This window comes from Silene latifolia, chromosome 6, assembly GCF_048544455.1.
Source record: "Silene latifolia isolate original U9 population chromosome 6, ASM4854445v1, whole genome shotgun sequence".
Classification (NCBI taxonomy): domain Eukaryota; kingdom Viridiplantae; phylum Streptophyta; class Magnoliopsida; order Caryophyllales; family Caryophyllaceae; genus Silene; species Silene latifolia.
Genome location: NC_133531.1, coordinates 115,167,954 through 115,240,042, shown reverse-complemented (window position 1 = coordinate 115,240,042; position 72,089 = coordinate 115,167,954). Strand labels below are relative to the sequence as shown.

Below are 72,089 nucleotides of genomic sequence, written 5' to 3'. Positions count from 1 at the left end.
GATATATTGGCTGGCTTGGTGGAGCCTGGTACTGTTCTTGCTGACGACCCAGGTGCTGAGGAAGAGGTGAATTCTCCTGCTCTTGATGCTCAGGCAGCTGCTTCTGAAGCTGTGGAGCATATTGACGTAGATTAGTTTTCCTTTGCACCTGAAAGACTTTGCTAGGTTTGGTTAGTTTTTGGCCCTACGGGGCATAACATCTTTATTTTGAACAGTTTATGTATTTGGGTCTGGTTCTGATGCCAGACGTACTTTGCTTTTGCGACTTAAGTATTTTCTACTGGTTATTTCTTTGTGTCGTACCGTTTCTGGTGCTTTGATTTGTGCATGCACGTCGTTTGTTTGGCCATCGCTGTTAGATTGCTGGCTAAGGGGTCTAGTATGCCCACTCGTCCAGAGGAGCCAGGCTTGCGTGGGTGCTAATGCATCGCGGGAGGCTGGTTGTCCCGGTTGTACGTGCTTAGCCACGGACACACGCCTTCTGCAATGAATACAGGCTCTGCCAGATTAGTTTGCATTTTATTTCCTTGGCTTACTCGAAAAAATTTAAATTATTCAAGGTGGTTTTACAATTTTAAAACTTGTTGGAGTTAAAATACAAGCAAGGCTATTAGAACCAGGAATGTTGAATTTCAAAAATAACGTTTTGGAGCCAGAAAATATTCAGAATCAGGAAATATCTGGACCCAGAGAAATATTTAAAAATAGAAAAATATTTTAGAAGCAGGAAAATGTCTTTAGGGCCAGAGAAGATTTGGAGATATAAAGATACTTAGAGATAGAAAAATATTCAGAGCCAGAAAATATGTAAGGCAATATCTAGAACCTGGCTGGGCTGTATCTGGTAGGCTGAGTACCCAGTTGTTTGACCATGCTGGTGACTTAAGTAAAATATTTTTTCAAGTGGGTGATATTCCAGGATCTGGGAACCATTTGCCCCTCCATAGTCATGAGTCGGTAGGCTCCATTTCCAACTGTGCTTTCTACTTGGTATGGTCCCTCCCAATTGTAGGCGAATTTCCCTGCTTGCTGGTTCTTGGTATTCGGAAGACTTTCCTCGGGATCGATCTCCTACCTGCGGGGTTCTTACTTTTACGTTCTTGTTGTAGCTTTTAGCCACATCGTCGGTAGGAAGCCATCCCGATCCGGGCGCCGGTTCGAGTTCATCTATCGTGTCCAGGCTGCTTGCCATTTCCACCTGGTTCCGATCTTCTGTGATGCATCCATATCTGTGGGTTGGGACCCTGACTTCAGATGGGATGACTGCTTCTGCTCCGAACACCAGGCTAAAGGGGGTTTGCCCCGTTGCAACCTTTGGTGTGGTTCTATCAGCCCAGAGAACCAGAGGTAGCTCTTCTGCCCATTTGCCCCCAATCTCCTCTAGTTTCTTTTTCAAGTTTTCAATGATAATCTTATTGTTGGATTCAGCTTGTCCGTTGGATTTGGGGTTCTGGGAGTAGATTTCTGCAACGAGATGTTCCACCTAGCACAAAAAGCTTCCGTCTTATTTCCAATGAATTGGGATCCATTATCACATATAATTTCAGATGGAATGCCAAACCTGCATATGATATTGCGTTTAATGAAAGATATCACACGGGTTTTCGTAACCGGGAGAATGATTCTGCTTCTATCCATTTGGAAAAGTAATCCGTCATGGCGAGCATGTAGACTTTGTTTCCTGGTGCTCTGGGTAGTGGTCCCACGATATCCATCCTCCACTTCATGAAAGGCCACGGTGAGATAACCTGGTGCAGAGGCTCACTGGTGGTGACTAACGGGCGTGCCTCGCAAGCGTCGCATCTTTTGCGAATTCCATGGCATCTTTGTGCATTGTGGGCCGAAGTATCCCCGCCTCGGTGCCTTGTTGGACAGGCTCCCGCCCCCCGCATGGTTTCCACATTCTCCATTGTGGAGAGCATGCAAAACACTCGAGACTCTTCCCGATCCGGGCATCCGAGGTAGGGTCCACGAGGGATTTCCTGAAAAGAACATTATCGATTAGTAGGAATCTGGATGCTCTCATTTTAAAGCCCCTTACCTCCTTTTTATCTGCTGGTAGGACGTCATTCTGCAACCAGTCTAGGTAGGGTTTCCTCCAGTCTGGAGTATTTTCTTCACTGCTGGTGCAAAGACACTTTTTCTGCTTCCTGCTGAGATTTTAGCGTTCTTCGGCTCCAAAGACGTGGACAATTGGTATCGTGGAGATAGTTCCTGTCTTGAAGGTTGCCCCTAGGGTGGCTAGTGCGTCTGCTTCTGCATTCTGCTCCCTGGGGATTTGCTTGATGTTGAATGTGACAAACCTAACTTTCAGCTCCTTTGCTATATCTAGATAGGCCATCATCCTGGCGTCCCCGGCTTCATGTGATCATTAACATGGTTAACTATAAGCTTAGAATCACCGCAAACCTCGAAGGTGTCCGATTTTCAGATCCAGAGCGCCTTCGGACCCAGGATTAGTGCCTCATATTCCCGCCATTGTTTGTGGCTTTGAATTCACATCGTACGGCCTGGACTATGTGGTCTCCCTGGGGTGATTTGAGGACCAGCCCTACTACTCGCTCCTTTGGCGTTTGAGGCTCCGTCCACATGTAACTCCCATACTTGTTCTCCTTTGTCTTCTTCCGATTCGGGATGTCCTGTTCGCCCGGGTCCGGAGGTCTTTGGCGAAGTCGACACAAAGTCCGCGAGCACGGGACTTTATGGCCGTATGGGTTCAAACTTCAAATCGTACCCGCTCAAATGCACGGACCATTTAGCCATTCGTCCTGACAATTCTGGTTTTCTCATGATAGTTTTAAGAGGGTAATTAGTTATCACAGAAATAGTATGAGACTCGAAGTAGGGACGCAGATTTTATAGGATGTGAACTAGTGCAAGGACAAGTTTTTCTAGTGATGTGTACTGGTCTGCGCAGGAGCGGAGACTTACCGATGTAGTATACCGGATCTTTGTGAGTCTTCCCTGCTCTCGTACTAGCACGCACCGACTGCGCTTCGCGATCGCATGAGGATATAGGAAAAGTGGTTCTCCCGGCTCTCGGTTTCGACGGGGAGAAGTGGGGTGCCGAGATAGCGCTTTAGCTCTGAAATGCTTTTCGTGGTCGTCCGTCCATTCAAATCTTTGGCTTTTCTCGAGTATATCATAGAATAGCCTGCATCTCGTTCGAGGATCCGGATATCAATCTGTTTAAGGTCGCCACTCTTCCGTCGGCGCCGGACGTCTTTGGTTTTGTGGTGATTCCAGTGCGGGAATTGCTCTTATTTGCTCGGTCTGGCCTCTATCCCCCTCGGGTCACCATGTACCCTAGGAACTTTCCACTGGATACTCCGAAGGTGCACTTCGTGGGATTTAACTTCATTTGGTATTTCCTGAGGGTATTGAAAGTTTCTGCCAGGTGCTGGTGGTGCTGTGAAGCCTGCTTCGATTTGACGACCATATCGTCTATATATACTTCCATAGTTTGGCCTATTTGTTCTTTAAACATCATGTTTACCAGCCTCTGATAGGTTGATCCTGCATTTTTCAGTCCAAAAGGCATGACATTATAACAATAGATACCTCTCTCGGATCGAACGCATTTGTCTTTTCTTGGTCACTGGGGTGCATCTTTATCTGGTTATATCCGCTCCAGGCATCCAGGAATGTCAGCATCTCGTGGCCTGCAGTAGCGTCCACCATGACGTCTATGTGTGGTAGAGGGAACGGATCCTTTGGGCAAGCTTTGTTTAGAACCGTGAAATTGACGCAGACCCTCCACTTACCATTCTTCTTTGGGACCACTACCACATTAGACAACCACTCTGGGTATTTTACTTCACGAATCTTTCCTGCAGCAAGCAGGTTATCTACTTCTTGATTTATGACCTGGTTTCTTTCAGAAGCAAATTTTCTTCTCTTCTGCTGCACAGGTTTATAGCCTGGATCCACACTTAGCTTGTGAGTTATCACACTTGGGTCTATCCCTATCATATCATCATGTGACCAAGCAAAGCAATCTATGTTAGTTCTCAACAACCGAACGAGTTCTTCACGAATCTTACCTCTACACTCAGATCCAATGAGAACAGTTCGTTCTGGATGCAAATGAGTCCGGATGACTTCGTCTAGTCTTTCGCCGAGGCTCAATGTACTAAATCTGGATGCGCTGGCTCTGTAATTGCTATGCGGGCGAACCTGTTGTCGGCTTCAGAGCCACCTTGTAGCAATCCTTAGCTTCTTCCTGGTCCCCACGTATTTCTTGCACCCCCAAGGTGTTGGAAACTTCAGGCATTGGTGATACGTTGAGGGAATTGCTTTCATCTCGTGGATCCAGGGCCTGCCAAGGATTACATTGTAAGTAGAGGGCCCATCAATAACCAGATACCTTACCTGTTTGTTTACACCCCCGGCGTAGGTTGGGATGATGATTTCTCCTAGGGAGTGCTTTGTTTCATTTGAAACCAACCAAGGGAATTGCCTTCTTTGCTAGATCTTTCTCGGTGAATCCCATTCCTTTGAGTGTTTCCATCATGATCAGGTTGACGGAGCTATCTATCTATCTATCTATCTATCTATCTATCTATCTATCTATCTATCTATCTATCTATCTATCTATCTATCTATCTATCTATCTATCTATCTATCTATCTATCTATCTATCTATCTATCTATCTATCTATCTATCTATCTATCTATCTATCTATCTATCTATCTATCTATCTATCTATCTATCTATCTATCTATCTATCTATCTATCTATCTATCTATCTATCTATCTATCTATCTATCTATCTATCTATCTATCTATCTATCTATCTATCTATCTATCTATCTATCTATCTATCTATCTATCTATCTATCTATCTATCTATCTATCTATCTATCTATCTATCTATCTATCTATCTATCTATCTATCTATCTATCTATCTATCTATCTATCTATCTATCTATCTATCTATCTATCTATCTATCTATCTATCTATCTATCTATCTATCTATCTATCTATCTATCTATCTATCTATCTATCTATCTATCTATCTATCTATCTATCTATCTATCTATCTATCTATCTATCTATCTATCTATCTATCTATCTATCTATCTATCTATCTATCTATCTATCTATCTATCTATCTATCTATCTATCTATCTATCTATCTATCTATCTATCTATCTATCTATCTATCTATCTATCTATCTATCTATCTATCTATCTATCTATCTATCTATCTATCTATCTATCTATCTATCTATCTATCTATCTATCTATCTATCTATCTATCTATCTATCTATCTATCTATCTATCTATCTATAATATTAAAGGATATTATCATTATTTTTAAATTAATTTTGTATATTAAATATATTGTCTTTCAAAATTTATATAACCCGTACAAATCTACATCAAATTTCATAATTTATAATTAATATTGACATTTTGATTAAAATTTTTGTAATAAAACATGTTAATAAATTTCATAATTAATAATTAAAATTGAATTTTTTGTAATAAAACATGTTAAGGAATTAATTAAACCTCTTCATATTACTAAACACTCATCATTATTAACATTTTCCTATTTAATTCGTTGTTTTTAAAATTTTTGTAATAAAACATGTTAATAAATTTCATAATTTATAATTAAAATTTATTTTTTTTTGTAATAAAACATGTTAAGGAATTAATTAAACCTCTTCAAATTACTAAACACTCACTATTATTAACATTTTCCTATTTAATTCATTGTTTTTAAAATTTTTGTAATAAAACCTGTTAATAAATTAATTAAACCTTTTCATATTATTGAACACCCACCATTATTAATATTTTCCTATTTAATTTTTTTTAATTAAACATGGTAATAAATTGATTAAAACTCTCATAATACTTTACACACACCAAATTAATTAAAAGTTTTTCCTATTTTAATTAATTTTTGTAATATAATATGTTAATAATTTTATTAAAACTCCTTATATTACTCAACACCCATAATTTTCACTAACATTTTGTCCTATTTAATTCATCTCTTGAGGTTCTCGACAATCAATTATCTAATTTAATAATACCATAAAATAGTTTAAAAATTAAATTAAAATATGAGAATTTATGGTTGTGTAATGACTATAAACCTCTAATACCTATAATAATTTTTATTCACTTTATTTATTTAAAATATGCCAATTTGTTATGAGTTTCTAAGTTGTGGATTGTATTTTATGGTTTAATTTATTTTTTTGATTATATTGAGTATATTGAGTATTATTGTCGAGTATTATTGTTGAGTGTTGTTGTTGTTGTTATTGTTGTTGCTGTTGTTGTTGTTGCTGTTGTTGTTGTTGCTGTTGTTGTTGTTGTTGTTGTTGTTGTTGTTGTTGTTGTTGTTGTTGTTGTTGTTGTTGTTGTTGTTGTTGTTGTTGTTGTTGTTGTTGTTGTTGTTGTTGTTGTTGTTGTTGTTGTTGTTGTGTCCAATAAAGTATATTTTAATTTGTTATGTTGTTAGTTTTTTAAATCGTTTGCTTTATATTTGAATTCATGTTTTGCAGTTGGTTTAATTTAAGTGACTTACATGTGACAATGTTTTGATTCGTTTGTCAAGTTCTTGCCAGGTTGATGTTTTATCTTTTGGTTAATGCATTTTTTTATATAACTTTAAACTACCATGAAACGTATGTGAATGCAGATAAGGCAAACCATCACGTGGATAATCTGAAGAGGGAAAAAATACAAAAGGCATGAAACTGAGGCAAAATTAAAGGTAAAAAAATATAAGGTAGAAACTGATAAGTAATGGATGATTGTTGATCTCAAAATAAAAGTCTTATAATATTTCTTTTAATTTGTTATTAAACGTATATTGTGGTGTAATTTTACTATTATACTTTCCCGATCAACTTATTTGAATTTGTATTTTTGTATTCACGAGTATAATCATCTATATCATATTTTTTTTTTCATTTTATATGAACTATTATCAAGACATGTGATAAAAGGAAGCGAAAGTGAACCTTCAGGTAAATATTAATTAGTATGATTTCTAAACTCTACTTTGTATGTTTTTAAGTTTATGTGTTTTTTTTGTCAAAATAGGAATAATACATAAAACTTACTCTCGTGATTTCCTAAAAAAAAAGGAAAGAAAAAAACTCTCATAATTAATGATAAATAAATAAATACAAATAATTTAATGAAAAATCATTAAAATTTCACAATTTACTTTTTGAACATCATGACAATAATTAATCATTTCAATTATGTCATTTCGTCTTCCAATTTAAATTTTCTCCAACTCCCACCTTTTGATTGTTTTTCTATAAAATTTACTTTACTTTTTAAAGTGGTTTATGTTTTTTTAACCATTATAAGATGATCGTTGATCTCAAATTGGAGATCTTATAATATTTCTTCAAATTTGTTATTAAGCGTATAGTGTTGTGTAATTTTACTATTATACTTTCCCGATCAACCTATTTGAATTTGTATTTTTGTATTCATGAATATAATCATTTCTAACATATATTTTTCTTTATCATTTCATATGAACTATTATCAAGGCATGTACTAAAAGGAAGCGTACTAAAAGGAAGCAAAAGTGAACCTTCAGATAAATATTAAATAGTATGGTTTCTAAATTCTAATCCGTATATTTTTAAGTTTATGTGTTTTTTTACTTCAAAACCGGAATAGATTATTTTATAGCCTTTATACTATTTTTAATTTTATATAGGATAGTTGACATAAGTATAACAAGAGATGGATCGAATTCTTGAAATAGTAATAAGAAACTTAAAAAATTTTATGAATCTTTTGGAATTCGGATTTAAGGAATATAGTTTTTTAGATTATTGAGCAATTGAAATGAAAATTTAATTCGTAATACATATATGGAGTAGATACCGACCACACCGTTGAATCGTATCTAATATTTTTCTATCGATATAATAAATGTTTTTCAGATGTAAATAATATTTGAAGCAAGCACGTGGTGATAAGACTTCAAAGATATTTCTATGGGAGGGTTTATGGAGAGGCCTGGAAATAATTTGGAGATGACTATAGTGAGATATTGAGTTTACAACCTTACAAGGCGTCATTGAAGATTTTTCTATACGGAATTTATTATATACGGATAGATTCAACTTTTAATATTTAAAAAACTCACTTTATTATATTGCGGAATAAAACACACGTATATATAATGAGTCGTCTTTGTCGTTGTCAAGTTTCTCAAAACTAGTAGCTATCACATTGTCACTTGCAGGATTCAATTTCAAGACTGTATATTTTTAAATGGATCAACAACTAATTGCTCGAACAAATATTAACTATAAGATAAAAATATCATAACTAAAACAGATAAACCCGTGATTTTTAGAGGTCACAAATCCAATATATATATATATATATATATATATATATATATATATATATATATATATATATATATATATATATATATATATATATATAAAAGAGAGAGAGAGAGAGAGAGAGAGAGAGAGAGAGAGAGAGAGAGAGAGAGAGAGAGTAAAGTTCTTATAAACCCACCATATGTTTTGAGTCCCTAAGTCCTAACCCTTACCATTAGATTGTAACACCCGAGAACTTTCCGTGTTGGCATTTATAATTTAATTAGCCATTTTATTATTTTATTTGTATTTTTAAACCGTTTTTATAAAAATGCGGCTTTACATGTAAAATAATATTAATGTTAATAAAAAAAAATATATCCGTCTTAAGTTTGTAGTAGGTCCGGGTTGTATTTTAGGGTAAAATCAACTTAAAATGATAGTTTGAGGCTAAGATAACTTGGGAACTCCATCCTACTCTTTTTCCTCCATCCATATAAGAGCTTAAACCCTATCTTCTCCCTCTACCATTCATTTTTCAGCAACAAACACACAACTACAACACCATTGTTACACAACTTCCACCTCTTTCACTAAAATGGCCATAAAACCTTCATTTTTTATCGGTTTTCAACGATTTTCGCGCCTATCTATTCCTCTCCTCGCCCTCCATCTTCCTAGGTAAGAAAGATCTTGACTTTCCCTCACCCTTGCTACTGGCCGTGACTTTTGTGGCACGATTTTCGAGGTCTTACTTGGGAACTTGAGCTTCCTTTTGGGCAACCGACATGGTTTTGAGTCGGAATCTTGCATTTTGAAGAAATAATGAGGTAACAGTGATGGGTTACTCGGTATTATGTCATTTGTATGTTTATATGTTATGTTTTGTTGTTATAAGCTAGTAATTGTGATTCTTATGAGATTATATGTGTATTTGTTTAAGATGGATTTATACAAGGTTTTACTTGCTTAAATTGAGTAAAGATGGTATCTTTGACTTTCTTATGAGACGGTTAATTAGATGTGGTTGTTGTTATATATCACTAGTATCATAACTTGCTTAAAGTTTCAGTTTTGAGACGGTTCCATTTAGCTTGCTAAAGTTGCATTTTTGAGACTATTTTGGGTGACCCGTGTTGGTCTGGAACCTGTCGTATCTGACCGGTGTGACTTCCAATGCCACTAAAAATTTGACAGATGGACCGGCGTCGAAAAATTGGGTGGTTTAGCCACTTGAATCACTCGATTCGGAGTCCGTATGAGTAAATGGCGCCCGTTTTACCGTTTCAAGTTCTATAAATATATATATATCCTTTGTGTATGATGGTTGTTTATGCTTTTTATTCGTATCATGACCAAAGTTTTCCCTTGTTGACTCGTATATGCTTATGGGTGGTTCGAATTTTGGTTTGTTTACGTTTTGCCTCGTGTTTCGTATTAATTAATTCATTTGTTATCGGTTATTTATACTTTGTTCAAGTAACATGTAAATGAGAAATGAAACGTTTATTCATTACCGCTCATTATATTTTATAGATTGGGTTCACTATAATTTATATGGGGAATTTACAAACTTCATTCTTTTGAGCTTGTTATGTTTTAAATGTTGGACTTCACATGATTACATGGTTGGACTTTGCATGACTAACTTGATGGATTTCCTGTGACTTCAAGTATTGGGTTTTTATGACTTGTTTGATGGGCTTATAAATGAGTCGCTTGAGTTGGTCACATTTATCCTGTAGATTTTACATAACGTAAATTAGTCATTACCGCTTATTATATTGTATTTAACCGGCATGTTAAATTATAAAATGGAATATTTATTAACATAATGCAAGTATGAGATATTTATTATAAATAGTTACTTGTAGTGAGTCGTATTCTTAATAATGTCTAGTATTGTTCGGTTGTGCGAGTCTTGGTCCTATCGGACACTAGGGGTGAGCCATAGGCCCTCTAGTTACGATATGATCGTCGGGATTTATGTTCCCATCCGTACTTATGGTGAGACGCAAGCCATAAGTATGAATGTGACGTTAATAATCCCGTCTCTGAGTCTTGGTCCTATCGGATACTAGAGGTGAGCTATAAACCCTCTAGTTGCGATATGATCGTCGTCCTACCAGGAGGTTGGAGTCTAGGATGTAGTCTTGTGTGTGGTATCTCGGACATGCTTTCAAGGTAGCCTCTTAGTCGGATACCCCGTCGATACTTTGTGTTGGTCTTAGACTTGTGAGTCGTATTCTTGTAGAAATGCCATAATATCATCGTATGTGCTTGACATGCATTTACGCCCTACTTGTGCTGTTCTGGCAAGTACGGGTTTGGCCTACTTGTGCTGTTCTGGCAAGTGTAGTTTTGGGCCACTTGTGCTGTGCTGGCAAGTGAGTTTTATCTTAGTCTTTCCGCCAATTTCGTGCTGTTCTGGCGATTGGGGTACTCGGTCTCCATGAGTAGTCGAGTCTTGGGTGCGTGCTGTGCTGGCGCACGTCTAATCGGGATGTACACCCGAGAATCTGCATATTTAGACTAGGACCGTATCATTATCGTAGTCATACCCGGGGAAATTATAGTCTAAGAGTAGTAAACGTCTTGCATTATTTGGATGTTTAGTTTGGTCATATCTCCTTGAAATACGTGCTCGTGGCTAAGTGGTCGTGTCTGTTTCTTTGTCTTTCTTCTCCATTTATTTTATTGTTGCTTATGCCTTACTTACTTGTTTATTCTATCATTTCTTTTATCCTTGTTGGTTTAAACACGTATGATCCCATGTTTAGTTATAAGTCGATTCACTCATAACTTATCTAATATGATTATTTGTTCATGTTCTTTGTTATGTTCGTTTTGACATAATGTGGTTGGGAGAACCCTGAGTTACTCCCCACTGACTGTGGCTTTCATGTTTACATGAATGACAGGTTTGTGAAGATGCATTTGTGGGGTTTAGACGTGTGAGCTAGCGAGCACCTTGGACTAGTAGTCGGTTTAGTAGAATTGCTTAGACTCACCTTTTATCATTTGTCATTCAAGGGATATATTTTCCCTCACCTTGATTACCACGTTTGTATAATTTAAATATTTATTTCCGCATTCTCTAGTTATGTTTTAGGTTTTAATGAACCCGCGCTTTAAACTTTAAAAGTTTCAAAAAAATTCCTAATTTCCGCTTGAATTTATAAGTTATATTTTCCGCGTTATAGCGGAGGTTCACAGTTGGTATCAGAGCCTTTGTTGCTCCCGACGCACACACGTGTACCCCAGATTTAAACTTAAATTTGACCTTGAATAGTGAATGAGATATGGGTATACTTAAGGACCAAAGTTGGTAGTCTGTAGTGTGTTTGCTTTTTGTTAGATTCTAACATGTTTGTTCATTGTCATTTAATAATTATTGTGCCCTTTGATCAATGACTGTGAACTTACCTATGTGGAGATCAAGACTTGATGCCTAGTGTCAGAAACTGAAGGTTTGTTCAACCATTGAAGAATGCTTCTTGTTCCTCGAAGATATTCCTCCTTCTTTGTGTTCCTTGCCTTATTCTTTACTTCTTGGTGCCTATCTTTCCTCTAAACTCTTTTTTTTTTCCCCCTTGGAAGCTACTCTTGTACCCTCCTAACTTGTCATTTGTTCCTTGCTTGTCCTCCCTTGACGCCTTTTAGATAGTTCTCTTTCTTTTATGGGATGTTAATCTTGGTTGGATACTTTGGCTTTGTGGAGTTTGTTTGTATTTGACCCATAACCTTGGTTTAGGGGTTGTGATTTTAGAAGGACTTAGGTAGTGTGATGAGACATACTTAGTGATTCTTATACCTAGTTCCTTGATAAAGTGATCTTAATTGATTGGTGGATTCTGTGTGTTAAGTGCGAGTTGCCTATGATACTAAGGTTATAGAACTTGGCTTTGTTGTTTATGTTTGAGATTTTAAAACTTAGTAGGTTGAGCGTTGTTACCTTAGGAGTAAACATGGAGTAATGTTTATGATTTGAGTTTGGAAAGAGATACCTTTAGGATGTTGATAGCCTTACATAGATTGTTGTTGCCTTTTGACGTTTGTCGGGTATGAGTATAGCCTTGTTAATAGTTTTGACCTTGTTTTATGGAAGTCGTTGTGAATGTTTAGTGATTGGGAATTGTTGAATCACAAGTGTGGTGAAGTACTTTGTTTCATAGATTAGCTTAGATGTAAAGTAGCGTAAGTTATTTTGAGGAATCCTTGTAGGTAATGTGGTTGTAAGATTGATTTTATTAGGAAGTTTTAGGAACCGTTTAGGATGATGTTGTTATTTGAGTTTTGAGCATCCGACGTTTCCTTGTTATCTAATTTCCCTTTTTCTTTGACCATAAGCGTTACCGTTCATACCTCACTTCGTCGTACTCCTTCTTTAAATTTGATGATGGTAACCTATAAAACTCTATCTTTAGCATCGTTGTTGGCCTTACCTCGACTCTCACCCCTTGTTAATGACTCTTGTATCTTTCCTTCCAACTTAGCATTTGTATCTCCCCCTCTTATAATACCCTTTTGAAGGCACTTCCCTTTTCCCTTTGTGAGATGTTCACCTTGGTCGAGTTTTGTTTTGAGGAAAGCGTTTTGTTTTGAACCCCAACCCCTGTGATGAACAGTTAACTTCTTGGAAGGTGAGTTGGCGTACTTGGGTAATTTAGAGTTTAGATGCTTAATTTGAAATAAGTGTGATTTAACTAAACAATCGATTACGTAAAGTTTGAGTTATATGTGAGACTAGAGCTTTGAAGTTATGGTTGACGTTATGGAACATACATGGATTTGAGAGTGTAATTGGGAGAGAACTACCTTGTGAGTAATTCCCTATCTTCTAAAATAATAGACTAGCAAACTACGTTTTCCCAATAAAATTACATCTTTTTAAATAAGAAAATTATTTTTTTTGGTGAAATGTGAGAAATATATTAAAAATGAAATAATTACATTATGATGATCATACAAAGAATATCATTCTATAAGACTCAATCTAGTCAGCCAATCTCGTTCAGCAAGAGTCATTACTGTTCTTTCCCGGGTTCGAACTCTTGATCTCATAGTTTCCAAGATAACACCAGCCACCCTTTCAGGCCTAAGCAAATTCATGTCATTCCTACTTCTATTCCGCTGTTGCCATAACTGATACATCAAGCTCAACACTATGGCATATTGGACTCCCTTCTGAAGCCCCGTGCCTGTTCTACTACTGCACCACTCAACCAAATCCCTTGTAGGGAAAGTCCAGGCAGTGTTCTTGTTCAGTTCCATCACCACTCTGCTACTGTAAGCACACTCACAGAACAGGTGCTCAATGTTTTCATCAGCTGAGCCACACAGGTAGCATTTCTCCTCAGTGATCACCCCAAACTTGGTTAGCCTTTCTACTGTATTCAGTGCCTTATGAGCAACCAACCATCCCAAAAATTGATGTTTAGGGAGTGTCCATCCATTCCAAACTACTTTAACCCACTGTGTTCGTGGCCTTGCACCTCTGAACCAGTCATAGCACCCAGCAGGTGAGTACCCTCCTGGTTGAATACTCCACTCTCCATTGACATAACCATTTCTCATTTCTTCCTTAACCTTGCATATTCTCCTCCATACCCAACTTGAGTTCGAGCTAGGCCTGTAGTCCATCCACTCCTGACCTTTAAGATAGTTGCTTTGCACCCAATTCACCCAGATAGAGTCTCTGTGTGTAGCAACCCAGTCCACCAGTCTTCCCACCATTGCCTTATTCCAACATTCCTGGTCTTTGATCCCCAAACCACCTTCCTCCTTAGGTCTGCAGATTGTGTCCCATCCCACTAGGGGAGCCCTCCTGTAGTCTGCTGAATTATCCCAGAGGAAATTTCTACACACAGCTTCAATCCTTTTGATGATTCCTTTGGGGAGAACAAACATTGATGCCCAGTAGGAGTGTAAAGAGTTCAGCACACTCTTTACTATGACTAACCTACCTGCATAAGAAAATTTTCTTGCCCCATACCCATGTATCCTTGCACAAATTTTATCCACAAGACACTCACAATCTTGCTTCCTGAGTCTTGTAGTCTGGATTGGCATTCCAAGATATTTAAATGGGATACTCCCTTCACTGAACCCTGATATCTGCAATATCTCAGATTTCAGCTGCTCAGGCACATTCCTGAAATATGCATTAGATTTTGAGGCACTAATTTGCAATCCAGAAGCATTTGAAAATGTAGAAAATGACTGTAACAGCAACATCATAGAGGTGGCATCCCCCTTGCTGAAGAGTAACACATCATCAGCAAACATAAGACTAGTGAGTCTTTGTTTCTTGCACATAGGATGGTAGTGAAAAGCAGGCTTTGAGGAGGCATATTGCAAGGACCGAGTCAGATACTCCATACACAGTGTGAAAATCAAGGGGGAGAGAGGATCCCCCTGTCTCAATCCTCTCTTCCCCTGGAAATAACCAAACATTTCTCCATTTAAAGAGAAGGAGTATGTAGTTGTAGAAATGCATTGCAGTATCATTGCTTTAAAATCAGATGGGAACTGGAGCTCCTCCAAGAGATTCTCAACAAAACACCACTCTACAGTATCATATGCTTTCTGCAAGTCTATTTTGAACATACATCTTGGTGAAGCATGAGCCCTTTCATATAGTCTGATCAAATCTTGACATATTAAGATGTTCTCTTGGATGCTTCTTTGTTGAATAAAGGCTCCCTGGTTCTGTCCTACAATGTGAGGTAAAACTTCAGCTAGTCTGGAACACATCAGCTTTGAAATGACTTTGTAAACAACATTGCAACAGGCAATTGGCCTGAATTGAAGGACACTTTTTGGTCTGTCACACTTAGGAATTAGTGTAACAGTCGTGGAGTTAATTTGCTTAAGAAGTTGCCTGTTCTGGAAAAAGTCTTGGACTGCTCTTATAACATCTCCTCCTATCTCCCCCCAGGCATCTTTGAAAAATTTGCTCGTGTATCCATCTGGCCCTGGTGATTTAATATCAGGAATACTAAAGAGAGCATCTTTAATCTCCTTCCCAGTCACAGGTTTCCTTAGCATAAGCCAATGGTCAGCAGTACACACAGGCCCTTGAGCAATGATCCTTCTATGTATCTTCTTAGTCTCTTTACTTGATCCAAGCAGAGTTTGGTAGTAGGCAATGAAAGCCTCCTGGATCTGCTCCTGAGTCTCACACACCTTGCCAGTCATATCCTCAATCATAGCAACCTTGTTCATATTCCTTCTCCTTTTCAGCAAACCATGAAAGTAAGAGGTATTTGCATCCCCCTCCTTTATCCAATTATGCTTAGATTTCTGAACAAGGAAACTTTCCCTGGCCTTAGCTAGCTCCTGCATCTGAATAGAGGCTTCATATTCTTCAGTGATCTTTTGCACATTAGTAGGATCCCTGTTAATCTCTTCCTGCAATCCCTCCACCTTTTTCTGAAGGATAGTAGCTGCATTTTCAATATCACTAAAGCACTCTTTATTCAGCTCCTTAAGGACTGATTTCATGCCTTTCAAATTCTTTGCCAGTCTAAACATGGGTGTACCCGTGAAGCCAGCATCCCAATTCTCCCTCACCAAAGGAATGAACTTCTCTGAACCACCCCACATGTTGTAATATTTGAAATTTCTTTTACCCTGAGTGTAACTAGTGCTCTTTAATAAGCAAGGTGTATGATCCATCAAACCCTCAGGCAAGAAGTGAGCATATATATCTGGAAAGGAATCACACCAGCTTTGATTGACCAAGAACCTATCAATTCTGCTGTATATTCTCTCTTCAGGCTTCTGCTTGTTGTTCCAGGTAAACAAGGCTCCTACTGCAGCAACATCCACCACCCCACAATCTGCAATACATCTTCTAAAAGGTTCCATTTCACCAGATGGAGTATTACCCCCTACTCTCTCTGATGCATTCAGGACACAGTTGAAGTCTCCTGCAATTGCCCACGGTCCATTAACCAGGCCTGAAATCTTCCTCAAACTATCCCACAGAGGCTCTCTCTCATTCTGTCCATTGAAGGCATACACCATTGTTACCCAGAAATTCCTCCTATCCACCAGAGACTCAACCTTCATATGTACAAATTGAGCATTGTATTCTATCACATTCACCCTAAAGCAATTTGGCTTCCAGATGATCCAAATGCGTCCTCCAGAATGATATCCCATATTTGTAGTGATGCACCAATTAGAAAAACTATTCGTAGCCTTTAGAAAGGCTTTATTCTTTATTTTAGTTTCAAGTAAACCAAATAAACCTATATTATTAGCTTGCAAAAAATTATTTATATCTCTTTGTTTGCCTACTCTATTCATTCCTCTTATGTTCCAGAATCCTATCCTATCCATTAGATAAAATAGTAGTTGAAGCATTACCCATTTCATGACTGATCTTCTTAGGACTGTTCTTCTTAGGAGGGGAGGCAGCAACCTCCTTATAGGAGTAAGCTCCAAAATTCTCATTACTGTACCCCTCCTTAGGTCTCTCAGTACTATGCATCTTCACAAGTCTCCTTCTAGGAGTATGAAACCCCACATCAGATCTCCTCTCCACATGAACAGTGTCCTGAACTGCTGGTTCAGGAGCCCTATCAGGGACATTCACCTTCTGCACTGGTCTCCATTCCTTCCTAATGGGTTGTTGGTTCGATTTCTTTAGTTCCCCCTTCCTACAATTCTCCATTTCATGTCCCATACCCTTGCATTTCTTACAAGTTACAGGCTTCCACTCGTACTCAATACCCACTTTTACCACATCTCCATTCTCATCTTTAAACGAGACACTCTTTGGCAAAGGTTGGTCCACCTGCAACTCCACCATAACCCTAGCATACCCTAGCCTTGTTCTTTCCTCTGTGGCCACATCACATTTCACATATTTGCCTACCAGATTAGTGATCTTAGGAAGACCTTTGCCCCAAAATTTGATAGGCAGACTGTGAATTTTAATCCAAGCAGGCACAGTTTTCACATTCTCCTTATTCATCTCCATATCCTTCTCCCATGGCTTGACAATCATGGGTTTATTATCAAAAAGATAATGCCCTGAACTTAGCACTCTCTCTTTCATCTCCAATGATTTGAAACGAACTAGGAATATCCCATTTGGCATGAATGATATTTTGTCGATGTTAAACTTTGTCCATATTCTCCTTACAAAACCCTCCACAATCTCCCATGGGGGGTTAGCACCAAGTATAAAACATACTACTGCTTGTTTCCAGTACTCTACCTCTTCTTCAACATCCTCTATTTGGATCTGTAACATCTCCTCTTGCTCATCCTTCTTATCATCTTCAGTATTTTCAATATCCTCAGACTCTGTTTCTCCTTGTTGTTCAGTGTTGTCCGGGTTTTCTATCCCCTGTTCCATACTGTCTTGCACATATTCTTCCTCCTCGTCACTTTCCTCTATCTCCTCATCAGTTTCTCCCTCCTCTTCCGTCTCCACAACCAATTCTGGTATGCCAACTATGTCATGCATCGTTTTGGTCTTACCTATCTCATCAACATCTGGTCCGTCTAAAACAGCATTAGGGTTACTCTGTTCCATGTTTTCAATTTCCTCTACTACTTCTACATCGTCCTTCTTCTTTGCAATGATACTCCTTCCTCTCAGATTCATGTCACGCTGACGCTGTTGGCTAGATTTCCTAGCCATTCGCACGACAATGGCGGCCCTAGTCGTACATTCTCTTTCTCTCTCTAGGTTTTAATAATATACTTTTCTAATTCTACGGGTTAAACTTCAAATAAGAAAATTATTGACACTTAAGTGTGTTAACTCTTTAGGAAATTGGTAATTATAATGTATTTTGGTATATTTTATCTTTCCATTAAAGTTTCTGTTTTCATCAAAATAAATCTTTTTATCAAGTTGTATAATTTCCAATTACCTCTAAATTATAATATTTTGATTATAATACAAATAATATGAATGAAATTATTGCTAAAACTTTTGTTGATACCATTATTGGGAAATGACTTTACTCATACTACTTGTAAACAAAACTATAAACCGTTTATATTATGAAGGACTTTCATGAGCATGAGCCACCTTAATTGAGTACCGTAGAGCCTCTTCTAGCGACTTAGAGGAGTTGTTGGATTATTAGTTGGTGTCAGTGAGTAAATTTGAATACTACTCAAGGTATGAGATGAAAGTGAGACTAAGTTGCGTTATTGGAGAGTCTTAGCGCTTGTTTTGGAAGTCATAAGAGGTAATGGTATAGTTGACACCAATTGTTAAGTGGTGAATATGGTTTCACCTTGTGGTATTAGAGTATAGAGATATGAAGTGATGATGAAGTGTTGTTACAACTGAAGCCTTGAATTCTTGAGAGCTTGATGGTAAGTAATGTCCTAAGATGTGGAATTTGAAAGAAACACTTTGGGGAATGTTGATAACCATAAATAGTTTGAGGATAAGACTTGAAATTTGTTGAATTGGTTCCTAGGAGTTTTGAGCCGAGAGAAATTTAGTATAGAGAAGTCTTTAATGTTCTTGTGGTTTCGAAACTTTGAAGTTGTTGGAGTATTTGAGGTAATGAAATGATGTTTCAATTAAGTGTAATTTTGCCTTTGGGAATCCGTTGTGGGAGAAATAATGGAGAGACTTGTTGACTTGACAATTTTGGATGAGGGTGCAACTTTTTCTAAAGTGTTTGTGGTAGTTCTAAGCTCCATAATTTTCTTCTCTGCCTTGACCGTAAGCATTACCGTTCGTGCCCCCTCTTACGCTTTTCCCTGTGCTTCTCCTTTGGACTTGAAGCTAGTGACTCATGAAACTCTATACCCTTTATCCTCCTCGTTGACTTTTTCCTCAGATTCCTACCCGTAGAAGTTCGACTTAGTCTTTTGGTCTGTTGGGTTTGAACCTCGTTATCGTACTTAATGATTATGATGCCTAACTTGTTTTCCATCTTGTGCAACTTCAACCCGTTTTAAGTTACCCGTTTGAAATTCTCTGTTTAAATCTTGCATTACTATTGCAAAACTTTACTCATTTTAAGGGTTTGGAAACGAAAGTTCGCTTTTAATTTGTCACGTCTTTAGAAACTTTGAAGTGGATTATCTTTTTAATTTATTTTAACGTTTGATCAGATGTTAGGACTTGTTGTTAGAGACGTCTAATAACGGGTTCTACGCTTATCGACGTACGATTTTGTCTTTTACCTTGTCTTCGATTTAGAATGATGATGTTCTTGAATGCGTAACGAGAACTCCCCCGTTCCTTTGACGAGAAACTTGGGCTTTTAGAAAATTCTTTATGAGACCTTTTTAAGAAACACTAAATTTTTATGGCATAAAATCTTGTAAATGTTTTGGATGGTCGACTTTGAAATATCTGACTACAACTTTGCGGTCTTACTTTTTCAACTTTCAAGTTTCGAGGACGAAACTTTTTAAAAGTTGGGATGATTGTAACACCCGCGAACTTTCCGTGTTGCCATTTATAATTTAATTAGCCATTTTATTTGTATTTTTAAACCGTTTTTATAAAAATGCGGCTTTACATGTAAAATAATATTAATGTTGATAAAAAAAAAATATATCTGTCTTAAGTTTGTAGTAGGTCCGGGGTTTATTTTAGGGTAAAATCGACTTAAAATGATAGTTTGAGCCTAAGATAACTTTGGGCCTTCATCCTACTCTTTTCCCTCCACCCATATAAGAGCTTAAACCCTATCTTCTCCCTCCACCATTCATATTTCAGCAACAAACACACAACTACAACACCATTGTTACACAACTTCCACCTCTTTCACTAAAATGGCCATAAAACCTACGTTTCTTATCGGTTTTCAACAATTTTTGCGCCTATCTCTTCCTCTCCTCGCCCTCCATCTTCCTAGGTAAGAAAGATCCTGACTTTCCCTCACTCTTGCTTCTGGCCGTGACTTTTGTGGCACGATTTTCGAGGTCTTACTTGGGAACTCGGATCTTGAGCTTCCTTTTGGGCAACCGGCATGGTTTTGAGTCAGAATCTTGCATTTTGAAGAAATAATGAGGTAACGGTGATGGGTTACTCGATATTATGTCATTTGTATGTTTATATGTTATGTTTTGTTGTTATAAGCTAGTAATTGTGATTCTTATGAGATTATATGTGTAGTTGTTTAAGATGGATTTATACAAGGTTTTACATGCTTAAATTGAGTAAAGATGGTATCTTTGGCTTTCTTATGAGACGGATAATTAGATGTAGTTGTTGTTATATGTCACTAGTATCATAACTTGCTTAAAGTTTCAGTTTTGAGACGGTTCCATTTAGCTTGCAAAAGTTGCATTTTTGAGACTATTTTGGGTGACCCGTGTTGGCCTGGAACCCGACGTATCTGACCGGTGTGACTTCCAATGCCACTGAAAATTTGACAGATGGACCGGCGTCGAAAAATTAAGTGGTTTAGCCACATGAATCGCTCGATTCGGAGTCCGTATGAGTAAATGGCGCCCGTTTTACCGTTTCAAGTTTTATAAATATATATATCCTTTGTGTATGATGGTTGTTTATGCTTTTTATTCGTATCATGACCCAAGTTTTCCCTTGTTGACTCGTATATGCTTATGGGTGGTTCGAATTTTGGTTTGTTTACGTTTTGCCTCGTGTTCCGTATTAATTAATTCATTTGTTATCGGTTATTTATACTTTGTTCAAGTAACATGTAAATGAGAAATGAAACGTTTATTCATTACCGCTCATTATATTTTATAGATTGGGTTCACTATAATTTATATGGGGAATTTACATACTTCATTCTTTTGAGCTTGTTATGTTTTAAATGTTGGACTTCACATGATTACATGGTTGGACTTTGCATGACTAACTTGATGGATTTCCTGTGACTTCAAGTATTGGGTTTTTATGACTTGTTTGATGGGCTCATAAATGAGTCGCTTGAGTTGGTCACATTTATCCTGTAGATTTCACATAATGTAAATTAGTCATTACCGCTTATTATATTGTATTTAACCGGCATGTTAAATTATAAAATGGAATATTTATTAACATAATGCAAGTATGAGATATTTATTATAAATAGTTACTTGTAGTGAGTCGTATTCTTAATAATGTCTAGTATTGTTCGGTTGTGTGAGTCTTGGTCCTATCGGACACTAGGGATGAGCCATAGGCCCTCTAGTTACGATATGATCGTCGGGATTGATGTTCCCATCCGTACTTTATGGTGAGACGCAAGCCATAAGTATGAATGTGACGTTAATAATCCCGTCTCTGAGTCTTGGTCCTATCGGATACTAGAGGTGAGCTATAAGCCCTCTAGTTGCGATATGATCGTCGTCCTACCAGGAGGTTGGAGTCTAGGATGTAGTCTTGTGTGTGGTATCTCGGACATGCTTTCAAGGTAGCCTCTGAGTCGGATACCCCGTCTACACTTTGTGTTTGTCTTACACTTGCGAGTCGTATTCTTGTAGAAATGCCATAATATCATCGTATGTGCTTGACATGCATTTACGCCCTACTTGTGCTGTTCTGGCAAGTACGGGTTTGGCCTACTTGTGCTGTTCTGGCAAGTGTGGTTTTGGGCCACTTGTCTTTGTCTTTGGCAAGTGAGTCTTATCTTAGTCTTTCCGCCACTTTCGTGCTGTTCTGGCGATTGGGGTACTCGGTCTCCATGAGTAGTCGAGTCTTGGGTGCGTGCTGTGCTGGCGCACGTCTAATCGGGATGTACACCCGAGAATATGCAGATTTAGACTAGGACCGTATCATTATCGTAGTCCTACCCGGGGAAATTATAGTCTAAGAGTAGTAAACGTCTTGCATTAGTTGGATGTTTACTTTGGTCATATCTCCTTGAAATACGTGCTCGTGGCTAAGTGGTCGTGTCTATTTCCTTGTCTTTCTTCTCCATTTATTTTATTGTTGCTTATGCCTTACATACTTGTTTATTCCATCATTTCTTTTATCCTTGTTGGTTTAAACACGTATGATCCCATGTTTAGTTATAAGTCGATTCACTCATAACTTATCTAATATGATTATTTGTTCATGTTCTTTGTTATGTTCGTTTTGACATAATGTGGTTGGGAGAACCCTGAGTTACTCCCCACTGACTGTGTCTTTCATGTTTACATGAATGACAGATTTGTGAAGATGCATTTGTGGGGTTTAGACGTGTGAGGTAGCGAGCACCTTGGACTAGTAGTCGGTTTAGTAGAATTGCTTAGACTCACCTTTTATCATTTGTCATTCGAGGGATATATTTTCCCTCACCTTGATTACCACGTTTGTATAATTTATTTAGATATTTATTTCTGCATTCTCTAGTTATGTTTTAGGTTTTAATGAACCCGCGCTTTAAACTTTAAAAGTTTCAAAAAAATTCCTAATTTCCGCTGGAATTTATAAGTTATATTTTCCGCGTTATAGCAGGGGTTCACATAGATCCTCCAATATGGATGGTTGAGATTGAAGGCAACAAATACACTTAACACTAATGAGTTTTCTATATAATAATTAATCCCACTTTCTCTCTCTAACTTTAATTATACATTCACTAATTCATTATTATACACTTAACAAAAAAAACTCTTCTTATACTTCAAAGTTTATACAAATTTTACGAGTGTAATTCTAACAAAAAAAAAAAGTGTAATTTTAACAAAAGATAGCGGTTTTGACGGATATTATTTTGAAATTTCAAATTTTGAAGCAAGTTTATGACAAATTTTGCGTTTTACGACAAATTTGAAATTTTGAAGCAATTTTACGTCAATTTTTGAGAAATATTTTTTTTAAAATTTTAACACAACTCATTGTAAATTGAGTGATTTATAACTTATAAGTGTAACTTTAGTCTTTTTGAAGTGTAACTTTAGTTAACTAAAGTGTAATTTTAGTCCATTAAAGTGTAATTTTAGTCCATTAAATTGTAATTTTAGTCCAAAAGTGTAACTTTAATCCATTAAATTGTAATTTTAGTTCAGAAATGTAACTTTAGTCAACTAAAGTGTAATTTTAGTCCATTAAATTGTAATTTTAGTCCATTGAGAGTATATCTCTAGTCCATATTCAATGTGTAACTTTAATCCATTGAGAGTGTAACTTTAGTCCTTTGATAGTGTAACTTTAGTCCATTGAGAGTATAAAATTTAGTCCTTGAGCGGGTACCCTTAATAGAGATAAGTGTAACTTTAACAGAAAAAAGTGTAATTTTAATAGAAAAAAGTGTAATTTTAATAGATAAAAGTGTAATTTTAATGGAGAAAAGTGTAACTTTTTTTTTAGGTGAAATGTTAGTAATATTTCATTCCAACAAAGGCACCCAGTACATCGTTTTTTCCTTACTTACAAGATTTCATATACAAATAAGATAAAGCTATATAGAAACATGTATATATAAGAAAACATCAGATTAGACCATGATCCCTACACCAGGTCTTGTCAAAATTTGTCATAGATCCTTTAAACTCGCCTGCAACTCTTCGTCTGCAATCAACTTGTACCAATCGCACAAGATGAGTAGGATTTGTAACATAACCTTCAACTCTTCCAATGTTCCTACTTTGCCAAACTCCATAATGAACCCCAACAATTGCAGCCAATATAACTTGCCTTACCAACATAAAAAGCCTTCTAATCTTCAGAATGCATTCAGTATCTAGGAGAATACCTACAGGAATTTGTAGCCAGGATGATAACAGCTGGAAGCACCGTTTACTGAAAGTGCAGGTTCTGAAAAGATGCATGTGTGTCTCTGCTTCCATACCACAAAGATAACAATCAGTTGGCACATCCAAACCCATTTTCTTTAATCTGTCCAGGGTTAGCAGCCTCTAATGTTTAATAAGCCACATAATGAAACTCCATTTGGGTAGATTATACCTATTCCAAACAATCCTAGCCCATGGAACCTTCTGAGTCGTCTCAGACAGCAGCCATTTATACCCATCAGAAATGGTGTAATCCTCATCAGTTCCTCGCCATTTATCAGCAATATATCCCACTTTGAGCCTCTTTTTAACTTCACAAATTTTTCTCCATGCCCATGAACTATAAGGAGTAGGTTCATAATCTTGCCAAGACATACCTTTGATGTAAATGCAATTGACCCACCGAATCCACAAGTGATCTTTCTTAGAGGCAATCCACCAAACAAGCTTCCCTATGGCAGCAATGTTCCACAATTTACTATCAGTTAACCCCAAACCTCCTTTATCCTTACTTGCACAAAGAACATTCCAAGCAACTAATGGAGCCTTAGAGTAGCTGTCATGCCCTTCCCATAAGAAATTACGACACAAGGCCTGAATTCTATCCATAACCCCCATAGGAAGGATGAACAATTGAGCCCAGTAGTTATGTATAGTGGATAACACAGATTTGACCATTGTCAGCCTGCCAGTGTAAGAGATATTCCTATGATTCCACCCTCTAATCTTATTAATCATTCTGTCCACTAGGATATTGCAGTCCACTCTAGTCAAACGTTTGTGTGAAATCTGCACACCCAGATATTTGAAAGGGAGCACTCCTTTCTTGAAACCAGTACCATGAAGTGTTGGGGTAATATCCGTATACTACCATTCTAATTAAGGATTATAACGCAAAATTTACATGTGATTATAGTCATAAAACGAAAAACATGATGAAACGATAAAGATATAGAAATAACCTTCGGTCCTAGTGCAAAAGGCAATGAGAGATCAAAGTAGACCTCCTCCTAAATGATGCACCCAAGATGGTCCGAGAAATGCCCTTGTGCTAGAGAGAATCCCCTAATTGCCTTGCAATATTGAGGGGATTGTTTTGTGAGTTTGTGTTGGATGAGAGATCCGAGTTTCGAGAGGCACAATTCCCAAAACCCTAAAAATTTTTAGCAAATGAATTAGGGTTGAAGTGAAGGAGGAAGCTCTCCTTTTGACACCTCTAATTCGGCCAAACCGAGTTCTAGAGAGGGAATGGGCTTTTCCATTTCCTCTTTATTTAAACTCGCGGTCCGACATGCAATTTACTAAATGTATATGACACGGTCTAATTATAAACTGTCATCGGTTATCGGAAATTAAGGCATCAACTAATTACACGGATTAGTTGAATTATTAATACGTGTCCGACAAAACAGTATTGTATAATTATATTCAATATACATTTAATTAAATATAAAACGCTTATATTCAATTTTACGAATTAACCGCTTAATTCGTCTTAGCCATTATTATTTAATCCGTATTAAATAAAATATCTCAACATCACATTTTGACTAATTATTAGTCAAATAACTCAGACTAACTGGTTAGTCAAATTTGGCATCTATATGACTGTATTTTCATACCGTCACATCTCTCAAACGTATCCTATAGGTGTGACTTTTAGGGACCAGTTGATCACCGCCATCTGTATGACAATAACGTCAAACTTATCTAGCAAGCCAACCGTTATTGATAAACGTGGACCAACTGATTATGATACAAAAGTATACCCTTTGATCCTTTTAGAGATTTATAAGTCCTTGCACTAACTGTTAAGGACACCAACCCCAACAAGCTCCCACTTATCCGTACAAGTGAATGTGCAATGACGTTATCCGCACTAACTGGAGGACACAAGCTCCAACAAACTCCCACTTGTCCGTACAAGTGTATGTGCGATAACCGATTCTCATATTCATTTAAAATTTTCTCCCACTCAATGTAAAACAATTTGCAGATCCGGATCCGCAAAGGTCGTATTTTTACAATCGATCCGGATCAAGAGTGGTTTCCCGACTAGAGAGTAACTTAACGATAAAACGAATCCGTATCCGAGCATGGCCATGCATTTCGATTCTGACTCCTCGAGTGGCCCCGAGAAACATCGAGTACCGATAAAGGCTGAATATTTCCTTCAACTCGAACTCCTTCCGATCTAAGCACGCATGAAATGACCGAAACAATCTACTTGGCCCCCTGTTACGGATGACCGTGAGAAAGAAACCAAAGTCACCCAAAATCTGTCTTAGTCTCAAGAGGCAGTCGATAGTCAAAAGAATCGACTCTTAGGATCACCATGGAAGTCCTATCCACGACCGGGCACGAATGTTATAAAACATTTAGGACTCCACGTCGATGTCACAATTGTGTCCTACGAAATATCCGTATAAATCGCCTCGGTGATTGGTCAGTCAACCGGTTGACTTATGGCTCGTTGAACCCACCATCAACCAACGTCACAAAATAATTGCAAGAGTTATCAGCTCATGTGGGCAATTAAGGACTGAAAAATATAATGTTTGTTCAGTTCACTTTGTGGTGTTCAAAATTTGTCGTACAAATCCACATGAAAAACAAAATATATATATTAAATATCAAAACGATGATGTCGTATAGAGTACAAAAGGGAATGAATCTAATCCATAAAAGAGTACTACAACTTAGGAACACGTTTAATTCCCATGGAATTAACATGCCCTTCATGCTTATCTTGTCGTAATGCTTTAGTGAGAGGATATGCTATGTTATCATCGGTAGCAATCTTGTCTATCACTACTTCCTTTTGCTCCACGTAATCTCGGATTAGATGAGCTTTCCGTTGTACATGTCTAGACTTGTTGCTAGACTTAGGCTCCTTAGCTTGGAAGATGGCACCACTATTGTCGCAATAGATGGTGATCGGGTCATTCGAACTAGGCACTACAGATAGCCCATGTAAGAATTGACGCATCCATATCGCTTCCTTTGTAGCTTCAGACGCGGCATAGTACTCGGACTCAGTCGTAGAATCTCTTGTGTATTTGTTTCGAACTCTTCCGGTGATCTGGCGCCATTAAGAGTAAAAACGAATCCAGACCGAGATTTCGAGTCATCACGATCCGCTTGGAAGCTAGCATCTGCAGAATCGGTTGCGCATAGCTTTTGAGAGCCTCCATAAGTCAATGCCCAATCTTTAGTCCTCCGTAGGTACTTAAGAATGTTCTTGATAGCCAGCCAATGTGATTCACCTGGATCTTTGTTGGAATCGACTTGTCATACTCAATGCATATGCCACGCCCGGACGTGTGCATATCATGGCATACATGATTGATCCTATAGCCGAAGCATAAGGAATCCGTGCCATGCGCTCTTTCTCTTCGGTGTCTCTCGGTGCTCGAGACTTGCTCAAATGCACCCACGGAGACATAGGAAGGAACCCTTCTTGGAGTTAGTCATCTTTGAATCTCTCTAGGACTTTGTCTATGTAAGACTCGATCGAGAGATAGCATCCGTCGTGATCTATCTCGATAGATACGGATGCCTATAATTCTTTGTGCCTCTCCCGGATCTTTCATCTGGAAATGGTTTTTCAACCATACTTTCACCGAAGTTAAGAGAGGTATGTCATTCCCAATCGGAGTATGTCTCAACATACAATATTAGGAAGACAATCTTGCTCTCACTCGACTTGATATATAAACATGGTTCCTCGACCGATCGAGTAAATCCATTTTCTTTTATCACTTGGTCGAAGCGATGATTCCAACTCCTTGATGCTTGCTTAAGTCCATAAATGGAACGCTTAAGCTTGCACACTTTCTTAGGATGTGCTGGATCGATGAAACCTTCGGGTTGTACCATGTACAACTCTTCCTCCAAAAAGCCGTTTAAGAAGGCGGTTTTCACGTCCATTTGCCAAATTTCATAGTCATGAAAAGCGGCAATCGCTAAGATAATCCGAATGGAACGCAGCATGACTACGGGTGCAAAAATCTCATCGTAGTGCAAACCTGGCACTTGGGTGAAACCTTTAGCAACTAGTCGTGCTTTGTAGATATCTTGTTGACCTTCCACAGAATGCTTTATCTTGTAAAGCCATTTGCATTGAAGGGGACGAACCTTAGCAGGTAAGTCAACAAGATCCCACACGTTGTTCTCATACATAGAGTCCATCTTGGATTGCATGGCCTCAAGCCATAGCTTTGAGTCAGAACTAGTCATGGCACCTTTATAGGTTGCGGGTTCACTACTCGTTAAGAGTAGAACGTCATCTATGTCATGTTCCTCGACCATACCAATGTATCTCCGGAGGAATATAGACTCTTCCCGACCTCCTAGGTTCCTCGGGAATGTTAACCGCAGCCGGGATTGAAGGAATAGGTTCCTCCAATAGTTGCTCGGTACTTGGTTTGGAATCTCCGACGATTCGAAGGTTCTATCACTCTTTGCATTCTCGAGAAATTCCTTCTCTAAGAATGTCGCACTAGCCGCAACAAAAACACGTTGTTCGGTTGGCGAATAGAAGTAATGACCAAGGGTTCCTTTAGGATAACCTATAAAGTATGTCTTGACCGATCGCGGGCCGAGCTTATCCTCGTGTCTCCACTTGACATAAGCCTCGCAGCCCCAAACCCGTATAAAGGACAAGTTAGGGACCGTTCCCTTCCATAGTTCATATGGAGTCTTGTCAATGACTTTAGACGGACTTGGTTAAGTATTAGAGCGGTGACAAAAGAGCAAAACCCCATAATGAATCGGGTAAAACCGTGTGACTCATCATGGATCGAACCATATCAAGTAGTGTTCGATTTCTCCGTTCGGACACACCATTCAATTGAGGTGTTCCGGTGGAGTTAAGCGTAAGGCAATCCCACGATCTTTGAGGTGTTGATCAAACTCGTGAGAAAGATACTCGCCACCACGATCCGAACGCAGTGTTTTAATCTTTCTACCCAATAGGTTATGTACCCTATTTTGGTATTCCTTGAATTTCTCAAAGGATTCACTTTTGTGCTTCATTAAGTAGACATAGCCATATCTACTTAAATCATCCGTGAAAGTGATGAAATACCTATAGCCTTCTCGTGCGGTGATTGACATAGGACCACATACATCCGTGTGTATGAGCCCTAATAGGTCAGCAGCGCGCATTCCAACACCTTTGAAGGAAATACGAGTCATCTTACCGATGAGACATGATTCACACGTGCCAAATGATTGAAAATCAAAGGCCGAGATAGCTCCATTTTTAATGAGCTGTTTTACGCGTTTCTCATTAATGTGTCCCATACGGCAGTGCCATAGATACATTTGATCTTTGTCACCAACCTTTAACTTTTTATTCATTACGTGTAATATTTCGGTCGTCTGATCTAAAACATAAATTCCGTTCATGGAGACTGCCTTGCCATAAATCATATCGTGTAAAGAGAAAATGCAAGCATTATTTTCTATTACAAATGAAAAACCAAGTTTGTCAAGAAGTAAACTGAAATAATGTTTTTCGAAAGACTAGGAACATAATAGCAATCATATAATGACAACTCAAATCCGCTAGGAAGCTGGATCACATATGTCCCCTTTGAGATGGCAGCCACTCTTGCTCCATTCCCAACACGCAGGTCCACCTCACCCTTTACGAGGGGTTCGATGTTTCGGAGCCCCTGCACATGATTACAGAGATGAGAACCACAACCAAGTATCAAGTACCCAAGTTCCGTAACTTGCGTGGTTAATCTCAATCATATGAATAAAAGTAGGAGAGAGAGAAGACATACCAACAGGTTTAACACGACCTGCCTTTAAGTCCTCATGATAAACAGGACATGTACGCCTCCAATGCCCAGTCTTGTGGCAATGATGGCACTCCATGTTTTCATTCTTGCTCTTTGTCGTGCCTGATGAGGTGCTCGACTCACCAGGCCCACTCTTACCTGAACCCGACTTCTTGAACTTCGGTTTACCTACTGCTAGGTTTGCCTGAGCTTTGCCCTTACCTTTCCCTTTGTTGGACACAACGAGAACATCTTGTTTCACGCTCCCACTGAGCTTCATGTCCTTCTCGGTGCCATGTACGAGAAGGGAGTGCGATTCATGTGGGGTTTTCTTCAAATCATTCATATAGTAATTTGCTCTAAATTGCGAAAAACCATCGTGGAGTGAATGAAGCATGCGGTCGATAACAATGTTCTCGCTAATGTTACAATCAAAGGTCTCGGCTTCTCGACATTCTCAATCATCTTTGAGAATGTGTGGGCTGAGGTTGGCCCTTTCGAGTCTCGCATCAAAGAAGCGAGTGGTATGCTCATAGGTCACGATTCTCGGTGCTTTCGAGAATTCCTTGGTGAGCGTGGTGAAAATCTTGTTTGCACCATGGGCTATGAAGCGTTTCTGCAAATTGGATTCCATTGCAAAAATGAGTACGTTTTTAATCGCACCGCTTCCATACGAAATCATTAAACTTGGTGATTTCAAAGCTCTAGCCGTGGGACTGGGTTTGCGGGAGGGGCTCTAATAGATATTTGAGCTTCCGTCGGCGGCGCAGCATTCCGTAATGCCGCCTCCCAGTCTCCGAAGTTGGATCCATCATTCTTCAGTCGAGTGGACTGATTCATCTGATTCATGAAGATCCGAAGCCAGGACTCACGGTCCAATGTGGCACTTGGCATTGGGTTATCAGTAGAACCAGCCATTTGTTATTTGCAGTTAAAAATTCGTGATCTACACTGAAAAAGAAAGAAAAACAAAAACGAAATAAGCAACTCATCGAGGTGATTTAAGTCTATTTAAAATTCATTTTAACGTGTAGACTCAATGCACTTGCATAATTGATCTCCCTCAAGAATGATACAAGTGATCCCAAGACTCAATTTCTGTAAATTGATAAGCCAACTGTTTAGCTAATTCTTCCGGAAGAACTCTTGGTCGATAGATTTCGGTAAATCCTATCTATAGTCCACCATAGTCACAGGATCGCAGTGACTATAGTGTTGAGATAAAATAGGTCAATCGGTTCCAACTTACCCGACGTAGAAGGGGTCATATTATGCCTACCGACGAAGAAGGGACTCATTGGAGTTTGACCCATAAAGACTGTTCTCAATTTTTGTTTATACGAGGAAGATCCCATCAACTAAATTATAATTCATATTAAGTGAACGAATAACTAGCGTCTACGTGAATGAATTAAATTTGGGTGATGGCTTAAAAATCGTGTGACATGAGAATGTCATTGAAAACTAACTCGCAACCACTATATGTGTCAGTTTTCATGCAATAATTAGGTGGTTTGGATTTTTAGGCGGAATATGATGCATATTATCGTTACGAAAAATAAATAAATGAATGCAATACGTAAATAAAAAATTCCTAGTGTGGCCTATCCTAGAAAAAATAAAACATAAAACAACTTTGGAATCCACCGTTGGACCCGAGAAGCTTGTCTTGATGTTCCATCTTGATCCATGTAGCGGGAGTGAGCATCCGGTCTCCATCTTTAGTCTTCTCAAGAATTACAATTTAAAATTTACAAATATAAACCTATTTACATTCTAAATAAAAACTGTAATTAAAAGAAATAAAATGGAGATACGAGATCTCAAAATACAACCAAGACCGTGTTCCATCATTACGGTAACACGTTCTACTAAGGCCACACTAAGTTACAACCGTTTGCAAAATAATTAAATACGTAATTAAAAGGCATTCAAAACATTCAAAATATAAACAAGAACGATAAATTAAAATGCATCAACTAAAAATTAAATTTATTCGTGACATAATTCCGTAATTATGTTAAATTTTTATCCAAACCACCAAAGATAATTAAAATTACATGACAAAACCGCTTTAGTCAAGTTAATTTTAATCCGAGATAATCCGTTACAATAAATCGTTTTAAAGTAACTTTAATTTATGTGGGTGAACCGTTTCACTAACAAGCGAGAGCATAAAAACCGTTTTATGCATTAAAGGGCCGAAAAAAAAAACAAATTTTTTTTTTTTTTTTTTTCTCTGTACTGCTGTACGTGAACAGTACCAGAAAGTTTTTTTTTTTTTTTTTCTTTGCTGAAAAGCCGAGAGCCTCAATAGGCCAAAAAAAAAAAATTAATCGGCTAAAACGAGATCAAACAAGTGATCAAACAACAAAACGATTTGTAAAAACTCAATTGCAATTTAACCTAATCCGGATTAAAACAAAAATTACAATTGACATGATCTTCACATATTGTTGTAATTATCGTTTAAAACAACAATTCGCAAAGAATAAATCGAGAACAAAACAGAAAATCGTTATCAAAGCAACCGTGTAAACTGGACACGATTCCCAATGAACAAAACAGGCCGTAAAAAAAAATAAACCAGCCGAGACAAAAAATTGATGCCTCACGAAATTTTATGCAAAATTTTGATACATCTTTAACATATTGAAATGAATATCGATTACAAAACAATATGCAAAGATCAAAATTAAAACAAAACAAACCAACCATCACCGTGTAAACAAGACACGGATCCCAAGGCACAAAATCAACAAAAAAACGCAGCAAGAAAAATTAAATTGCCGAGCCAAAAAAAAATTTGTGCCGTGTGGAAAAAATTGCAGCCGTGACAAAATTTTAACCATAAATTATCGATTCATAAATCGTTTGATGAAAAACACATATAAAAATTTACGTGGCCTCGCTCTGATACCACTTGTTGGGGTAATATCCGTATACTACCCTTCTAATTAAGGATTATAACGCAAAATTTACATGTGATTATAGTCATAAAACGAAAAACATGATGAAACGATAAAGATATAGAAATAACCTTCGGTCCTAGTGCAAAAGGCAATGAGAGATCAAAGTAGACCTCCTCCTAAATGATGCACCCAAGATGGTCCGAGAAATGCCCTTGTGCTAGAGAGAATCCCCTAATTGCCTTGCAATATTGAGGGGATTGTTTTGTGAGTTTGTGTTGGATGAGAGATCCGAGTTTCGAGAGGCACAATTCCCAAAACCCTAAAAATTTTTAGCAAATGAATTAGGGTTGAAGTGAAGGAGGAAGCTCTCCTTTTGACACCTCTAATTCGGCCAAACCGAGTTCTAGAGAGGGAATGGGCTTTTCCATTTCCTCTTTATTTAAACTCGCGGTCCGACATGCAATTTACTAAATGTATATGACACGGTCTAATTATAAACTGTCATCGGTTATCGGAAATTAAGGCATCAACTAATTACACGGATTAGTTGAATTATTAATACGTGTCCGACAAAACAGTATTGTATAATTATATTCAATATACATTTAATTAAATATAAAACGCTTATATTCAATTTTACGAATTAACCGCTTAATTCGTCTTAGCCATTATTATTTAATCCGTATTAAATAAAATATCTCAACATCACATTTTGACTAATTATTAGTCAAATAACTCAGACTAACTGGTTAGTCAAATTTGGCATCTATATGACTGTATTTTCATACCGTCACATCTCTCAAACGTATCCTATAGGTGTGACTTTTAGGGACCAGTTGATCACCGCCATCTGTATGACAATAACGTCAAACTTATCTAGCAAGCCAACCGTTATTGATAAACGTGGACCAACTGATTATGATACAAAAGTATACCCTTTGATCCTTTTAGAGATTTATAAGTCCTTGCACTAACTGTTAAGGACACCAACCCCAACATGAAGCACCTTAGTAACCACCTCAGGTCTCATACCATTGCAATAAAAATCAGACTTCTCTGAATTAATATGTAATCCTGAGGCATTAGAGAATCTCTTGAACATCTCCATAATTATACAGATTGATTTGACATCCCCTCTACAGAATAACAACAAGTCATCCGCAAACATAAGGTGTGTCAACTTCAACTGCTTGCATAAGGGATGGAAATGAAATCCAGATAGACCACTTGCTAAATTAAGAAGCCTACTCAAATACTCCATGCATAAGGTAAAGAGCAAGGGAGACATAGGATCTCCTTCTCTTAAACCTCGCTTACCATGAAAGAAGCCATAGTGTTGTCCATTCAAGCCTATGGAGTAAGAAGGAGTGCTGATACATTGCATAATTATTCTTATCAAATGAGGAGGAAAATTAAGAGCAGTTAACATTTGTTCCACAAAGACCCATTCAATCGAATCATACGCTTTCCTGAGGTTTACTTTCATCATACACCGTGGAGACACACTCTTCCTTGTATATAGTCTGATGAGGTCCTGACTTATGAGAATATTCCCCAAAATACTTCTGCCCTTGATAAAAGCACATTGAGAGGGATTAATTATAGAAGGGAGACATCCACTGATCTTGTTGCAAATGAGCTTAGAGATAACTTTATAAATCGTGTTGCAACATGTTATGGGCCTAAATTCTTTGACAATAAGAGGAGTATCCACCTTTGGCAGCAACACTAAAGTGGTACTGTTAATTTGCTTTAACATCTGGCCAGAAATAAAGAAGTCTTTGACAGCTTTACACACATCCCCCTTGATAATAGACCAGCTAGCTCTGAAAAAACCACTAGTATAGCCATCAGGGCCAGGGCTCTTCTCAATAGGAATAGAGAAAACAGCCTGCCTAATGTCCTCATCAGAAGGAATGCTGCACATGCTATCCCAATCATCTGCATTCACTTGTGGGCCATTAATAACAACATGAGGATAAAAATCAGAGGTCGGAGCATTTGTACCAAGCAAATCCTTATAATAATCCAGGAAAGCATGTAATATAGACTCAGGTTCATTGCATTCAATCCCTTCAATATTCTGAATTTTCAGCACCTTATTGTTAAGTTGCCTCTTCCTGATAAGCTGGTGAAACATAGTAGAATTAGTATCACCTTCTCTAGCCCAGTCACATTTTGCCTTTTGCTGAAGGTAATCATTCCTAACCTCATTGACCAAATGGTAAGTTTCTCTGACATCTCTCTCTTTGTCCATTAAAGTGGTGTTCATAGGGTCAGACTGCAGTTGGAGCTGACAGTCAGTGAGCAGATGGAAGGCTATATCAGCATTACGTTCAACATCAGCAAATAGATCTCTATTAAGACCCCTCATAACAGGCTTTAACAATTTGAGCTTCCTGGCAACCCTGAACATAGGAGAACCAGCCACATAGGTATGCCAGTGATCCCTAACAAGAACATCAAACTCTTTCACCCTAGTCCACATATTATAAAATTTGAAGGGCTTCCTTCTACCACCAACACAATTACCATGAGCAATGATGCAAGGGCAATGGTCAAAAGTTCCTTCTGGCTGGAAATGTGCATACCAATCAGGCCATTGTGTCAACTAATCCCCATTTACCAACACACGATCAATTCTACTGAATACTCTTGTTTCACTAGGTTGCTTATTGTTCCATGTTAAAAACGCTCCAGTAGTTTTCAGATCATGAAGGTCACAAGTACTCACAGTAGATTAAAAAGGCAACATTTCATCATCTCTCACAATTTTCCCAAGTCTCTCATTAGCATACATAACATTATTGAAATCCCCTAAAACAATCCAAGGGCCACTCACAGACATTCTGACCAAGGCATTCCAAAGAGGTACCCTCTCTTCAATTTTATTAAACCCATATATAAAAGTAACAGTAAACTCCTGATTAGTATGTTTCACTTTTATTTTAGCATGAATATATTGATCTGCCATCTCAATAACATCCAAGCCTATGCTACTATCTCTCCATAAAACCCAAATTCTACCACCACTATGTAAACTAGTATTTGTAATATAATTCCAATTATAACAGACATTATTAGCAACTCTATTTAGAGACCCAGGTTTCACCCTTGTCTCAAGGAGCCCAAACAGGTCCACATCATTTTGATGTAAGAACCACTTAATAGCATTTTGTTTCATATCTCTGTTTAGGCCCCTAACATTCCATACACCGAGTTTAATCATTTGGGGAGACAACCTCCCCCTCCCCTCCACCTTTATCAACCAGTTCCATAGGATCAGCCACTTCTGCCAATTCAGCATTAAAATGTTCAGTAAAAGTACCACCCTGAGGATGAACAGCTCTAGTTTCATGCCTCGTCATTCTAGTAATAACCCTAGCAGGTGTATAAATGGTGCCAGGATTAGGAGCTGGAGTCACAAGAGAATTAGCCTGAACTGGAGTCACTAGGGAAGTAGCCTGAGCATGACCTACTGATTTACCCAGACCAGCAGAAAGGGCAGGTACCTGGGAATGACCCAAAGGAGGGAATTCCTTAGGATCAACAGTGTGCCCAGTACCACCAACCTTGGGCTTCCAGACCTGCTTCACAGGAGGTTGTTGGTACCTCCTTCTTCTAAGTTCAGCCCTCCTACAATTCACTGTGGTATGACCTATGCCTTTACATTTCTGACAAGTTATAGGAAGCCAGTCATACTCAACAGCAACTGTCACCTCCTTCCCCAACTCATCCTCAAACATAATCTGAGAGGGGAATTTTTGGTCTATTTCAACCTCCACCATAATTCTGGCAAAACCAAGCAGAGATTTCTCTAAAGTGGCATCATCAATTCTAACAAAACGACCAAGCAGTCCAGAAATCTTCTCCAAACACTTAGCTCCCCAGAATTTTAGGTCTAATCCTACCAATTTAACCCATATAGGCACATTTTTCACAGAAACTTTAGAAATTTTAACTGTAGGATCCCAGGGTTTAAGAATAAGCGGTTTTCCATCAAAAATAAACATTCCATTTTCCAAAACCAACTTATGATGTTCTGCCTTAGCAAATCGTACCACAAACAAACCATTAGGAAGGAACGAAATCTGTGAAATTTCATACATTGCCCAGATCCGTCTCAAAAAATTATCAAGCACATCCCGAGGAGGGTTCGCTCCCATGACATACCCATACACAGCCAATTTCCAAAATTCAATCTCATCTTTCACATCATCCATGGATAGTTTTAAAACAGGAGAAGAACACTCACCGTCCTCACAACCATCTTCAGGAATAGACTCAAGAGCAGAAGAACCAGATGAAGCCGGCGGACGATTAGACCAATCCTTAGGATCGTCAGATAGTACCAAACCCTCCTTAAGGACCGTATCAGTTGCCTTCTGCACCACTCCATCTACATCCACTCGAGCAGCAGCAATTTCTTCATCAATCGATTCCACTTGAACAACCGGAACTGCAGATTTTTTGTTACTAGAAGGAATTTGTTTGTGATTAGTAGATTTATTAGTATTATTATTAGTAATAGTTGATGTAGTATTATTATTTTGATTTTTTTGAGAATGAGACGCAGGATTAGAGACGGTATTTTTCCTAGCCATTGCTAATGAAACAGTAACCCTAGAATTGGGAGGATTCTCTCTCTAACTTTCTCTCTCTAACTTTCTCTATTATTAAAGTGTAACTTTAATAATAGAGAAAAATGTAATTTTAACAGAAAAAAGTGTAATTTTAATAGATAAAAGTGTAATTTTAATGGAGAAAAGTGTAACTTTAATAATAGAGAAAAATGTAACTTTTAACAAAAAAAAGAGTAACTTTAATAGAAAAAAGTGTAACTTTAATAAAAAAAAGTGTAATTTTAATGGAAAAAAGTGTAACTTTAATAACAGAGAAAAATTTAACTTTAACAGAAAAAATGAAACTTTAATAGAAAAAAGTGTAATTTTAATGGAGAAAAGTGTAATTCTAATGGAGAAAAGCGTAACTTTAATAAGTATAACTTTAAAGTTAATTTTAAGAAGTGTAACTTTAATAGATAAAAGTGTAACTTTAATAGTGAAAAGTGTAACTTTAATAAAGATAAAGAGAAAAAATGCAAAAAAAAAAAAAAATCTAGGTTTAACTTAGATCTAAAATTTAAAAAATAATGAAAAAAACACAACCAATCAGATATAAAACTTACAAAAAAATAATTAAAAACTAAAACAAAACAAAAAATATAAAAAAACACAAAAAATTAAAAGAAAAATAAAACAAAACAAAGCAACACCATCATCGACATTTAACATCACCACCACCAAAACTTAAAAAAAAAACGCAAAACCCAAACACCACCAATCTTTATAGATCTAACATTAAGATAAAAGTACCTTTAAAAAAAACGAAATTCCACCAACAAATATCACAACTATCACCACATTCTAATTTAAAGTAACAAATATGAAATATATAGTATATATTAAAAAAAAAAAAAAAAGAAAAATGATATGAGTTGCAGGCGCGACGGAGAGGAGAGAAAAGGCAGAGGAAGAGGAGAGCAGGAGCGACGGTGAGTGTCGGGAGTGACGGTGGTGGTGTAAGGCGGTAGATCTGGTCGTCGGTGGTCGGAAAAGAGGAGGTAGGGGAAGACGTGGAGGCTGGTGGGTCGTGAGGGTGAGGCAGAGTGGTGGTAGTTGTGCGTGGGGGTGAGTGGTGGTGTGCGTCTGTGGTGCGTAGTGGAAGGCGGAGACAGTGGGGTGGTGAGGTGACGGCGGTGGCCGTGAGTCGTGGCTGTCGGAGGTGGTCGTCGCAGGTTTGGTGGTGGGTGTGGGTGGTTGATGAGTGAGGAGGAGAGGATAATTTTTTGGGTTTTTTATTTATTTATTTGGGTTTATTGAGAGAGAAGTGGATGAAATGAATGAAATTGTATGAGATGAGAGAGAAATGAGTGAGTGGAAAAGTATATGTATTAAATTAGTGGTTAATTAAGATTAGTTATTAATTAGTGTGTAGAGGGAGGGAGGGATAAATTAACTCATTAATCCTAATTTTTTGCTTTTGATCTTAGCCATCCCTTTTCCCCATCCAATGGCTCTAAAGAAGACTTATGGACTCACTCTTTTGGGGTAGACTTAGTTGATCCTAATACTAGAGATGAGTTCTAATAAGTCCACAAATTTGGTTGAGTCCATAAGTCCTCATCTCTACCCTTTGATCTTACAATATGAATGGTTGGGATTAAAACAAAAAAAAATAGCACCCAACATGCAATTAATGCTTTGTCTCTCATCATTTCAATTTCCAATTTTGCTAATCAATTATTTTCTCTTTCTTATCAACTAATTTATTAAATTAGTATACTACCATTTATATTTTAAATATCAAAATATAGGATTTTGAAAACGAAATTTCATACCCGCGTAAAATAAAAGCGGGTTTGTAAAATACTCCGTAAATCTTCATTTGTACTCCGATTAAGGCGAAAAAATAAATTTAGGATTTTATTTCGCCTTAATCGGAGTACGAATGAAGATTTACGGAGTATTTTACAAACCCGCTTTTATTTTACGCGGGTATGAAATTTCGTTTTCAAAATCCTATATTTTGATATTTAAAATATAAATGGTAGTATACTAATTTAATAAATTAGTTGATAAGAAAGAGAAAATAATTGATTAGCAAAATTGGGAATTGAAATGATGAGAGACAAAGCATTAATTGCATGTTGGGTGCTATTTTTTTTTTGTTTTAATCCCAACCATTCATATTGTAAGATCAAAGGGTAGAGATGAGGACTTATGGACTCAACCATTCATATTGTAATCTCTCTCTCTCTCTCTCTCTCTCTCTCTCTCTCTCTCTTTCTGAGAGAGAGAGAGAGAGAGAGAGAGAGAGAGAGAGAGGATTTTGTGAGTTTGGTTTCTTATGGTGAGTTGTGAGTTTGCGCTTTGAAATCTTAACCACTAGATTATATTAGAGATGAATAACCAAGATCTAATCTTACATGTCATATAAAACCACTGTCATTTACTTATTTTCTCTTTTTTCTAATGTTACAATTTTTTTTTTACTTTAATTTTTGGGAAGGCATAATGCCACAACAAAATTACTAATGCCACTCATTTTTGTGAGACGGTGAATAGTAACATTCTCTTAGATTTGCCTTATATTGGTGTGGCATTAACAAAAAGGGTTGTGGCATTATCAATCCCCTAATTTTTTTTATCTTTTTTTTTAAACTCGTGTTATTATGCTGTTATTGTGCTTTTTTTTTACCACTTTGACTTTTTTTTTCTCTTATGTTTTTCTTTAATTTTCTCATTATGTTACCTTTTTTTCTTTTTCTTTTTGTACCGGATTTATTTTTTACTTGAAATTTTTTTTACTCTTTTTTTTTACCTCGTGTTATTATGCTGTTATTGTGTTTTTTTTACTTTGATTTTTTTACGACTTTGATTATGTTTTTCTCTTTTTTTTTTTTTTTTTTTTACCACATGTTATTGTGTTGTTATTGTTATTTCACTGTTATTGTGATGTTATTCTGCTGTCACTTTGATTTTTTTTATGACTTTGATTTTTTTTTACCACGTATTATTGTGCTGTTATTCTACTGTTATTCTGTTGTTATTGTGATGTTATTCCATGTCACTTTGATTTTTTTACTACTTTGATTTTTACTCTTATTTTTACCGCATGTTATTGTGCTGTTATTCTGGTTTTATTGTGATGTTATTCCGGTGCCACTTTGATTTGTTTTACGACTTTGATTTTATTGTGCTGTTATTTTGCTGTTATTGTTATTCCGCTGTTATTGTGATGTTATTCTACTGTAACTTTGATTTTTTTTTCTTTTTTTTACCACGTGTTATTGTGCTGTTATTTTACTATTATTCTGCTGTTATTGTGATGTTATTCTGGTGTTATTCTAGTGTTATTGTAGTGTTATTCTTATGTTATTGTCGTGTTACTTTGATGTTACCCATCCATATACTCATTCAATTACCAACACTCGACATTAACAACAATATCAAGCAGCACAAACCAAAATACTACGATCGTCACCATCGATCGTAAAATAGACACTATTATACCTACTCTTTTCAATGTTGTGTACTACCTGGAACTTGTCGTTGGCTGCCAAACCATCTATCGACCGTCAGGAAACATAGGACACATATATAACAGTAGCATTCTGTAAAGTGGTGCCAAATTTAAAGGTTGTGTACTACCTGATGTGTGTACAATTATACAATTTTAATGATACACACACAAGACTTATCGTTAAAATAAGAGCATGGTATATGTGGTTATTTCTTCTATCACTATTAAAATGAGTACATAAAATCAAGTTTAAAACTTAGGTTACGCGTAAGTGTGTAACACATTAGGGACCAAATAAAATCTCCCCATCAACTATGATCGAGACACTAATCAAGTAACTCAACTAGGGCAGGTTATTAAGTAGAAGCAAATTCCATGTAAGTACTCTAAATCCTGAATCGGCTACTATACTATACGTAATTATAAAGTTGTGACGCAGAGTAAAGAAGAAAGAAGATGATATAATTAAAAGCGTAGTAAAGTGGCGATTGAGAGTGATAATAGAAATCTAGCAAAGAGACAAGCTACACGCAAACAAAGTCATACTCAATCCCAGTAATCTCCACCTCTAAATTGTCATACACTGAAAGTGGTGAAATTTGGCACCACTTTACAGTCATCTAATTGCTCAGCTAATGTCATCCTAAATTTGGGTTGAATTACCAATTTCATATAATCAAAAGACACATCATTATTCAAATAAACATATCCAACTTGTTACCAATTTCACATCTTCTTCCTCCTCATCTTCGTCCATAACCCTCAATCCGTGCTGTTCGTCAATCTCCTCGAGATCCACATCTTCATCAGCATCTAATTCATCAGCAACATCAATAACAACATCCAAATTCCGCTGGTTTTTAGGGGGATTCGGTTGAAATTCAACCCGTCTTTGCATACTATACTTCCTGACGCCATAATCACTGAGCCCAAGATGCTTGACCTGAAATCATATCAGCTGGAATGAAACCCGGTCTTTGACTGCCTCCTTGACGACGTTTGACACGAAAGGACGCCTCCGATTGGCTCCTTCCACCCCTGTCAGACTCCTTGAGTCCTGAAGCAGCTGGAATTAAACTTATTAATAGCACCGCCATCATCGACTTCTGCTATTATGGTGAACCAAACTGCCGCCAGAACACGTCGGCGATCTATTTCATCGACGTCAGCCGTCAATTGAGGGCCACGCCTGACATCCGAAATCCGAGTATATAGTTAATGAACCCTAGAAGAGGAATTAATTTTTTCTCCAAATCTAAAAAATCTACATTATGGAACTCGCATCAAATTCCTACACCACCGCAGTAGCCACCGGTTCATCATCAATTGTGCAGGAAAAATAAAATTAATTAATGGTAATGGTGATGGAGTAAGTAAATTGAGTAGTAATGATTCGAGAGATAAGAATGATGAGAATTAGGTTGCTTGGTTTGTGTAGGGAGAGAAGGTAAACAAGTGATTTTGTTTTTTTTTTGTTTAAAGGTTCAATCTCAGCCATCTATTTCTTTTTATCTAATGACCGAGATTTGTGAACACGCAAACTCACAATTCACCGTAAGAACCAAAACTCACCAAATCCCAACTATATATATATATATATATATATATATATATATAGAAATGGGATCCTATAAGTCCACCATTTTAGGGTGAGTCCTTGAGTCCTCATTTAAGCCCTTGGATCTAATAAATGGATGGCTGAGATTAGACCAAAATAAAGAGATGTGATATAAATAGCCCTAAACCCTAATCTCTCACATCCATCTCATTTCATTTCCTCACAACACAAATCTCCCACTTCTCTCTCTTCCTCTCATCTCTCTCTTCCTCTCATCTCTCTCTAGCTCCACCATCACCTACTACACAACCAACTACAACATCCTCCCCGTCAACACCACCACCAACAATAACAACACCCACCGCACCGCCACAGCCATGCAACAACCGCCGCCCCACAACAGCCGCCGCCACAACAACCGCCGCCACACTTTTTTTTTTTTTTTTCAGATCTCGTTTTTTTTAGCCGCACTTGTTTTTTTTTTTTTTTTTTTTTTCAGATCTCGTTTTTTTGCCGCACCTTTTTTTTTTTTTTTTTTTTTTTTTTTTTTTTTTTCCAAATCTCGTTTTTTTAGATCTCGTTTTCATCTTTTTTTTAGATGTTTTTTGGTTGGTGGTCGTTGGACTAGTCTTGTGGTGGTGTGTCGTTGTTGTGTGGTGGTAAATATGTAGTTTTTTTTGTTGATTGATGGTTTTTTGTCGGCAAGGACCGACGGTGGTGGTCATGGCGGATGTATGTGGGGTTGTCGGTTTTTTCAGATCTATTTTTATTGTTGATCTTTTTTTTTTCGTTTTTAGATCTGATTTTTTTCGTTTTAGATCTGATTTTAATGGGTTGGCAGGGGTTGTTAGGTTGGTGGTGGTTGTTGTGGTGACGGGATGGATGATGGTGGTGGTATTGTCGGTGGTTGACTAAAGTTACACCCTTGATAGACTAGAGTTACACTCTTGACAGACTAGAGTTACGCTCTAAACGAACACTCTAAATGACCGAAATTATACTCTTAACGGCTGAAATTACACTCTTAACAGATTGAAATTACACTCGTGACAGACTGAAGTTACACTCTTAATTAACAGCTGAAATTACACTTTTAACAGACTGAAATTACACTCGTAACAAACTGAAGTTACACTCTTAATGAACTGAAGTTACAATCAAAATGGACTCAAGGATTACATTAAACTTAGTGTTAAAATTATATAAATTTAACCTATAATAAAAATTACATAAATTTCAATTTTAACATTAAAAATGACTCTTAAAATACTAAAGTTACACTCTTAAAACAGTAAAGTTACACTTGTAAAACAGTAAAGTTACACTCAAAAGTGTTGAAATTACATAAAAAACAGTAAAGTTACACTCATAAAATGTTGAAATTACATAAATCGTTAAAATTACATAAATTCGAATTTATATATTAAAAATATTAAAAAGATAGCCATAAATTCAAAATTTTGTATAAAAATATCCATAAATTCAATTTTTATATAAAAAATAGTCTTAAATGATTAAAGTTACACTCATAAAGTACTGAAGTTACATCTACAAAATGAGTGGCTAAGATTAGGACTCAAGGACTCAACCAAATTTGTGGACTTATAAGAACTCATCTCTATATATATATATATATATATAGTTGGGATTTGGTGAGTTTTGGTTCTTATGGTGAGTTGTGAGTTTGGAAAATCTCAGCCATTAGATTACATTAGAGATGAATGGCCAAGATCTAATCTTAGTTGTTATATAAAAGCATTGTTATTTAGTTTATTTCCTTTTCTCTCTCTCTCTCTCTCTCTCTCTCTCTCTCTCTCTCTCTCTCTCTCTCTTTTCTTCCGTCATTTACTAATCTCCTAACTGTTTCCCTCTCTAATTAATATTACTGCAACCGTTTATAATCATTTTTACTGCAACCGTTCATCTCTCCTCTATTATTCTGGTGTTATTCTCTCTTCTATTATTCTGCAACCATTCATCTCCCTTATATTTTCGCCTCTTTTCTCTCCGGCGTTCAACATCTATCTTCCGATTGAAGGTAATTTCATGCCATTTTCCTCTTCGATTCTGTTATTCTATTTTATTTCATGCTTTTCTATACTTTCACTTCCGTTTTTCAGTTTAATTATTGCTAGGTTTAGTTACTCGAGTACTTTAATGTCGTTATTACGTTTCTGCAGTTTCTTCATTGTAATATTATCCTGTATTTTGAATTTCTGATTTTTCCTGAAGTGATTTGCATGTTCTAGTCGTTTCTGCAGTTTTCTATTATTTTGAAGTGATTTGCATGTTCTAGTTGAAGAGTTGTGTTGAGTATTTTGCTATTGTTGATCTTTACACACTTTACTTTTGTGTTATTCTACTGTTATTCTTGCGCTTAGTTTGTTGTCAAGTTATTTCTCATGTTTTAATTGTTTTTTGTCCTTTCTAGGGTTTTCTGTTTGTTTGTGTTTTCTTTACTTTTCAAGTATTTTGTTATTCATTGTTATCTTTGGTCCTATGGCGGCATTGCAGCGTTACTCTTCCTGTCATGGTAGTGTTTTTCCTGTTTTTATTTACTGTTTCTATTATTTTGTTGAGTCTTGTCACTTGTTAGGGTTTGTTTTTTTGTAGGTTTCACCATTACAAATGGAATTAGTTTGTCAGGGATGGGTAATAAATATAGAGAATGAAGATAGATTGTTATTTGCTAGAGAGTTCGCTACTGAAAAGAAAAAAATGGGTTGGTTATTGGATGATAACACTGATAAGTGCTTTCAAGTTAATGTACAAGTTCGTCGTCGTAATCAATCAACTTCTGAAGTTTTTAATAGCCAGGACCTAATGGAAAGAGTATTCCAACATATAGAGACCACTTTGGACAAGAGCAATATGCGTCTTGTTTGTAAGAAATGGTCACAAATATTCCTATTTCATAAAAGTGCCTCCGGTGTTAACGACTAATATATGAAACGTCTAACAACAAGTCACAGTGAAGGTTTTAAGATTGTGTCAAGGGGCTCGAAAATAGTTTCCAAACGATGCAAGTGCTTCGTGCTTGCTAGTGAGACAGGAAAGAGGGTGTTGCATGCTTGCCAGTATATACACGATCGTGACTCGATCCTTTATGCACCTGCATCTGATCGGATCAGGCTAATTCACGATTACTTTGATACACTCAGGGAATATCCTGCTGCTTATGATCTTGCTTACGATTTGTATTATAAGTCAGTCGATGTTGTTGACCTTGACTGACTTTTTACGTTATGTCATGTATTTTCTGAATCACATTTTGGTTGTTTCTAGGAAAGAATGTATTTTGGCTATTATGTAATTTAAAATTCTCTCTGGTTGTAATTTAGTACGTTATTTTGTTTTACGAAGGCTTATGTAGGTTGTATGTAATTTGAAATTGTCTTTGAATCCTTATTCAAAGAGGCTTTCTTTTGATTCTCTTTGTGTTTTTCTTTATACTTCCGTGTTCTTCTTATTGTGTTGTTACTGTTGTATTATAACGATTCTATTATTATCCTAGGCATATGTTCCTGCACTTTTTGTATAATTGGTCTACCTCTAGTGTTATTCTAGTCATTTTAAGTGTGTCCTGTCACTGGTTGGTTTGTAACCCTACTGTTAATGTCCTGTTATTTTTGGGCAAATATTAGTTTGAGTAATTGTTAGTGTTCTGTTATTCTGCTATTACCCTACTCTCATTCTGCCGTCATTATTAAAAAGTCCAGCTGAATACCTATTTATCATTGAAAGTGATCCTGATTTTTATTTTCCCGATAGTACAACTGAAAATGAAGTTAAGAATCAAATCCGCACCTTCATCAAAGTCTACTCACCCGTCATCATCAAATTCTCCGGGCCCGTCTCCATCCAAATCCCTTGACACATCTCCATCAAAGAGCACTGCTTCTCAGAGGAGTACTTGTAGTCAAGCAATATGTACAAGTGAACCACCCACGAGAAAAACCAAACGAAAGGCTGAGACCCAAGTTGTGAAGTTGTCCTCTAGTCTACCAAAGACTAGCAGTAAGTTGGCTAGGAAAGTTAAGCGTGAGAAGGGAGTTGTGATACGTAGCAACCAACCTCAGGCGGGAGATGCCGCAGAAAATAACCAAGTGTATGTACTACTGTTATTCTACTTTTATTTTGCTGTTATTTTACTTTTAATATGTTACTTTCGTGTTATTTTGCTATTATTCTGCTGCTCCTTTTGTTATCTTAAATGTTTTCAGCATTTATCTGTAATGCATTGCTTATTTTTTCCCCTTTGTGTACAGTGCCGATCCATTTATTAGCTGCTATCGGCATGCTTTTCTTATCAAAGTTATTGAAACCCTCACCGAGGAACAGAAGGAGGCTGTTAGGGAAATTGGATTCGGGGGTTTACTTGAGTTGAAACTTTCTGCCCTCCCCCATACCATGTTCCGGGAGATCATATATGCTTTTAGAAGTGGGAAGTTTTTTGAAATATATGAAAACGAGAAGAACGAGTTGACTGAAGATGATGTGCACGATATATTTGGTTTACCAAATTCTGGACCAAAATTGGATTTGGTTATTACTGGGTTTCCGGGTTCTGCAGACGCTGATGGAGAAGCTTTGAAGCGTGCTTGGCGTGAGAAGTATGGTATCGCTAATAACAAAAGTGGGATACCACAATAAAGTTCAGGACACCCTCTTAGCGTCTTTGGTTGCTGATGATGAGCTTAAGAAGACTTTTGTTCTTTTTGCTATGTCGTGTTTTGTTGCTCATGTGTCGGGTTTTGTGGTTGATCTTAGACTTCTAAGCGCTGTGGAAGATGTTTCTAGGATCAAGGAAGTTAATTGGTGTCAGTTTGTGTTTTCAGACTTCGTGACTTCTGTGCGTGAATCCCTTAACGGGAGAAAAAATATTCGGTGTTGTTTAGTGCTTTTGGCTATCACCTATTTTCACCGTTATTTCTTTAGCGGTGATCAGGTGAATAATGAGCTATCGCTAATAACATTGGGATTTAAAGTCTTTCAGTGAGAGGTTGCAGCGTGAGGAAGCTGCTGGTGCTCTGGGCACTGGGGAGCGTTCAGACATTGCTTTCCCATTGTCACATCCAAACATCGTTGGCTCTGGTCAACGTCGATGTCTTGTGCTGGATCTACCTGCTGATATTCTTACAGATGAGCAAGTACATTCCGCAGCGGTCGACGTAAGTACCTGTTTGGTTGTTTTTTGTCGAATCATTCTAAAATGTTTACCCTTTTTGTTATTCTGTTATTGTCTTAAAGTATTAGTTCTCTGACTGCTATTATTCTACGATTATTCCACTGTTATTCCTCAGTTTTCCTGCTGTCATTGCACTGTTATTCTTTTTTTATTCAAATTGTTACTCCACTGTTATGCTACTGTTATTCTAATATTACTCCACTGTTACTTATTCTGCTGTTAATGTACTGTTATTCATTTGTTATTTTATTACTCCTCTGTTATGCTAGTGTTATTCTACTATTAATTCACTGTTATTTATTCTGCTGTTAGTGTACTATTATTCCTCTGTTATTCTACTATTATTGCACTGTTATTATGTTTTGGAATTCAGTTTTAAGTAAAATTTTGGGATTTTATCTTGACAGGATGTTCATGAACTTATATTGCTTAATGAGAGGGACTCTCATATTTTATGCCGCCGATACTTGGAAAGGGCGGAAGTAATAAAGTCGAAGATGATAAAGAAGAACCAGCAGGCTATGCGTCAAGCACCTACTGCTAAGTTGCCCAACCAAGTAACCCGACGAGCTGCTAAAGAAAGCACGACTGAACAGTCAGAAAAAGTGCATTGTGAAGGGTCAGAGAACTTGGTTGCCACCCCATCTTTCTTCACGGATCAAGTTATCCGTGAGTTGGACGAACGGGTTAAGCACGTATTGGCTATTTAAGCGGCAAATAAATCGCGATCAACTTTTCCTGAAGAACCAGCTTCCAAAAAAGCTAGACATGAAGATGTCATTATTGAACCTCCATCATTTAATCTGTTTTCTCAATTTTATGAGGAGTGTGTCGGGCTTTCGGATGTGCATCCAACTATAGTTGAAAAGGAGGGTGTTGAACATAGTCCCGTCATTAAACAAAGTGCAAAGGTGGGGACTCCACAATTGTCACCCTACGATTTAGATGCTATTACGACGGATATCTGTGCTGACATTCAGTTTCATTATGGAGAGCCACATGATGTTGGTGAGAAAGTAGTTGATGTGGGGGACGTTAACAATGATGTGGAGGATGTTAACATTCAAGTTGAAGACTATCTTTTTGATAATTCGTCAGAGGACGTGCCTAATACTGTTGAGTGTACACCGGTAGATGTTCAAGCAACTCAAATTCCAAAGACTGATGCTTGTTTGCTTGAGACATAGTTGACGGATACCGCTGCTGGCGTTCCAATGCCTAATGACACTCAACAGTCCACTAAAATTGGCAGTGAAGCATTTGTGACTGCAGAAGAGGAAGTAGCCGAAGTGGTGATGTCTTGTCATGCAGACTTATTGCTTGGGGCAGCGTCTGAGATAAATAATTCTAACAAACAGGATTCTGAGGTTGTGTTGGAGGACGGTACTGTTGTTGGTGAGGGTGTCCTAGAGGACAATGGCGTTGATGGTTTGAATGCTCCTAATATTGGTACAAGTTATTTGCTGCACTCTTCTGTACATGAGGTGTAACACTCCCATTTATTTAAGAGCCTTTACTAAGCATTCCTAGATAAATGAACGTGTTACCATCTCAGTTACCTGAGGTAGTGAGTACAAAGGTAAACGAAACCACAGTACTTTAAATAAATATAATGTTTAAATGGTCTTATTACATAATCCAAATTAAATAACTAAATTAATAAATACAACTGCAGCGGAAAAACTAAATAATACGAATAATAAATATTGTTTGTTCTTCTAAGGTGATCTAGACAGCTCAGTAAAAGCCATATCCTCTCGCCCTTCAGCTCCCCTTCTAAGCCAGCTCAAATACTTGAAATCAATCTGCTCCCCAATTATTGGTTCATCACATGTGTTTAATGAATACACGGTCAACCCAACGGTTGAGTAGGAATATCTAAACAACAAGAATTATACAACGATAAGACAAATTAATTAAATCAATTACTCAGTTCCTGTTTACAAGCCAACCATCCTCATCCTCCGAGACACCTATAAAACAATGGCACTCCGAGACACCCTTGTATAAACCGCCACCCCTTGTCCAGTTTATACAGCCATAACTATCTCCGAGATACCCTTTTATATACCGCCACCCCTGGTCCGGTTCTTCAAATATAACCCGCCACCCCTGGTCCGGGTACTCAAACAACAATACCAATATGCAATACGGATAATAATATTTCAACAGATGAACAATAATCATCCAACATCCAACATCCAACATCCAACATCCAATTCTCGATTATTAATCAACAGATAAATTACAGATACACATTCAAGTTGAATAGATAACCTATCTCAGCGGCAAATCCAATAAAGCAGTCTAATAAAATAATCAGAAATACTCCACTTCAAAACCGTCACCTAAACGAAATATTATAATTTAACTATTAATTATTCAATTCATTATTAATTTAATTAATTACAATATAATTTAATTAATTATTTTCCCCGAATTAATAAATACGTAAACCCGACTTTTTTTTTTTTGGGAAAATGTAAGCTTTCATATAAAATAATAGAGACCATACATCCAATTCGAGCCTAGGAATTTACTTTTTGGTAATCCCTTAGGTTCTAAGTTTCATGACCCAAGATATTACATTCATTTTCTTACTTTTCAACGTAATCAAACTTAGCCTATTTCGAACATCAAGTTTAACCTGATCTACAAGTTTCTCCGGACGCAAGAGAACATCTTCAACATAACATCTATTCCTGCATAACCAAATGTGGTATAGCAGGACAGCCAAGATGATCCCTATCACTTTCTTTTTACAGGAAGATCTGAACCGAGTGTGCAGCCACCGTTGGACACAATTCTGTGTAGGTAGCTGTACCTTGCACCAATCCGCCATTAACTTGCAGCAAGTTGAATTATAAGCACAACTGAGAAAGAGGTGGTTATGGTCTTCAGGATACAAGCCACATATGTAGCATAAATTCCGAGAAGTAATTCGCATTTTTATCAGACGAACTTGAGTGAGGAGCCTTTACTGAATGATGAGCCAGCTGATAAAGTAATGCTTTGGAATCAGCCATCTGTTAAGAATCCAAGGATGCCAGTCCACAGCTGCAACCTCAGGCCTTAACCAAGAGTAGCCAGTCCTGATGAAGTTAGCATTTCCTTGTCTCCAATTGCCATACATAAAATCCTTAAGAATATCCTTCACCTGACATATTTTCCTCCATGCCCAACTCATGCTATTAGTAGGTTTATAGTCTTTTCAATCCTTCCCTTTAATATAAATAGCGTGCACCCAATTAACCCACAAGTGGTCAGCTTTCTTCTCCACCCACCAGACATACTTTCCTAAAGCAGCAGTGTTCCAAGTTACTAGATCAGTTATGCCCAGACCTCCTTGTCTCTTAGGTCTACAAATTTTCTCCCAATCCACTAGAGCTGGACTACCTTTGATCTCTTTACCATGCCATAGATAGTCTCTCCACATAACCTCAATATTCTTGAAGACTGTTCGAGGTAGAATAAATATTCTTGCCCAGTAATTATGCAGAGTACTAAATATAGACTTTATTAAAACTATACGGCCAACATAAGAGAGGTGTCTGGAGCCTATCCCACGAATCCTATCATCCATCTTCTCAACTAAACAAGCACAATCAAGTACTGATAATCTCTTAGAGGAAACATTGACTCCCAAATACTTGAATGGAACCTTTCCTCTATTCATTCCCATAGCCATTTCAACACTGTTTATGAGCATTTCATCCACTCCATTACAGTAAAAAGTGGACTTGGTTTTGTTAATTGTCAGCCTAGAAACTTTAGAAAAGTGTTCACAAGCACTTAGCATAAGCTCAATAGATCTCCTTTCCCCCTTGCAGAATAAAATTAAATCATCAGCAAAGCAAAGATGAGTTAATCCTATTCGTTTGCATAAAGGATGAAATTTAAACCGTTTATGTTGCTGCATCTCCATCAACACTCTGCTCAAATAATCTAGGAATAAGGTAAAAAGAAGAGGAGAAAGGGGGTCACCCTGTCTCAATCCTCTCTTGCCTTTAAAAAAACCCAAACGTTTCACCATTCAGAGAAATAGAATAAGAAGAAGAGGAAATGCATTCCATGATTAGCTTTACTATTTGCTCAGGAAAGCCAACCTTGATAAACATATCATGCACAAAGGACCACTCCACCGAGTCATAGGCTTTTTGGAGGTCTAACTTCATCAGGATCATAGGTGAGCATTTCTTTCTTTTGTACAACTTGATTAAATCTTGACATATTAAGATGTTTCCAACAATATCATGGCCTGCCACAAAAGCACTCTGAGAAGGACTTGTAATGTCAGGGAGGATCTTCTTCAGTCTACTACAAATAACTTTGGACAAACACTTGTAAACTGTATTGCAGCACGCAATAGGTCTTAATTGCATAACTGTCTCAGGGATGTCAACCTTTGGGACAAGAGTAATAATGGTATTATTACACTATTTAAGTAATTTACCAGAATTGAACACATCTTTTATGGCTTCAGTGATCTCTCTCCCAATAATATGCCAACTGTCTTTGAAGAACTAGCTACTATATCCGTCTGGTCCAGGGGACTTGTTACCAGGGATATCATACATAGCTGCTTTCACTTCATCATCACTAATAGGTGCTAACAGGATAGCATGGTGTCTTTCATTTAAGCACCTACCATTTCTAACCACCCTTCCATTAAGTGACTGTACTTCCTGAGAAGTACCCAAAATATGTTGATAATACTCTTCAAAAGCTTTTTTTGATGTCAGTATAGGTGCTGCAAAGATTGTTTTTCATATCCCTCACTTTATTTCGTGATCTTCTTCTTTTGATACTTGAATGAAAAAAATGAGTGTCACTACTACAGAAATCATGAAGGACATCGGACTTCTAGACACATGGACATCGGATTATAGGCCGATGTAGAGTTCAGTCCCGTCCATATGGGGTGTAATGGACATGGGACTTTAAACCGATGTCCATTAATATATGCACATCGGATTTTTAAATATATCCGATGTCCATATGAGTAATGAACATCAGATTTTAACATTAATCCGATGTCCATATGTGTAATGTACATCAGATTTTTATAGAAAGCCCATGTCCTTTGAAGCTAGAATTACATCGAACTTTTATAAATCCGCTGTCCTTTATATTGTTTTTTTTTTTAAAAAAAAATTTGAAAAGAGCAGGCCAATTCATATTGCATTACACCAATTTGAATGCCAAAACATTAATACAAAACATGCCAACTGCCATTCAACCAAAATGATCAATTTCAATTAATAAAAACCGATCCCAATCAACATACAACGCAACCGTCTCCGTCATCCGAATTCAACAACTAACGAACAACAACAAAGGCCATAACAAATCCCAGCCAACATAACATATGGTCTTACAGATCATGTAATCAGTTTTTCAAAATGCAACTACCTAATACATTACTACGCTAGCTAGCTATCTACGGCTAGATATTGAGAAAATAGTTCGCCCACAAGTCCCGAACCTCATCTAATTCTTCTTGTGAATATGGCGTGGTGTCTTGAAAAACCTGTAATGCATATTAATGACAATGGGGCAGTCAGACATGGCCTCACAAGGGCAGCTTCATATAAGCTAATAATTAAGGGAAGAGGGTGCAGGAGCTAGCTCATTGAATTGGCAGCAGGTTCGCCCACAATGCGTATAGGCAGCAGGTCAAAGTAGGATAATTACTTGAAAAAATACCGAGTTTTGCTATGTCGAAACTGACCTCATTGATAGCTTTTGTTGGATTAGAACGCGTGACGATTTCCAGCATGTACCTCATGACGTAGTACCCGCATTCTACAACACCTTGTTGACGAGCACACTAAAACAACAACTCGACAAGAATTAAACCAATAACATGACTTTGTCAATTAAAAGTGATTGATGATCAGACATTGAATTTGTCGTCATAATAAGCAACAACTTACATTATGTTGCAGCCATTGCGGTGCTTGAGAACGCATTCTTTCCCCACCATTGTAGCCGTATACTCTTACCGATCTAAATATAAACATGGTTTCAAATAAATGATTGTCAGCCAATAATAGTTGCCATTTTTAATGTTCTAATCAGTTGAACATTTATTTATGTGCATATCAATAAATGAACTATTAAGATGAACTTACGCATTAATTAAAGATCTCAACTTTGACTAAGACCGACTTTCCTAGTGAGTCGAACCAATGCACTTGATTATGATCAAGCAACGTCGATCAACGAGCATCCAATGATCCTTTGTAAATAATTTGTAACTTATTTACATGATAATCAATAATAAATGGTGACAGTTTTGTTTATTTAAAAGGCAAGGTTGATCAGCACTTACTCATCGTAATATGGAGTGATGTAAAATTTCCTTTTCAAGTCTTTCATCCTTTTAGAAAGTATGGTTACTGCTTTATCTGAGGCATAGCCTATTTGTGAAATAATTTCTAGACATAAGAACCCGTACATTTCTTTGGTCACGGATGCTATCCAAGTACCTATAACAATATACGTATAAGTATAACCAACATTTACGGTAAATAATCAACCTTTTCCATGGAAGCAGATTAAAAGTTAAAGGAACGAGCGTAACGAGTAGCTTCGCAAACCTACTCGACGTGGTGGCAGTAGATGTTGCAGTTTGAATAACCAATACAGTAGATGTTGCTGATTGAATAACCAATGCAAAACTAAATAATGAGATGCAATAATTGTAGTATACATACCCAAGAAAAGTGTCAATGACTCCAAGGGAGATCTTATTCATGTTCAACAATGAAGCTATGTCTTCCTTGGCGAGGCGCAACCTTTTCTTGGATCCTAGGACATTTTCGATCAAATTAACATCGGTCACTTGATTATCGCGCATCACACTAACTACCCTTGTCAGTAATCGTCTACAATCATAATTTTGGTCCAAAAGCGCTTTCAACTGGTTGTTTGATCTTGTCACTGATCCACCACCACTTATCTTACTTTTACCACTTTCTACTTTCTGGGAATTAGAAGTTCCAGATGTCTTCCGTCTTTTGGGTTTAGGTGTCGTCGCAGTCTTTTCCGTAATCTTTTCCCCAGTCTGTTCCCCCATCTTCTCCCCTGTCTTCTCCCCTCTCTCTGATTCCAGGTTTTTCTGACATTCCTGGGAAAAAAGAATTACACCTATAATTATTAGAGCTTGCTTTCTGTGGCAAGAACTAAAAAAAGACGGTTAACTGTATGGCTTTCATACCTTTACGTAGCGTAAAGTGATTCCATTTTTCGGCCAAAGTACAAAGGAACCAAGGGCATCACCAACAGTAGCAAATTCCTCAGTTGGTATAGGTAATGGTGTGTCATCCTTACCTTCCATGAGAACGTAAATGCATACCCTGAACGTTTCTGCTCCAATTTTTTTACCGTGACAAACTGATGCCTGACTTGTGGTCTTGAATACTCGTCCAAGTGCCACCTTAGTGAAGTCATCAGTATCTTGCACAGCTAGCTCACATTCAAATCCCTGCGGAGCAGTGGACAAGCAAGCAACCAGCAGCATAAGTAAAATGTTTATTATCAATTCAGAAATATATATATGATCACTAACATAGTCAATTGTTGCTAGATTTAATTACCTTCTCAGGTATGGCATCAAATGGATCAGAAATATGATCACTAACATTCCCACTGTTGCAATTCATCTCGACCTCAGCTGCGTCTTTCTCATTGTGAACGGAATAACTAACATTCCCATTTGTCATTTCTCCCCATCATTTTTTCAAAGTCTTTATAAACCTCTGACCTCACTTGTTCTGTGATCTGCTTTGTAAGCTTCTCTAAAAACTCTGGTGAAATGACAGTAGTACTCTCATCTCGAGTTCGTTTGCATCGCCAAATCGCTTATGCCCGACTCGACCCCCAACACCTCTAACACGACCATAATGCTCAGCAGTTCCAAGCGCTTTTGTCAATTCATCAACTTTTTCCCTAGGTACAAATTCTCCTTTCTTGACCTTTTTCTTCAACACTTCCTGTTTGCAATTATTTTCATTAAATTGTAGCACATGGCATGGAGTATTATATATGATTTTTCTTGAGTAGTGATAAACGAAATGGAGTACTCACCAGCTCTTCAACTATTTTTCGGTCTCGAATTTATACATGCTCCGTCATTGCCTACTCTTCCCTCTATCCATAAGTCACCTCGTTTTATGATAGTTGGGGTTTGACTACTTTCTTCTGCTGAGTCGTCTATCCCCGTTCCTTTCTCTTTTTCTTGTTCTTTGATCTTCAATTTTGCTTTCAATTTTTCTTCCAATTTCTGCTTGGCTTTTCGATATCCTCCACGAGACATTCTGTGAGGGTACTTGTTCTTACTCGCCTCTGCTAAAGCAACCTTACTTATAGCCCTGCAAAAATAAAAGAGAACGACTTATTAGCGAGAATACGAACTTATTTATTACTACCAAAGATGATACTAAAATATAAACGAATCGAATCTAAGTACTTACTTTAAATTCTTCTAACGATCGAGACTCTTTAAACTCCTTCCATACTTGATTTGATGTAAGGATACTTCTTTTACCGGATCAGTCTCAACAGCAACTTTCGACCTTTAGGGGTTTTCGATAAACATACACTGCAGTCAATTTTGACTTAAAGTTTGTCCACGTGGTATTTGCAATTTTGATAACTTCTTTGGTACTTTGTCTTTGGAATGTCAAAACCCGACTACAAATGCCAAAACATCATATGTGATTTCGAATGTCCAAAATTTGTCATTAATAATAAGCGGGAAAATTAATTAGTATCTTACCAAAACCTCATCCCAAATCTTGACTTAAGCTCCTCTCCCACATGCTTCCATGTACGAATGGTAATTGGCACTTTCGAGCGTCCAAGTAGACCAACATAACTTGTATACTTAGCACCAATCTTCTCAATTGGCTCACCATCAGAATCAAATTCTACTTTAAGCTTTTTACCTTGATCACGTAATGTTGTCAACTCCTTCATAAGCACCACGCTTTTGATCTTTCTTGGACGAGTTGTACTACTACATGGTCTTGATGAAGCCATGATGACCTGCATCAAAATAAATTAAAACAGATCAGAAAATGGACAAAATACAGCGAACATGTACAGCAAGAAAACTATTTTACTGAAACAAGGTAAACTTAATTACCTCCTAGCAGCTAGATGTATGCAATTGCTCTCATAGATATAAAAATCATAAGTAATTGAACATAAGGAAGACATTAGGTCAGATGTTAAAGTAAGGAACAAGTGAAAATAAGTACTGAGTTGAGAGACGACTATTACTTAAAATAACGACCCGTGCTCTGCAGGATGCTTTTTAGGGTGAATTGACTCTCAAAATCAAATTACTCCAAAATACAGCTCTAATGATAAATGATAAGTACAGTGACTTAAACAACTAAAAATAGGAAAGACATTAAAATGAAAATACTGTCTTAAAATAAAAACATAACAAACAAACAGAAAAATGAGTGAGAGCAATTGTCTTAACATAAAAGTCAACCCATAAAGTTGCAAACAAAAACTAGCTACTGATTTTTTCTAGGTCAACCCATAACCCTTCTTCATGGTCATCTCGTAGATAAAAGTCATCTACATCATCAGTAGTCGTAGGCGGCAATCCAGAAGAAAAAGGAGGCAATTCGTCATCCACTTCATCCATTGCTTCTTTAACCACAAATTTCTTCTTACCATGAAGGACAATAGACCACTTCTCATCCATTTGGATCTTTAATATAAAAGATTTGTCTTGCACGATTAGCCATAATGAACGGCTCGATTTGTATCCTTCACGTGAGAAATCTACCAACGTGAAACCCATCCTATCAACTCGAACGCCCTTATTATGCTCAACCCACATACAACGGAAAACGGGTATCCTAAAGCGAACGTAGTCTAACTCCCAAATTTCTTTGATGACCCCAAAGTATGGCTGAGCATCATAAGCAGGTCTAGTATCTTTAGCACTAGCAACACTCATTGACATAGCCATCAAAGCTACTCCACTATTTTGCATAGTACTTCTATCATCTTGATCCTTAGTGTAAAAGGAGTACCCATTGACGTCATAACCTTGATAAGTTAACACATGAAAACTAGGTCCATGTGCTAACCACCTTACCTCATCAGAGACTTTCTCACGCTCAAGTAATGTGACTCGTTATCTACTTCATCGAGAGAACCATTTACGAAATAACCGATTATGCTCCATTGCTAACCACCTTTCTCCTTTAGAAGGATTTTGAGCACTTAGAAGGGTTTGATGCTTCTCTAAATATGGATGCACATCCACCATGTGTTGGAGAATATACAAGTGTGCACGATCAAGGGTTTTGGATTAGCGATTACTACTTTTTTGCCAAGAGTACCTTGTCCCCTGTAGTCTTCCTTCATGTCGAGATGTCGGAAGCCCAATAGGTTCAACATTGGACATGTACTCATTGACAAACTGTAGGGCCTCTTCTGCAATATAACCCTGAATCATACAACCTTCTGGCCTGTTTTGGTTTCTTACATAGGCGGCTAAAGGCTTCATATATCGCTCAAATGGATACATATTTCTTAAAAATACCGGTCCACAAATCTTAATTTCCCTCACCAAATGTACTACTAAGTGCTGCATTATATCGAAAAAGGAAGGAGGGAAAAACATCTCAAGTTCACACATAGTAGTAATAACATCTCGTTGTAATGTATTCAATGTATCTGAGTCAACAACTTTGCTAAATATTGCATTGAAAAAATAGCAAAGTCGAATAATATCTCCCCGAACATGATTAAGCAGAACTCCACGAAGCGCAACGGGTAGTAATTGTTGCATTAAAGTGTGACAATCATGTGATTTCAAACCCACCAGTTTTAAGTCTTTCATAGACACAAGATTTCTTATGTTCGATGAATAGCGTTGCGGAACCTTCACCCCATGTAAACATTCACACACACTTTTTTTTTTCATTTCGTGACAAAGTATAACAAGCTGGGGGTAAATAGGTCCTTGACGCTCTAATTTGTGGTGCTAGTTCTGGTCGTATATTTTGAGCAGCCATATCTTGTCTTGCTTTGACACCATCCTTTGTTTTACCAGGGATGTTGAGAAGTGTGCCAATAAGGCTCTCACACACATTTTTCTCCACGTGCATGACATCAATACAATGTCTCACGGACAAATGTTTCCAATATGGTAAATCCCAAAATATAGACCTCTTTTTATATAAGGTCCCATCACTTCTCTTATAAGGTTTTCCAAAATTATTTTCAATGTTTTTCACTTTCTCATAAACCTCTTTCCCACTTAAAATATTTGGAGGGTTTCTAAGTTCTTGTTTTCCATTAAATGGCTTCATTTTTTTCCTATAAGGGTGTGAACGGTGGAGCAACCTTCTGCTACAAAGGTACACATTCTTTCCTCCATGAACTAAACGATCAGAAATTGTATCCTCCTCACAAATTGGGCAAGCTTTAGCCCCTTTCACAAGTATAACCGAGATAGGTTGCCATATGCGGGAAGTCATTAATGGTGCAAAATATCATGGCACGTAGGTTAAAAGTCTCACCACGATAAGCATCATATACCTCTACCCCTTCATCCCATAATAACTTTAAATCATCCATCAATGGTTCCAAGTAAACATCTATGTCATTTCCAGGTTGCTTAGGCCCGGAAATTAGTAGTGACATCATAAGATATTTACGTTTCATGCATAACCAAGGAGGCAAATTATAAATTGTTAGCAAAACAGGCCACGTACTCATGACTACTTAGATTACCAAATGGATTCATACCATCGGTACATAGTCCAAGCCTTAAATTTCTAGCATCGACCCAAATTCGGAAACAAATGATCTATGCTTTTCCATTGAGTTGAATCGGCGGGATGACGAATTTTGTCATCTAAAATTCTACCATCACCACCAGCATGCCAAATTAAGTTTCTCGCCTCTTTTAAATTTGCAAACATTCTTTTAAATCTTGGGATAATGGGAAGATACCACAAGACTTTAACTGGGACACCTTTACTATTTGTGGAATTCTTTTTCGGCAACTTATAACGTGAACTCCCACACTTTGGACATTTGTCTAATTCTTTATAATCTTTCCGAAACAAAATGCAATCCTTACGACATGCATGTATTTTTACATAATCAACTCCCATTGGACACAAAATTTCTTAGCATCATACGTACGCCTAGGGAGTTCATTGCCTTCCGGTAACATCTGACCCAAAAACTCAAGCAAAGTTGTGAAACTTTTATCACTCCATCCATTTTTAGCCTTTAAACTATACAATTTTAAAGTTCTTTGATAGGCGTGTGAAAGTTGAACCAGGGTACAAGGGTTTTATTGCATCACCAAACAGCCTATCAAACATCTCAATTTCACTTGGGTCTACAGCGGATTTTTTCAAATCATTTATAAGATTGTCTATTCGATCAACATTTTCATCAAAATCCTCTCCCTCAAAGTCGCTATCATCCCCTAAATTACTACACAAAGTGGGCAGCACATCCTCCCCATGCCAAATCCACCTTGTATAACTCTTGTCAATACCATTAATTAGGAGGTGACTTTCCAATTCTACCGCATCAACATACTCATTATTCCCACATTTAACACATGGACAGAAAAGTTGTTCCACATTCTCTGCATTATTCATAGCATGTCTAACAAAATATTCCACCCCTTCCCTATATCTTGAATCCAAACGATCAACAAACATCCATTCGCGATCCATATCCATACTCCAAATTCTTGCAATAATAGGGAAGAGGGTTAAAATCGCTTACTATTTTCGAGTTCATCACTTCACCTAATTACTTAACTCTCTACTCCTTAATTAACATTCTACCTTACTTTTACTCCTTACTTTGTTTATTTACATGCTTTTTATGCTACAACGTATTGATTTGAAAATAGTAAGCAGATTTTCAAACATGCTAATCACAGACCATACATTCACTACACATTCACACATGCTAATCACAGACCATAGAAACCCCCAATTTGAGCATACATTCACATACATTCTTTCACAGACCATACATTCACACAACTACCAACTAATCTGCTCATACAACCACATCAAAAGAGACCCAATTCAACTAAACATTAGAATGATAAGTTTGATAATCTAATAGTCAAGTTTGAAACTTTCGAATGATTATTAAAAAACTAAATGGCAAAATTCAAGCAGAAGCAGTGCCAAAATAATTAATACTGGCTCATCTGCTTATACACAAATTCATCACTTAAACAAACAACAATTCAACTAACAACGAGTATCATTCATATATAAACCAGGAATATAAATGCATGTAATACAATAATAGCAATGTATAATAATAAACCCCCAATTAGATTATCAATTAAATTATAACCCTATAATTCATTCTTGATCAAAATTACAAACAAATCAAAAACCATTTCAAGTAAAATATTCAAATAAACCATAAAATGATCGAGAATAAATATATAAATGATAGGGGAAGATTAATTACCTAATAATAAAGAGCAAAAGAAGAAAAGCGGCAGCAGCTAGGGTTTGATGTCGCGAGGTGATGAGAACGAAGACTGATGATATCGCCGGTGAAGAGAAGAAGGATGATGTCGCCGGTGATGAGAGAAGAAGGGATGAACGATGAAGCAGCAGCAGCAGCTAGGATTTTGGATTTTTGATCGGGTTTTGAAGTGAAGAAGCTAAGGGATGAAGGATGTATAGAGAAGAAAGGGATGATCGAGTAAGCTAAGGGTTTGGGTTTGTCTCAGTATGCTAGTGAAAATAATTTGGGGCGGGGGAATTGTTTTCTTTTTGCGCCCAAATTGAGGATTATATGGACATGGGTTGTAATTTAATCCGATGTCCATTATAATGGACATGGGTTGAAAATAACAACCGATGTCCATATAATATAATTACATCAGACTTTTATAAAAATCCGATGTGCAAACTTATTACATCTGTTTTTTCAAAAATCCGATGTCCATCCACTGATGTCCTTGATGAATTCTGTAGTAGTGTGTTGTCACCTCCCATGTCAAGCCACTTCAGTTTAGCCTTTTGACTCAAATAGGTACTCCTTGCCTTGATCAAAAAATTCAGTTCTTTGGCACATTCTTTTTCAGCAGCACAAAGCGTTTTATTAAGAGGATCAGATCTTAGGCTTTCTTGAAAATGCTTCAAAGAGAGCTCAGTGATATGGGGTAAGTTTTCAATATCACTAAATTGCTCCTTATTAAGTTCTTTCAGCTTCTATTTTAGCCCCTTCAAATTTTGGACAACCTTAAACATTTTGGTCCCCTGCACAGTTACATTCCATCCAGCAGTGACAACTTCCTCAAAATTACTGGCCTGTGACCACATATTGTAATACTTAAAGGAATTTTTCCTAAGTATTATATTCTCCTCAAATTGTATCACACATGGGCAGTGATAAAAAAGGCTCTCAGGTAGATAAGTAGCAAAACTAGTACCAAACACCTGTAGCCATTCTTCATTTATAAGCACCCTATCAATTCTACTATAAATCTCGTCATCCTCCTCATGCTTATTATTCCATGTATAATAAGATCCATTGGCCGAGATTTCATACAATTCACAATCCTGGACTACCTGCAGAAAGGGAGCCATCTCAGCCAAAGTAACAGGAGACCCTCCTATCCTCTCATTAGTGTCCAGAATAGTGTTAAAATCACCACATACCACCCAGGCCTCTTTAGTAATTCCATAATACTTCCTCAGACTATGCCACAAACTCTCTCTCTCTCTCAGCATGCTTATTAAAACTATACACCATAGTGATACAAAAATTCTTTTGCCTCAATCTATCCCTGACTGCAGCATGAATGCACTGATCAGTGATATCTCTAACATATACAGAGAACATTGTAGGATCCCCGAGAAGCCACACTCTACAACCCTTATGACAATTGTTATTAGTGCATAGAGACCAATTGTCACAAAGGTTACTCTTAATTTTACCCAATTGCTATTCTTAATCTTAGTCTCCAATAACCCAAATAAACCTATTTTATTCTGGTTAAGAAACCATTTTATTTCATCCTTTTTCTTACTACTATTCATCCCTCTAATATTCCAAAAACCACAACTTTCCATTATCAGTCTGAGAGTGACTACTCTCTCCCCTTTCAATCATAATTTTATCAATCAATTTGGTCCTACTCTTTTGTAAAGAATGAGTCAAAGACTCCATAAATGACAGCCCTCCAAGAGTAAAGACTTTTTTCCCACCATTATCCCCTTTCATCATTCTGGTAATAAGCCTCCTTGGAAAGGAAACCTCCACCACTGGAATCTTAGTCCCAACAATTGGTGTTACAATTGGTGTAACCAGGCCACCAGCAGGTATAGCAGGAGCTGACTGAATCTCAGGCTGTGACTTCTGTTGATTCTTCTGCAGTACTGGGTTTTTCCTGATAGGGCCTTGGGTCTTCTTAGGAACCCAGACCTTCTTCACCCCAGCTTTAGGTTCCCCCTTCCTACAGACATCCACAGTGTGTCCCATTCCTTTACAACCAGTACATGTTATTGGCAACCAATCATAAGCAAGACGTACACATTGAGGCTTCCCATTCTCATCCATAAAAGGCAGCTCAATAGGAAACTGTTGACCAATTTTCACCTCAATCATAACACGAGCATACCCCAAAAAACCCTTATTCGAGGTTGCATCATCACATTTGATGAATTGGCTAACACAACCACTAAGTTTCCTCAAACATTCTAATCTCCAGAATTTTATGTCTAGTCCATAAATTTTCATCCAGATAGGTATCTTCGACACATCGTGTTTTACCAACCCAACATCAGGCTTCTATTAATTGATAATAACAGGTTTATTATCAAAAATTAAATGCCCATTGTTAAGAACCATCTGCTGTTGTGCCTTCGTCTTAAAACACACTAAAAAAATTCCATTTGGCAGGAATGAGATCTTGTCAACCCCATTAGTTTGCCAAACACGCTAAACAAAACCAGTAATAACATTGCTAGGAGGATTAGCACCTAAGACATAGCAGTATATGACGAAGACCAATAAGAAATCTCACCCGCAACATCCTCCTTTGAAAATCGAAGCAAGGGTTGACTAGGCTCAGATGAAATTTCCGCTTCTGGTTCCTCCATACTATCAGCTTCATCCTCCAAAATTGATTCAAGGTCAGACTCTAAATCCAACGACGAAAATTTGAGATGACGAACTGGGGTTTTCCCCTTATTCAATGATCGAAAACTAAGATCATCACTACTTTTTTTTTTTTTATTTATGTCCTGAATTGATTAAAGGATTTTTGTTAGATTTCTTAGTTCGAGCCATCTTGCGTCAGAAGTAAGCAATCTTTCAGAAATTTGAAGAACTTTCTCTCACTACTTTCTCTCTCATCCTTTCGTCGAAATGCCTCTTTTTACGTAAACCCGACTTACTAACTAATTAAATAAAATAAAATACTCATATGCACACTCCCACAAACAAGCGTGAAACCTGTGTGAAACAAATACAACCAACTCAGCCAAACACGGTAAAACCGAGTCCCAAACCCCTAACCAAAACCAGCCTATTACGACACCCCTAGCCATCGACACTACCACCCAATCCTGCCACGCTCTAACCTGCACCACGGCCAACCCCGACAACCCTTAATCACCACCTAAAACCTCCTATACAGGCCCCTAAACCCCGCCCTAAACAGCTCCTGAAAACCCAACACGAAAACAACAAAACCCGACCAAATCACCACCCTACTGCCACCATGACCACCCGTGGCCACCACCGTGGTCTCTCTTGACCCACGGTGGTTCCACCACCTGCTACAACCAAGCACGACCCACCAAACGACTCACAACCCACCTAAACAGCTTAAACCCGCGAGAACCACCACAACCCGACAGCTCACCGCACCAACCACCACCTCAAGCCACCCTGACACCACCATTAAGACCGCCCATAGCCGAGCTATCCATCCACCCAAGTCCCGCGTTTATTCGTCCAACCAATAAGTCACTAAACCCGTCTTAAATCCGCGACAACCATAACTTTAGACGCGAAATTCGCCTTCCACGGTGGTCGACAACTGCCACGACAGGTCCCACTAACATCCTCACGGTCAAGGCCAACTAATAAGGGTAACGGCAAGGTTCATGATGGTCTATACAGAGTTTAAATGATAATTTAATTAAATACGACTACATAAATATAAATTGAGACGGTCTTACCTTCAGACAACAATAATTGGATGAATTCTCTTATTTTTCTCCCTTAGATCTTTCTCTCCCTTGCCTTAGATCAATTATTGTGTTTTTATGTTTTTGTATGCTTATGGGTAGATATAATAGCCTATTTATATATATGTGGGAAGGAAAGAGGGAGGAAGTTTCCTTAAAGTAATTATCTTTATTTTCCCTTTTCTTTTTAATTACTCCCATATTAGTATTAGTAATCACCAACAATTACAAACCCGACTACATACCTAATATACACGGCCCACATTATTTCCGTTTCAATTATTATTTAATTATTTTATTACCGTCTTATAATTTATTATTTAATTGATTAAATTATTAACTATCAATTTACATATTCGAATATAATTCTACCGTCTAAAATAAGGGGTATTACAGTCTTCCCTCCTTAAAAAGAACTTCGTCCCGAAGTTCATCAAAATACCTAAACAAAAGAAATAATATCTCAAATAAATTTCAACTAAATTTCTTATTAAATCCCTCACAAGATACTTTTATTATTAAATTTATCATAAAAATGCTATAAAATACGAGATGTTACATCCTATCCCCCTAAAAAAAGGGTTACGTCCTCGTAACCAACTAACTCAAACAAAAAGACTAGGATACTTCTCTCGAGAGGATATGGCTTTTACTTAGCTGTCTAGATCACCTTAAACAATATTTATTATTCGTATTATTTAGTTTTTCCGCTGCAGTTGTATTTATTAGTTTAGTTATTTAATTTGGATTATGTAATAAGACCATTTAAACATTATATTTATTTAAAGTACTGTGGTTTCGTTTACCTTTGTATTCACTACCTCAGGTAACTGAGATGGTAACACGTTCATTTATCTAGGAATGCCTAGTAAAGGCTCTTAAATAAATGGGGGGTGTTATAAAGTTTATGCTACGTAGATAATGTTGATGATTTGGTATGTTGTTGATAAGTTTAAAGTGAATTATTTTGTGATTATGGCTGTAAACTAGTATTGTGCTTAAATTGTCGAATCTGTTGACCTTGACTTGTGGGTGAGTAGCTTAGAGTTTTATTCTAAGCGTTGAGCACGGTTCTTTGAACCTTTGACAATATCGATATTGAAATTGAAATTGGTTACTGGTATTGAGTTATGAGTTATGGGGCCTTCGAGCCGAGTTATGTTTACGGTCCAGAGTGACCATGGTTATTGAGTTATTATTTGAGTTTAAAATCGATATTGAGATGGACGTATTGTTTCGCGGTCTTATCCGCCGGTTCACTCACCCCTTGTCCTAGTCTTAGGTCCGACGATAACAGTACGATACTTGGTTACTATGGAGTGTTATGTTATGAGACGGAGTAATGAGTGAGACGGAGTAATGAGATGAAACTTGGTTAATTATTGGCACGAGAGAGTGTTTTATATTATGGAGTAGGTTTGAGTATGAGATGAGTTAACGGGGAGTGTTTTTATTATTTTCTGTGTTTATATTTATTTTTACATGTCTGTGTTTCTACGTCATGACCAAAAACTATTCTGCTTCTATTGAGGTATTATCTGTTACTCAACTTTCCGGCTGACGTGTTTTCTCCCTTCTGGGCTACTCGTCATGGGGGTAGTTCCTTTCTGTCTTCTGATTTTCTTTTCAGGCGACTTCCGCTGCTGTTCAAAAAGGATTTATTTCAAGACAATATTTTATTTAGAGACTTTGTAAAAGTTTTATTTCATTTCCTATCTTGTATATTTTATTTTAAACATTTTGTAAGAAGAGACTTTGTATATTAACTATAATATCTTTGTATTTCGGTGCGTTTTATATGTAAAAGTTAGTTTTAATTTAGCCGAAAATCAGGGGTGTTACATGAGAACTGCGGTGTATATACGTCCCTTTTTACCCCGCAAACCGCTGAGATTGAAAATTTGGACTGCGGTGTATATACGATGTTGCACATGCTCTTTTACCGTGGAACTATTTTTGATTTTGACTTGAGTAATCGTGATTCAAGAGCACTTTACCGCGCTGAGATCACTGCCTTGTTGGTGCTGTCTGATATGAACGAGTCCAGGGGTGATATGTTGAAAACTTTGGAGGAGGTGAACAGCACGAGAAAGGAAACCCTTAGTGTGCTTGAAGAGAAACAGCGTATTGAGGATACAGAAGTGAGGGTTTCTCAAAGCGCTAAGAAACGTCCTGGTTCTGGCAGGGTGAAAACTGTTGGTAAAAATGTTAAGATGACGCAGCCTGTTGTCGAGCCTATCGTTTCTGCTACAGTCACCGATAGCACTCAATTCTCTACAAACACCTCTACCGCCAGCCGTCAAGTGGGAAGCATGGCTGTCGATAGCACCATGAGTCCAAAGTCGGCTTTGGGTAGCCGTAAAAGGGGTAGGTCAGACGATGGGCTGGGTTGCTCTATGGATTGCGGGCCAGAGGACAGTAGTTATGTTGCGGTGTCGGATTTGTTTCGGATAAACAAAAAATAGTTCTCTAAGATGTTAAAGGTGCGGAAGCAAGTGGTGGACTTTGTTCTTCGTGAAGACGCTCGCTTGAAAGAAGAGTATGTGTCGATTTTCATTTCTTTGATTGTGGTGTTCCTGTTCAGTTAGTCTTTTTGTTTTTCACTGTTATTGTTCTGTTAATCTCCTGTTATTATACTGTTATTTTGTCAAAGTACTAGTGCCAAACTAGTATTAGTAATTCCACTATTAATTCCCTTTGTTATTCTGCTGTTATTGAACTGTTATTCTACTGTTATACCACTATTATTTCGCTGTTAGTCCAATGTAATTCCACTGTTAATTTCGTTATTATTCTGCTGTTATTAAACTGTTATTCTACTGTTATACCACTATTATTCCGCTGTTAGTCCACTGTAATTATACTGTTAATTTTGTTATTATTCATTGTTATTGGTTGTTATTCAATTTGTTATACCACTTTAATTCCACTGTTCTTATCATATGTTATTTTTGTGAATGCATTAAGATGTTAGTGGTGTACAACGAGGACGTCGGCATCTTTTTGGACAGGGGGATATTGTTTCCATTGTAGATGCAACTGCTATGATGTCAACAAGAGTAGTCAACGTTTGGTCGACTCTTTTTAATTCGTTGGAGTTTGAGGAACGTTCAGAACCAAGCTCAATATTTTTCGGACTTCGTCATATGGTATTTGTTTTTTCCTTTGCTATTTTGCATTATTACCTACTTATTTACTCATAAGTAGTGATATAAATTTGACACTTGTGCACTATATTTTGTTGTTTATGCTTTCTTTTTAGGAGGATGCTCTTTATTCACTGTTAGAAAACTTTGATTCCTCAAGCCCTGTTGACAATTCGGGTAAAAAGCTGTTGCAATTTTGGAATATATTTTTACAGTCCTGCAAAGGAAGATGTCGACTGAACTCTGACCTTGTGTTTGTGCCCATTCTATACAATGATCACTACTCTTGTTTCTGCATCAACTTTATAAATGAAACTATTGATTTTCGTGACAACAAGACTCATGAGGGCAAAATTTTAGCCGACTACAGAAGACTGGCAGAGATTGTGGCAAACCATATTCATATGTTTATGGAGTCTAATAATGTTATGAAGTCTAAAGATTGCCACAACTTTGAAGTCGTGGATGTTCCATTTAGATGGAAAAAGAAGGAACAACTGGATACCGAGTATAGTTGTTTCTTGTTGTATACAATGGCTGAATATGGTGGCAACGTATTTGAGTCCAATCTTCACAGCAAGGTAGCTCGTCGAAGCTTTTGTGTAGAAATATCGGCTTCTCTGATTTGGCTGATATCAATGTCTATAGGCAGTTAGTCCTTGATAAGGTGGAGTCTTGTGAGAATCAAAGGCCTAAGACCTTGGGTTTGGCGTCAACTAAGAACAAGTTGAAAGACTTGAAACCCAAATCTTTTGCTACAAGTGAAGAATCAGGCGCCGTAGTGAATGTTGTACCGCTGACTGTTGTGTATCCAGTAGAGTCGGATTAAGTATTTGATATGTATTTTGGCATCTCGTACTGAAGTATTATTATCGTTTTTCTTAAGTTAATTTTCAGCTGTACTTTTGTGGAGCTAGTGTTGTGCTTTACTAGTTAGTGTAAACTGTTTGTTAAACCATTAGTGTGCTGTTATTGCACTATTATTCTATATAATAAGTAGTTTATTATTCTGTTATTCCCCTATTAGTCTACTGTTATTTCAGTGTTATTCTAATTTAATTGAGTTTTCATATTACTTTTACTTTTTTCAAACACTATCCATTTTTATTCTAATTCTCCTATTAGTCTATTGTTATTGCAGTATTATTCTGCATAATGAGCAGTTATTCTGCTGTTATTACACTATTAGTCTATACTTATTCGACTGTTATTCTAGTTTAATTAAGCTTTCCTATTACCTTTTCTTTCTACAAACACTATCCATTTCAATTCAACTGTCAATGGCGGTTTTTCTCAATTGTGATTCTGTTGTTATTCCACCGTTATTCTGCTGTTATTGCACTATTATTCCGTATAATAAGTAGTTTATTCTGCTGTTATTGCAGCATTATTCCACATAAGGACTAGTTTATTCTTCTGTTATTCCACTGTTAGTCCAGCATTATTTTGTTAAAACTATTCATTTTTATTAAAGTGTAAATTTAGTCAAGTGTAAATGCAGTGGTTTAGACTGCTTTTAGTCCACTGTTATTCTACCATTATTCTGCTGTTATTGTAGTATTATTCCGCATAATTAGCAGTTATTCTGCTGTTATTGCACTATTAGTCTACACTTATTCAACTGTTATTCTAGTTTAATTAAGCTTTCCTATATTACCTTTGCTTTCTACAAACGCTATCCATTTCTATTCAACTGTCAATGGCGGTTTTTTCTCAACTGTGATTCTATTGTTATTCTGCTGTTATTGCACTATTATTATACATAAGGACTAATTTATTCTGCTGTTATTGCAGTATTATTCCGCATAAGGACTAGTTTATTCTGCTGTTATTCCACTGTTAGTCCTGTTAGGTTCATATACCTATTATTAGACTCCTCTAATAATGAACTAATTAACTTGTTAATTATTTGTTCTTAAGATCCAGTGCATGCATAACAAAATGAAAGATTTATAAGAAAAACAATGTTCTTTACATTGTTATATGGTTCGAAATATATGGGCACAAGTAAGGTCACCTTCCTTCACTTGTTCTTGAGCTAAATATGATGGATGATCCTCCTAAGACTCCAAGTATAGAAGCCACTCCAATAAATTGCACCCAAGATTAATCCCAAAAATCCTACTAATATTAACTAGATATGTAGTAGAAATATTACCTTAATAATACCTAATGTTCTTGTATTACTACCTCTAGTAATAGATTATGAGTATTAGTATATTTAGAGAGTTTTATGAACTTGCATGTGAGGAAGGTTAGAGAGAAGCATATGCAAAAACAAGCAAAGACTACAACTAGAAAAATGAGCAACAAAAATGCTCATTTTATGTGCCAAAACCGGTGGCATCATCAAGTGTAGGAATCTTTTTCCTTTTGTCTTTAGCTATTGTTTAGAATATGTAGTGTATAGGGAACACTAGTGTAAGATATAGCATGATAAAAGTTTCATATGACAAGTCACTATCATGCTTTATCAAAACAAATAAAAGACAAAAGAGCATCTTGTGCTCTCTTGTTTTGGCCGAAATATTGGATCATTTTTGGTCCATTTTTGCCTTTTGTCATTTGTCCCACAAATGCTTATAAGTCATATGTTTAACTATCTTACATATTTAATTATTAATGTAACCATTTAACACTTAAATATTACAATTAATAATATAATATACACTCCACTTTTTGAGTAGTATACTACCATTATATCAACATATAATGGGTCCCATAATTACTAGTTAGTTAAAATTACAACTTCTTGTAACTTTAAATAACTAATTACCTCTATCTCAAAACTTCTATTAATACCTCAACCAATTTAGTAATATAACACTTAATTACTAAATTTAATCTTATTTAATCACATTAAAATAAGACGAAAATTACACTCCCATAATTAAGGAATTAATTAATCTGTATCGCATACAATTAATTAAATATCTATTTGGGCCTCATCCTATAGGTGTGACCTAAAGCACCGTCACACAACAGTAATGTCAAACTCTAGTTAGCCAATCATTACCGATTAATGACGGTCAGTCGACTGTATAAAGAATCATCCCTCACGTATTCTTAGTATGAGATTTAATAATGATATTTAAATCATGTGATCGCACTATTGTTGAGGACACATTTCCCAACAATCTCCCACTTGTCCTCGACAAGTGTGCGTCACCAATTCTCTTGTCCTATTACAATCTCCCACTCAATGCAAGGTGTCTTGCAGGTCGTACTTACATTTGATCATATCCCGAGTGGTTTTTTCGATCCGGAGATTAGCGTCGACCGGAATTATCTATCAGAGATACCTTCCGAGCGTGGCCACGCATTTCCAGTTAACTACTCCTCGAGTGGCCTTGAGATTTCAAACAACCCTGACAAGGGGTGGACAATTCTCATTGCCCTATTCCCTTCTTTCAGCCACAGTCCATCATAACCCAAAATATACCCAGTTTGACCTCATTTACGAAATCGTAGAGTATAAATCAAAGCTAATCAAAAGTTGTGCCAACTTGGGCGAATAGTCTCTAGTCAAAAGAATTGACTAATAAGAATACTATAGTAGCTCTTGCCACGACCAGGCTTTATGAATTACCAGAACTCTATAAGCGGTCCTTTGCCCCGACAGATTATCCCATACGATCGCCTATGTGATCGACTAGTCATCCCATATGACTCTATGGCACTTGAACTTGCCATCAATCGCATCACACTCTAGTCACTTCGAGACGTCACCTCATATAAGTAACTAGGGGCGAATACCATGTCAATCCAGTTCACTTTAATGGGGTTCAATTTGTCTCTACAACCCATTCGGATACGACAAGGTAGCGGGTGAGTTTAATAAAACTCAAACGTTAAATGTGATTATCACATATGAATAGTCAATACACTATTACTACTTCATATTCTATAATCTTTAGTGTATTATTAACACACTAGTTTAAATGCAATAAAAGCTTGGAAAATGGATATACCCGATATCCATATATTCCAACTTTATTAATTGCTATTTCCTTCCATTCAATGTCATCTCTAATGACATGAATTTTTCAAAGTATGTGTCTATACTTCTTACTAGACTTGAGCTCTTTAACTTGAAAGAAGCTCCCACTGTTATTGCATAACTTGTGATAAAGTCATTTGTGGAGAGATTCACTCTTAATCC

General features: G+C 37.1%; 2 protein-coding genes and 1 long non-coding RNA gene across 3 annotated transcripts; all 3 read right to left on the bottom strand.

The window, feature by feature from the left end:
• Window positions 1–50,752: 50,752 nt before the first annotated feature.
• LOC141588524 (uncharacterized) lies at window positions 50,753–52,397 on the bottom strand. The gene is made up of 4 exons (XM_074409962.1): window positions 52,380–52,397; window positions 52,103–52,226; window positions 51,648–51,889; window positions 50,753–51,364 (listed from the first exon to the last, which is right to left on the bottom strand). The coding sequence occupies exons 1-4, from the start codon at window positions 52,395–52,397 to the stop codon at window positions 50,753–50,755; spliced, it is 996 nt and encodes a 331-aa protein (XP_074266063.1).
• A 514-nt stretch (window positions 52,398–52,911) lies between these two features.
• On the bottom strand, window positions 52,912–53,702 carry LOC141658922 (uncharacterized). Its single transcript, XR_012549525.1, has 4 exons — window positions 53,676–53,702; window positions 53,478–53,550; window positions 53,273–53,371; window positions 52,912–53,071 (listed from the first exon to the last, which is right to left on the bottom strand). It is a non-coding gene; the product is annotated as an uncharacterized LOC141658922 (long non-coding RNA).
• Window positions 53,703–53,871: 169 nt separating this feature from the next.
• On the bottom strand, window positions 53,872–55,268 carry LOC141588523 (uncharacterized). Its single transcript, XM_074409961.1, has 4 exons — window positions 55,143–55,268; window positions 54,764–55,030; window positions 54,148–54,673; window positions 53,872–54,032 (listed from the first exon to the last, which is right to left on the bottom strand). Exons 1-4 carry the CDS (start codon window positions 55,266–55,268, stop codon window positions 53,872–53,874), a joined length of 1,080 nt encoding a protein of 359 aa, XP_074266062.1.
• Window positions 55,269–72,089: the final 16,821 nt, after the last annotated feature.

Excerpts from the sequence above, each read along its gene's own strand:
- LOC141588523 (XM_074409961.1), bottom strand. The coding sequence starts at position 55,268 with ATGACAAATGGGAATGTTAGTTATTCCGTTCACAATGAGAAAGACGCA. Across the intron at positions 55,031-55,142 it reads TTGATGCCATACCTGAGAAG|GGATTTGAATGTGAGCTAGC; the intron begins GTAATTAAATCT and ends ACTGCTCCGCAG. Across the intron at positions 54,033-54,147 it reads ATCTACTGCCACCACGTCGA|GTACTTGGATAGCATCCGTG; the intron begins GTAGGTTTGCGA and ends ATATTGTTATAG.
- LOC141588524 (XM_074409962.1), bottom strand. Across the intron at positions 51,890-52,102 it reads AGCTATGTATGATATCCCTG|TTTACAAGTGTTTGTCCAAA; the intron begins GTAACAAGTCCC and ends GCTGCAATACAG. Across the intron at positions 51,365-51,647 it reads TGCATGATATGTTTATCAAG|GGGGAAAGGAGATCTATTGA; the intron begins GTTGGCTTTCCT and ends TTATTCTGCAAG.